At 40.8% G+C, this 60,948-nt stretch overlaps 6 protein-coding genes across 13 annotated transcripts; 3 read left to right on the top strand and 3 right to left on the bottom strand.

Annotated features, from left to right (window-relative positions):
• Positions 1-6,304: 6,304 nt before the first annotated feature.
• LOC124177887 lies at positions 6,305-23,477 on the bottom strand. 6 transcript variants are annotated; one of them, XM_046560799.1, is made up of 5 exons: positions 23,297-23,477; positions 22,162-22,252; positions 9,987-10,785; positions 9,224-9,849; positions 6,305-7,359 (listed from the first exon to the last, which is right to left on the bottom strand). In XM_046560799.1, coding segments are annotated over exons 2-5 (1,749 nt in total). In that variant the 5' UTR covers positions 22,164-22,252; positions 23,297-23,477; the 3' UTR covers positions 6,305-7,037. The 6 variants fall into 6 exon arrangements, with proteins under 6 accessions (XP_046416755.1, XP_046416758.1, XP_046416759.1 ...); XM_046560802.1 differs by having other exon boundaries at positions 22,190-22,252; positions 23,297-23,476; XM_046560803.1 differs by lacking the exon at positions 23,297-23,477 and having other exon boundaries at positions 9,987-10,595; positions 10,672-10,785; positions 22,190-22,386.
• Positions 12,880-22,097, top strand: LOC124177886 (glutamic acid-rich protein-like). 3 transcript variants are annotated; one of them, XM_046560795.1, is made up of 7 exons: positions 12,880-13,559; positions 17,449-17,734; positions 18,034-18,321; positions 19,155-19,721; positions 20,190-20,484; positions 20,730-21,027; positions 21,207-22,097. In XM_046560795.1, the coding sequence occupies exons 1-7, from the start codon at positions 13,374-13,376 to the stop codon at positions 21,366-21,368; spliced, it is 2,082 nt and encodes a 693-aa protein (XP_046416751.1). In that variant the 5' UTR covers positions 12,880-13,373; the 3' UTR covers positions 21,369-22,097. The 3 variants fall into 3 exon arrangements, with proteins under 3 accessions (XP_046416751.1, XP_046416752.1, XP_046416753.1); XM_046560796.1 differs by having other exon boundaries at positions 12,881-13,559; positions 20,283-20,484; XM_046560797.1 differs by lacking the exon at positions 12,880-13,559 and adding an exon at positions 15,866-16,312.
• Positions 23,478-23,884: 407 nt separating the features above from the next.
• Positions 23,885-29,337, bottom strand: LOC124177885 (jmjC domain-containing histone demethylation protein 1-like). The gene is made up of 7 exons (XM_046560793.1): positions 29,089-29,337; positions 28,713-28,992; positions 27,490-28,177; positions 27,075-27,399; positions 26,645-26,960; positions 26,250-26,545; positions 23,885-26,035 (listed from the first exon to the last, which is right to left on the bottom strand). The coding sequence occupies exons 1-7, from the start codon at positions 29,137-29,139 to the stop codon at positions 25,040-25,042; spliced, it is 2,952 nt and encodes a 983-aa protein (XP_046416749.1). The 5' UTR covers positions 29,140-29,337; the 3' UTR covers positions 23,885-25,039.
• A 5,344-nt stretch (positions 29,338-34,681) lies between these two features.
• LOC124177891 (coiled-coil domain-containing protein 42 homolog) lies at positions 34,682-36,573 on the top strand. Its single transcript, XM_046560808.1, has 4 exons — positions 34,682-35,255; positions 35,395-35,683; positions 35,781-36,020; positions 36,116-36,573. Exons 1-4 carry the CDS (start codon positions 35,140-35,142, stop codon positions 36,464-36,466), a joined length of 996 nt encoding a protein of 331 aa, XP_046416764.1. The 5' UTR covers positions 34,682-35,139; the 3' UTR covers positions 36,467-36,573.
• A 1,063-nt stretch (positions 36,574-37,636) lies between these two features.
• On the bottom strand, positions 37,637-42,103 carry LOC124177889 (coiled-coil domain-containing protein 63-like). Its single transcript, XM_046560806.1, has 7 exons — positions 41,943-42,103; positions 41,294-41,798; positions 40,324-40,658; positions 39,902-40,125; positions 39,085-39,347; positions 38,713-38,999; positions 37,637-38,374 (listed from the first exon to the last, which is right to left on the bottom strand). The coding sequence occupies exons 2-7, from the start codon at positions 41,642-41,644 to the stop codon at positions 38,194-38,196; spliced, it is 1,641 nt and encodes a 546-aa protein (XP_046416762.1). The 5' UTR covers positions 41,645-41,798; positions 41,943-42,103; the 3' UTR covers positions 37,637-38,193.
• A 1,190-nt stretch (positions 42,104-43,293) lies between these two features.
• On the top strand, positions 43,294-60,423 carry LOC124177888 (bicaudal D-related protein homolog). Its single transcript, XM_046560805.1, has 5 exons — positions 43,294-45,077; positions 56,861-57,193; positions 57,288-57,457; positions 57,702-57,978; positions 58,281-60,423. Exons 1-5 carry the CDS (start codon positions 44,832-44,834, stop codon positions 58,896-58,898), a joined length of 1,644 nt encoding a protein of 547 aa, XP_046416761.1. The 5' UTR covers positions 43,294-44,831; the 3' UTR covers positions 58,899-60,423.
• Positions 60,424-60,948: the final 525 nt, after the last annotated feature.

The raw sequence follows: 60,948 nt of genomic DNA on the forward strand, positions 1-60,948 counted from the left end.
TTTCGTGACATCATCAGCGTATCCGCAACGTCCATAGATTTTTACCGTCTGCGTATATTCGTCTCGCGGTATGAAAATTCGCTGATCAAATCTGGGAAATCTGCAGTAGCGAAATATCCCCCCCTCCATCAGTTAGCCGATGTTAATATCGTACAACGTAACGCGTTATACAAAGAGTGAAAATGGCGATTAATTTTTCGCCCACGTTCGCGTTATAATAAAGCCGCGAGCTTTGGCAATCAATATCAGATTCTGCCGCGCGCAGGGTTTCGCACGAAGCTTGCAGCGAACAACCTGTAGATGCAAATCCGGCGGATCTACACGGTAGGTACGTATGCTCTAAGCAATAAATTACCCTGCCCCGCACCGCACAAGTCCTTAGGTGTAACGCGATCCAAAATATTTACACACGGTGGGCCTTGTTTGGGATTTTGGGCCTTGGGGATCGGTTCCGGTTGACACATGCGTAATAAAACACGTGTGAAACCGTGTATACAGCGATCGGTTGTAAACAGGAAATTTCCTAATGATTAACTCACTGTCAAACGGGGTGTTAATTGCTTCCCCTGCTCGGCTAGTCTCGTCCGGAAAGCCGCGCAGGACGCTACGGGTGTGACACACCCAGCCCCCGACCAAAAGCACCAAATTAGTCAGCCGATCCGTCAAAAATGTAATTCTTTTCTCCCCAACCCCTGCGGGCAACATCTTTTTCGGGGAATTCCCCGGGTAAGTGGTTCGGAAGCGGACCACGTGTACTCCGGAAAGTATACCGGAAATACAACTTTGTTATAGCTTTTAGTTCGCCAAGGCAGCGCCACCATTTCCGAAAGCAATGCGCTTTCTGCCAACTTCATTTGTTACATTACCATACGGTAATTTCACATGCAGACGATTCGACGATCGGTAAAAATATCCAACGCATGTGTTTGAGACTGAATCTTATCGTTATTATATGGTAGCGACAGAAATTTTTTTTGCAATCTCTGTTAACATGAAAATTTTGCTCATTTAAAATAATCACTTATGAAACTTCAACAGCGAACTTTACATTTACAGCACGTAATTTATTATTTTTTTTTTTTTGTGAGCTGTTAACAAGAAAAATTGCCGCAACGAAAAATGCAACAAACAAGATGCAGTAGGTTTGATTTAAGAGAGTACTAGAATCAGTTTGTTAATTTTTTGAGGATATTTCAGATAACCTCGACTTATTACGACGAGCTGGTAGTTCTCGTATTGACTGAACAAATTGTTGATTTCGCAGCAAAGCAGATCGTAAGAAATCACATATTACATGCCGAATATATTTAGATAAATGTTGAAAAAATCTATTTTGAAAACAAGATTCTATGATCCGTAAGAGAATTATTTTGATTCGACGTTGTATGTGTAATTGCGTACTGTGTATAAGTTTACAAGAAAAAAAAAACAAGTTTTAAAAGAAGATTCAGTGGCGCAAGTTTTGGTAAATGGCTTAAAATTCATTGCAATTCAAATGGGGGAGTAACATAAGTCGAGTAAGATAACTGTTTATAAGATAAAATGTTTTCCCGCATCCCTAATGTCGAAGAATTGCCCATTCAAACAACCCTCTGGATCATTAGGTGGATCAAAGAAGAATAGCGTATCGATGTTAATTGTTTTATTGAAACCACAACCAACATCTCTTGATTCAATCTCACCAGCTACAATTATACCGACAAGAATTTAAAAAATAATTTCGTAAAAAAAAATCTGGCCAAAATCGACATGTAAACTCGTACATTTGCCGTTTTTGGATCAGCTAAGCGGTTTTTTAAATCAATACTAAAATCCGTCCAAATAAGGGCGTAAGGAGGTAAAGTGAATACAGGCGTCGAAATATGTCTCTTATAAATAAGGTTTGGGGTTCGAGGAACGCGATGAAGATATAATGGGTGTAGAATAATTTTGTGTCGCGGACGCAAAGCGAGGGCCGCCTACCCCGATAGATACCCGAAATTAGTTAGCCAATCCGTCAAAAATGTAATTCTAGCAGGGCGCAGTCGGATGCGTCGGAGGCGGTGTGGAGAAAAAATGCGACGGCGGTGGTGGAGCAACGGGCAGAGAGGCGGCAATGGGCCGTGAAACCCATGAAACCCCGGTGACGGTTGCCCCGAGGAGATGGCGCGCTAGCTATGTTAATTAAACGCGTTTCTAGCTGACGTCGCTAGCCGCGGGTCCTCCTTGCCTCCCTCCCTCCCTGCCGTGTAGGAAGTGCCAAACGAAGCAAATGGGAGGAATGAAAAGAGGGCAAAAAGGGGCGAGAAAAGGGGGGCAAGTGCAGCTCGGCACGTGAGAGGAGCGGCTGAAGAAATGGAATAAATAGACGAATTCGACCGGCTAATAACACGTCCCGAAAGAAACAGAACCACGTGCGTGGACGCGAGGCTCTGGCGATGATGAATATACGCAAATGCACCCCTCGGAGATTTGCAGAAATGGATCGAGCGGTAGGTATGTGTGTATAGTTGGGCCGTTAAATCGTTCGGAGAATTTTACGAATCGTTGTAAGCGAGAGCGGAAGAAAAAATTAGAGCGTTAATTGCCTGGCTTGCACACTCGACGCGGTTTCTAAGCCCCGTTTCCGGTTTCGATTCGATCGTGTAACAGCGAGACTGGCTGTCTGGTCGGTCAGAAACGAGTTGATTACGAGTTAAAGGGGTAAATAATAATAAAAAGACGAAAGAAAGAAAAAGAAAGTCGAATGAAAAAATATGTATTATATAGGTAACTTAAACGCCCACGCGTGGAGAAATGGGAGAGGCTCGGGTTTAATTAGAAGACTAATTAATTCAACGATAGGTAATAATTTTCAAACTATGCCCACGCTGTACCCACGTCAAACGTGAAAGCAGCCAGCCTGAATTTTTGTAGGAATATATAAACGACGCGCGCGGCTTAATCTACGGGTATAATACCTAATATCGTACCTAATACCGCGGGCCGACTATATTTTTCGAAATAAATGTCTTCACTAGTTTGTTTCGATTCAATTCCTCTCGCCGCTTCGACGAGTCGTCCAATTTGCGAATTATGTATATTTAAACTCTGCGCTCCGCAGTCTTGTTCACGCTACAAAAGTTCCGACCACGCTGTCCTGCCGAGGATCCGAAGCGAAACAGCCGCAGTTGCACGGTTGCACTCTGCCTCGTTATAACAGCGATGGACCGTGGATATTATAATCCGAATGAAAACGCAGGGCGGTAATTGAGCTAGTTAGAAACGCAGGGGCGTCAAACTGGAACATCAAACTTTATAGTTATAAATTATCAGACACACGTCGTGAAACTGTCGCAGAAATGCGAACGATTCTTACAACGATTCTTAGCACCGTTGATCGTATACGTACATGTAGGTAGCGTTTTTAACGTGGTATACGTATAAGCAATATATTAACGCATGTCCGGGCGACTGGGAACGGAAGTGCATAGAAATAAAATAAAACGGTGTAATCTAATTAGGCGCGGAAATTTCAGACCGCAGCATTAATATGCCTGTACGTAATTTTAAGAATGCAGTTCGAGCTGCCTGCCTGCTTCGTAAAGGTCTTCGTATATTACGAGCTTCGGAGCTATTAGAAAACATATAAAAACTAAATACCGTAAAATTGTGTAAATTTAGAATCAGAAGAACGCGCTACCCTCTTGATCTGCCATAATTAAGAAGCTGAGAATGAAAAAGGTATATCCATCTGTTTTCTAACGATTCATTTATCTTCGGAACTTCGACTAATAAAGCCTCTTCGACTGCAATTGCCATTTTTCAATCACTATAAATGTTTCCGTTTTGTCAAAAATGTATCGAGTATACTTTCCTGCTTGAAAGGGTTACCGGTTTTTCCAACTTTGAATAAAAAATTTGTTGATTAGAAAAAAAAAAAATTGAGATTCACGTTACAACGGGTTATTTCATATGTTCGTGGTTTGATCGCGCAAACTTTGGTCTAACGGATACACTCCTCGTATCCTAGAGAAGTTAATTATACTCATAAAAAATAACGAGTCCCTATATTCTACACGTTGTATACTTTATACCTGTTCAATTACACGCGTACGAGTAATTTTTGCGCAACTCGGTTTAGTGTCCGAAGAAATTGTTTTGCGGTACTTATTACAGTCGCTGTCTGTCCGGCGCGTGAAACGTGCAACTTGCGAAAGAGTACGTAAGAATTGTATACAGGCTTTAGAAGTGAAAAATAAAAATTGGTTCACGCTCGTGATAAACAATGTGCAAACTCAGAATTGTATTTGACGAGGGGAACAGGTATTACACTAGTTGAATAGGTAAGCGGTTCGGAATTTTATTTTAGCCTAGTTCGATTGTCACTAATTGTAAGTCAATTTTTGCAGGTGAACTTGTGTTGTAAAAAAAAAGAGTAAACAGAGAAGAAACAAACTTTTTAGGGCAAAACGTTTGTGGATTAACTGCAATAAACGTGTCTCGGTAATCATTTTATTCAACCTGTATACGTTAGAAACATATTCAAATAAATTGTTTCTTCATTCCTGAAGAATATATGTATATTAAAATTTATACAAAAATTTGTAGGAATTCGGTTTTAAGCAGTTTTACCAATAATGCTCACCAGAATCTAATCAAGTCAAAACGATTCACCCACGAGGTAATAACTTGAGAAGCTATATCATATATTCCCATCAGGAAATGTGAAACAGACAAACGAACAAACAAGATATGTTTATAATTTCATGTTTAAAATACCTACGCATTGAGAAATGAATCAGACGAAAGGGAACAAATTGGACGGTTTACATTCTCTAAGAGATATACATTTGCATTAATTGCGAATAACAGAATACTTAGTATGCGTATAATATATAAATTTACCTGTATTTGATACGACGGGATAATTTATATTCATCGTCATTATATGTCATTTCTTTCTAGTGATTATTTTTTAATATTCTCTATGGGTATAATATATTTGCGATTATTGATTGGTAGAAATCAACTCGTCACGGGGAAAAGAGTTTCACGTACTTGAAAAAGGACTTTTTGATCTCTACTATATTTCTGTCGGTCAAAATATACTTTTTCAGCGTTGTAGAAATGCAAATTTCAATAAACATACGCTGACAATATTACAGCGCTTACCTAGTTAGTCATCCCCATCTTGTTCTTCTTCCTCTTCCTGTTTGTTCGCGAAACGGCATGAATCGAACCTCTAATTGATCCATCGGCACTAAACTGTCACGCCGAGAACCGCAATTGCAAATGTGCAATATTTAATAAATGCATCGTTATCTCTGCGGTTTTAATGCAAACTGTACTTTTGCTCTTTTTACTGACTGGTTTTCGATTCCGCTCAGTAACAGGTCGAAAATCACTACGCAAGTGTTTCATAATTTGAAATTATTCAGTATGAGAGCTTTACTTGGCGCGTTTGTAAAACCGCGTGAAAAAATTCAAAATTAGGTGTCTACGTTTTTCAACTATAGATTTTCCTAAATTCTGCGAAATTTCTAACGCAACATCGACATTTCTTATAATCTTTCAGCATACAATGCTTTTTTCAGTTTCAGACATTCTATCTCTGATCTTTCCAGTGATTTTACTATAATACTCTAAAATATCATATAATAATAAATATTAAATATTGTAATATACAAAAATGAAAATAAAAAATTTGTGTTAAAAAATTTCATTACGTAAGACAGAGTTGCACAGAAAAGAATAAAATCAATGCCTCAGAATCGTAGCGTCAAATTGCATGAAAATGATGTGATTCTCCGTAGCGCGAGCCCGGAATCACGTTGGAATATAAAAACCGAAAAACGGTGGAAGGGTGAAAAACGGAGAGAGAAAAAGGAAAGATAAATAGACACGTCGGGATCCCCCGGCTGCAGTTTTGCAGAGCTTTTCATATGCCGCGGCATAGTTTGGCTCCGATATAGTGATAGTAATAAGGTGAAATTGGTGGGTGTGCATTCGCAGCACGCCCAGTTGTCAGACGGGCGCTACTACTGCGTCTCGGCCCGAGGCTGAGTGCCGTACCCACTCGGTATTATTATTCCGCCTGTTACTATCATCATTATTATCTCTGCCGAGAAGTGCTGTCGGTGGCGCCATCTCTCGGCTGTTGAGCTAACCACGTGGGAAATTAAAGTTACCGCGATTGGCTCGGGCGTGCGTTTGTTTTTTTATTCCCGCGAGTCAGGAGCGTGCGAATATTTGGGATTTGAAAGGCAGCTTCGTTCATCCCACGAGTGTGAAAATTTGTGGGATTTGATGCGCCATTTTTTGGAATATAGAATTTTGAATAAGGTTGGTGCAAACGCAGAGATTTAATGCTGCAATATTAGCGTGGCTTACAATTCGTAATACATAATTTGACATTAATTAAATAGGGTGGCTAGGAATTATAATGAAATATGATTTAAAGATCGTATAAATTTGTAGGCGAAGGACGTCCCGCTCATTCGCGAAAATTGATTCTGAATTTGACGATTTGTTTCTCTTTTCTATTATCTGGCAGGAATTAGAACGCCCTCTGAAAAGATGCAGGCTATTCGAATGATGAAACAAAATACATATGATTTTAATTTATCCACCCTAACGGAATATAATAATACGAATTATACGATGAGAGAAAATGTGGAAGAAAATAAGCCTCGTAAACTGTAAATATAAGATTAAAACAACGTTATAACCTAATGCTAAAGGTAAGTAAGGCCTCTAGGGTTTCACTAACGGTCAAATTAGCACCATAGAATTAGGGGGAGATGATAATATGAAAATAATTTCTTCAGTCTGATACGCGAAGCTTTGACATAGTATCAAATATACCACGAGGGTTAAATACAAATGTACGAATATCATACAAATTATTATAAAGACTACAAGTGTCTACGAATTTTAGTCTTTTCAAATTTATAACCTCCGAACGAATCGAGTGTAATGCAATATCCTAACCAATCTGTAGTACGTACATACATTCTACATCTACTACTAAGCGGTAAATATCTACGAATTCTACGAGGCTTAACATCGGTCCCTTTTTAGCCTAGGAAAATCAGGCTTGCGGAACCCTTGTCCTTGTTTCGAGTACACGAACTTTTCGACTCGTCATTCGACCACTGGGCGGGAGGTAAATCCACTGCGTTATCCATAGCTTCGGCTCTTATGTTCAATTCTTCCTGAAGATACGACTGCTGCTGTTTCACTGGAGACTCAGCTATTCGCTCCTTGTCGTTCAAGGACATCATCTCCCATTCTTCCTCCAATTCTTGCAGTAATTTCTCTCTCGCGGCCCGTTCATCCTCGCTCAAGATCGCGTTGTCCTCTCGGACTCGTGCTTCCCACAAAGACTTGGCCTCCTCACTGTGTGATGACGAATTTCATGTGTAGAGATCATGTATACACGAAATATGAAAAAAAACGTCGTGGATCAAGACTGGATGAGAATTAACGAACTACTGAATTCTCTATCTGTCGATTTTTCTTCTTGAAGTGCGACGATAACAATACAGGAAGAAGCACAAGAAAAACTCAGATACAACTATGAAGATGGAAATCGTATGAAAAAAGAAGAGTTTTGGCAAAGTGAAATATAGGTAACATAAGAAAACTTGGAGACCTCTAACTTGGAAAATTCATGGGGTTCGCACTTAATACCTAAATATCTCTTTGCAAATCGTTACGCAAAGGATTGGGTAATAGATCCGAGTGGAAAAGTCAAGGTGATTTATGTGTATGTATAAAATCGAAAAGCGAGGTGGAGAAATTCACGCTTCATAGCACATGTACGCTAGCGCAAGAAGAACGCAAAGCGTGACGTAAAATGTGTCTGGATAAAGGGGAAAAAAAAATACAAATTTCGTACGCAACAGCCTATAAGCATTCGACACAACGGGATTCCCGCAGTATTTCGTAGAGTAAGTAGAACAAAAATGTAAATTTGATACATGTGTAAAGCAGGTCACAATTGGCAAGTGACAAATCGTGTTGAGAAATACGGTTTTGGCTTTTGGCCTGCAGTGCAAATCTTCAGAACGTTATAGAACTCGGAAAATATGTGATTCATCGCTATAAATTGCCACATTGCCGTGACGTTTACAGCTATAATAGATATATCGCGTTATACACATAATTGTTATTTTCTCACGGCAAATATACATATAATTGAAAATCATTTCTGTATGTATAAGTATGTACGCCCCTATCTTCTTCGTTCGTCACTTTGGCCGGTCGGCGATCAGCCAGGAATTTGTATCGCGTAAGACGTTACGATCGATACTAAAAAGAGTTCTTATTAAGTCACAAGTACGTAATCAGCAGCAATAAATAATGAGGACCAAGGCCACTCGTAAAAAAAGAGCTTAAGACTTAATTCCGATTATTTTTTTGTTTTTTTTTTACAGTGTTGTGGAAAGAGGTAACGTTAGCGATAAATATCGGGAAATACCAAGTGCGCCGTTTGCGTTCACTTATATTAAGGGGGTAAATACGTCCACCGCTGCTAGAAATTTATATTTGTATGGTTGTATTTTATGGAGTATATTGTGAATTATAACACAAGATATTGATTAGACATTATATTTTAATTATTCAAAAGTAAGAGAAAAAAATGTTCAAGAAAATTATTTGTGACAAATTACATGTGTATTGAAATTCTTTAGGTCCCCGTTGCGCTTCATGGTTGACATGATTCCGTCGTTCTGGGTCGATAGATTTGGAAAATTCAAAAAGATTCCTGCACAGTAATGTCTTCGTTACAGTCTATCGAGCCGGATATTTTAATTTCACAAAAATTAGCATTTTATGACATTTTGAAGGTTGAAGGAACCGTTTTCATCTAAAATTTCATTCTCTTCTGGTTCATAAAAAATGTATTCAATTAGACATCATAAAAATGGTTCAACAGGCTATAACGAAAACATTACCGTAGAAGAATCATTTTTAATTTTTCAAATCCATCGACTTGTACCGACGGAATCACGTCAACCGTGAAGCGCAACAGAGGCCTAAAAAATTTCAATACACACGTCATTTATTATAAATGATTTCCTTGGCCGATTTTTTTCTTACTTTTGTATGATCAAGAAATAATGTGTAATAAACATTTTACGTTATATTTCACAACACACTCCATAAAATACAATCATACAAATATTAATTTTCGCCAGCGCCGGAGCTATGTACTCCCTTAAACACTGGTGAAAACTGCGAAAGAAAATTGACTAACCTGTAAATTAGGTGGTCATTCCCACTCGTCTCGCGTTTATCCATCAGCTTCATTCTATCGGCCAACTTGGTCATCTCTGAGTGTCTGTTCTTATTTGTAACTAAATTTTTGAAATTAAAAATTTCGACCTCCCTCTGAAGTTCGAGTCGGTTTCGCATGTCCCTAAGACGAAGTGCTTCGGCCCAATTTTGCTTCTTGCAAACCTGAACCTCCCTGTTCGCCAAATCCTGTATCTCCTCCAGCAATTGACTGTGAGTGAGAAAGCAGACCGGTCGTTTAGCGGGATCGTCGTATTTCCAGGAGAAATTTATGTTGTCGGTAGATGAATTTTTCCTGTTAGTGAAGCCCTCGGAACCCGGACTCGAAGCCTGAGACCGGTTACCGCTCTCGTATATCTGCTCGAGTTCCTGATCAGCAGTTGCGTAGCGTTGATCGAACTCGGATTCCTCCGGATCCTCTGCTTCTCGTTCTCCTTCAGCTTCTTTGGAGGTCTCCGAGACACGTTTCGCCGGGCTGGCCTGCCTCATGTTTGTATTTGCCAGGCTCCTACCCGAGTTGTTCGAAGGGTTGCCGTAATGTCTCCTTTCCGAAATCGCCGCATGTCCCGCGTATCCCATCACGCTTTCCTGTAAGATGACAAGACATTGAAATGAAGTAGCGTCGTTTTACTTTTACCAGATTATAGATTTGATAAGGCCGGCTGCGACAGCGTTATACTGAGCAAAAAACGGGGTTAAAATGATTTCCGATTCGTTCATCTTACCTGATCTTCCTGCATCTGACGTACGGACGAAGCAACAGAATTATAATCAGCCTCTTCCCTGTGCTGACGCTGGTTTGACCCTTCGTCAACGCTGTCAGTAGCGGTTTCGTAGTGTCGCCTTTCCCCGGTGTGCTTAACAGTCGACGTCGTGAAAGAGTTGCCGAAGCTGTCGATGTTGCTACCGTACATCATGTGCCCTTGGATGTGACGCTTCTCACCGTGATGACGATTCTCCGGATTTTCCTTGCGGCTCTGACAGTCGGAGGAGTAATTCCTCAGATTGGTTTGCTCCATACTTAGGTTGGAATTTCTGCAAGCATCAATGTGGTGTTCACCCTGATAATGACGAGAAGAAGCACCGCCAGTCTTGCATTCGCACGGACCGTTGCACGATTGAAAACAACCGTAATTGTGCGGATAATAAAGTGCTTTCTCCGTTTTTTTCATGTCGAGCTGCTTCCTCAAGTTGTCGACGGAGGCTCTGTCAGGTCCGTCTCTCACAGAAGGCATACCGGCGGCCGCCCGCTCTGCAAATTCTCCCCTGTAACCGGCATCCTCATCCTTCAGCATTTTTCTCAGATTGTTCTGTCGCCGACGAAGTCTTTCGGCCTTGGATTTACCGTCAATGAATTTATTATCACGGTAAAAACCCCCAGAGCTCCAAGAGTTGAAGTGCTCTGCTAACCTTGACTCCCGTTCAAAATATCTTGCCGCCTGACAGTGATAATCGAATCTTCGGCAAGCTTCGTTACGTTTTTGCACCGCTCGCTGATAATCTCTTTCGCGAAGACCACCGACCCTGATGAAGATAAACAATTTGAGAAACAGGAAAATTCCTTTTAGAACAACGATTCAAAGAAGATTGGATGATCGAGTTAGTCCGAGAAATATGACGCCTGATGATGGTTAGCTTTTCGTTAATTTCTGCGTTTTGCGTGTGTAATTGTATTTCAAACTGTGCAGGAGCTTTGATAAATAAGTTACTCATTTTCCCCGTACTTCCGAAAATATTTTCACTGTAGCTTTTGCACAGGTTTTCGTTCTAGAGACGGACGACAGCGGCTTATAGAATCGTGTGCGAATCAAATTTTAAAGCTTGTGCAGTTAGATTCTCCGTGCGAGCTGGTCGGTACCCTAAAATAGAATGTTTCATCGATTATTTGCATTCCTCCGACGATTCTTTTACTGCGATATTTCGTTCTTAAAATTCGGATAAACTCCTCGTAATTTCCGCGAGGTGGAATTGAATGAAAGCGATACAGCGGCTTCTTTGGCTATCAAAGTACGAAAGTACCAGAAGGTATGTAAATGAAAGGCGAGTGAAAGTGTCGTTTACGTTGAATTGCGTTAGCTTTACCTGATTTTCAGATCAGGCTGTGAAAATTTACAGTTAGATTTTGTGCTTGTTATTTTATAATGAATTCATTCTCGCATTCAGTTACTCATTCTTGATCAAAAGTTTGAAAATTATCTATACACACAAAATTCCTGCATTTTGCATTTCTCTCCTCATTAGTAAAGGTTTTTCTCTCTCCCTTTCTCTAGTTCTGATTAATCCCATTAGTTTGCGTGATAATCCACGTTCTTGTAGTCAGTTCTCACTTACATTTTCGTATTTCTCTTATTTTACTTTACCTGGTATCTCTAATTTTAATTTCATTCATCTCATCCCTAGTCTTAATTTAAACTTTGTACTCCCCACTGTGATCTTTTCTTTTTTCTCCTGTCTTTCTTTGTTTTACCTATTTTGTTTTATTTTTCTGTCCATCTACTTGCTTTTTCCGTTTATATTTTATCGTATCCTGTATTATTTTTCTGTCGCTACTTGTCTAACATCGCCATGGATGTAACAAACCTCTATCCATCTATCTATCTATCTCGCTTTCATTCTTTAATGCTAATCAATCCTTTTACCAGTTGTTTACGTGCATACGAAGAACATCCAACGACTTCAATCAATATTTCGAATACGGTACAACCTCTCAATAGAGCCGCTCACGGGCTGTGAGGGGAATACAATTCTCGGTTCCCCGACTCTGACTACAAGCGCTCGTTTTCGAGAATTAGTTCTCGACCTTCTCAATAGTACCGCACGAAAATGTGCAACCTTCGTACCTTTACGTTCCATTTACGTACATACTAATGAATCACTGAAGTACGTATGCACGTATTTCACTAGCGGCATTGTTGAGAGAGACTGCGAAAAACGCCGGAGTACCTAAATGGTAGTTACGCGGAGAATTTTCAAAATTACGACTACTTTTCTCAAATAAAAGAGTTAAATAACTTTGCTCTTATGTGTAGCTGAAGAGAATCACGGCTCATATTCCTCATGCAAAAATCTGCAAATACGATAAATAATGACGGGAATGAGACGACAAATCTCAACGCATGCAATCAATTACGTGCAACAGAAATCCAAATAAATATCAACATTCGAGGACGATATTACTTTCCCATTTTTGGCAAACGCAAAATACCCACGAGTAGGTACGTCCACTCGGGTTTGAGACACTTCCGCTTCCGCCGCCCTCATCATCCGTCACTAACGTTGAATGAGATGGAGAAAAAATTTTAAGAATGAACAAGCGGGGTACACGCTTCGGGAAAAATTCCGCGAAGCATTGAAAATTGCATTGTAAACAGTTACAGAGGGGGCGGCAAGGCGGGATGTGGGTGTGAAGGGAAGACGATACGCATAGCTTCGCGAGCGTAAGGCGTAAGCACGAAGTTGCAGAGACGATACGGCCTAGAAGACCATCTATTTTTGACCTCGCGTCCCGTGTGACGTCACGTGCCAAAAATACCCGAAAACGGGGGGAAGCAGCCAGGGGGGCCATCGCGCGAGTTACAGGTCTCGATGTCTCGACTGGATTCGAAAAAGTGGCGTAAATCCAGTTATTTCGAGGATTCGTTGCCAGCGCGTGGACCTAGAGTAGTCTCGCGACGGCGGCTGTTGGGCGTAACATTAACGTCCGTAAGCGTTAATTGGAATATAAAACATATATATATATATACAGCGCGAATTCGAAACTCGGTAGAATATTTTCTTTCTTCTTGTTCTCGTTTTCGTTGTTTATTTGATGTTTATTTTTCTCGTGAAAACCGCGAATTAAGCGCCGAGAGAATTGGTGCAGCTAGATAAACCCCTCGGCGTAAAATAGGCCGCGTATTAACGGCCGCAGGGAAGTAACGCGGAAGAAGAAGAGCTTGCGAGAGTGTCGAAGACGAAGAGGAGAGTGAACAAGTTTCTCCACGTCGTTAGCCTCATCGCTCAACCAATTTTTTCCCGCACGTCTACGAAGCGCGAGTCACGCGTTTCCACGGAGGATATTTTGTTTTCTTTAAAAATATACGAAACCGCGGTGCGACATCAATTTTGACAATATGCCAGGAGCCGGGGGGCAGCAGCAGCCGCAGCAGCAACCCCAGAGGACGACTTTTCGCCCACCCTGGGTCAAAGAGGGTCCCAACCCTCTGCCGATGCCCGCCGCACCCTGGACTCTAAATTCCAGGAGGGAATCCAGGCCCAAAACCGACGAGCCACCGGCCTTCACTCAAGTCACGCTCAAGGTGAGTTTTGAAATTCTTTTTTCACTCGCAACCCTTGTCGGATATCGAAAAATATTTTATATTCGCGCACCGCGTCTGGAGAATCTATGGAAGAAAAAAAAAAGAATCGTTGCAACGGATACACTGGAGTGCGAGAAAAGTTTGAGGAAATTGTAGGGAAGCCGTGTGTGGAATGGGAGAAAAGTATGTTGAGGCCGCGAGTCGAGGATCATGCCATGTCGAAGATCACCCTGAAATAGAATACGTGGCGCGCTTCAGCAGGTGGGTTACATTATTTACGTACGGACCACGCCGATCGATCAGCAACGAAACTTTGAGGCAACTGATCTTTGACCAAACTCGCCGAGAGCAAACAATTTCGCGATTTGAGTCAGTAACACGTTACTGTAACGATGCATGTTCGGGAAAAAATCTTTGAAATCTGAAGTCTGAAATTACGTAAATCGTACCGAATCAAATATACCTATATTTTTTTAAAAGCCAACTCCTCGAATGTCATTCTAAAATTGCGAAATAATGAAATTCTTCCTGATGTTTCGTGACGTTAACGTCGCTTGCCTCAACCTTGTGAAAAAATAACACCAAGTGCAGCGAGCAGTTTTTTCTTTTTTGCAATTTATTTGATATTTAAGACGAATAGCGATCACGTCTGCAATTAATCGACATATCGTAGCATTGTAAAACTTTCCCCCGGTTTGTACAATTTCTTTTGTAAATCACTCCCACGTTTCATTCTGAATAATCGGCGAAACGTATTTCCGGATTTTTTGAAACGTAACGAGAGTTGGAAGATTAATTTGAAACTATTTGGATATGGAGCAGCAAGAAAACAAAAAAAAAAAAAAAAAAAAAAAAACGAAAAACATTGGGGAAAAAAATTACTATTTTGAAATTTTGCAGTGACTTTGAAGTAGCCAAGTTTTGAAAATCTAAATTACCGCTTTGCCGTATTATAATTTACCGCAATTCAGAGATTCGTAAATTTTAAAGATTCGTAAAAAACGTGTTGTCCGAAACGTGAATCGTTACAATAACGTTACTAATTTCAGCCTCGTGAAAAAAAATTTACAAGAACCGCAGCGTATAATAAAATTTTCGTACAACGATTTCGTAGAGTTATCGTTTTCTTTCAAGTTCTCGTAAACTTTGCGATAGCGATATCATCGATCCTGCAGTAACGTTTCTCAGATTCATCTGCCGCGTCGTGCAAAAACTACAAGTGCGACCGACAAAGAAGTACAAAATTAACCGCGAATCCAAAATTGCGAAAAACTGCGCGCCAGAGTTGAGAAGTTTATATTTATTTATTATACCTACCCGTTATTTCGCAGTATTTCCTGTATTGTAAATCCACGCTATCGTGCAAAGACCGTTTCCTGCGGTACTTTCTACGTGGTTTTAGCAATACACCGTAAATATTGCTCCTGCAGTTTCCGGTGAATGGACAAATATTTACCGGATATGGATTTGTTGCAAAAAAGGACCAAAAAAAAAAAAAAATGTATGAAACTATGCCTTCGGTGCAAAACCATTTGCGAGATAAAATGTTAAAAATATTACATCCACGTTTTTCGGTATTGTAATCTTGGTCTCTAACGATGAAACTAGATCGTAGCTTTGCGAACGGATGAAACGAAGACGGATGTCAATTTGTGAAAAAAGCTGCAACATATCACGTTATTCTTGGACCATGGATAACTTTTTTCTAATAAATTAAACACACACACGTAGGTATGTAAAAACGGCATGTGCAGGATAGTTTCGATTTCTCGCTGCGTTCGCAATACTGCACGCATCGGGTCACGATTATATTTAAAGCTACAGGTTTATTTCAAATCCTCGTTGCTGGTTGCGGCCAGCTGTGTCTTCCGTCAACCTATACCTAAATTACGCCGAAATAAATTCCCGCATTCGCGCTCGTTCGTACGTGTATCGGATATATATCTATGCGACGTAAAATTTATCCATCCGTCCGCGACATGCGTATACCATACCCTATAGAATGAAACTGCCGACGGATCACGGGGCGCGGGTCTATTGATAGGAATTATACGCGTAGACGACGACGAAGCGACGATATTCGAGGATGTGCATTTGACGTCCTCTCAACCGGCCAATAAAAAACCCTCCTAGCGGAGAGACGAATAACAACAATAATATTGGGAAAGCCGTGTTTATTTAAAGACGGGCGGATCGACCGTGTTTGTCTCTCTTTCTATCGGTCGAGGACTCGAACGAGCGGAGCCCCCCCAATGACGTAAGTTTAATTTGTACGCCCGTTAGTGAGCGCGTGAAACTCCCCACGAGGCGACGGAGTGAAAAAGTGCTCCAGGTGTCCGATGAGAAAAGAGACAAACGCAAATTGACGCGATTTTTTTCTCTCTGTTTTTTATTTCCTTTTTTTAACACCCAAATCTCTCGAATGATAAATTTTCCCCAAACCCCTCCCCTCAAAGTATATTTCATATAATTGGCGACGCATCGAGAAAACAATACAGCATTTTTTTTTATTTTTGCGATTCATCAACGCCGAAAAATCACCGAAGCATTCACTCCGACATAAATTGTTCCTCAGTGCGACAATTATAACTTGTATATTTCAAAAATAATTTGAACATCGATAAATCGATCGGAGTGAATTTTCCGTGTATAATATATATATATCTATATATCTATACCGACAACATCTGCGTTCGATGGATTTCTGGGCAGCAATAACTGCGGACGATGAAGACGGCGTTGATTATTGGCACGTATGTAACCGTAAAATCTCGAGGTAATAAAATAGACGTACATATGTAAAAGAAAGAAGAGGATTTACTCGCGGATTTATGTACGCGGCTCGTGAGAGAGGAAAAAAAAAATGGCGCTTGGCCACCGCTCGTTTCGTCAATGTCGAATTTTTCCACACTGAAGGTCGTACGTATAATACTGCAGAAATTTGAAAGCCTCAAGATTCTCTGTGAATTCATGCGAACCCTTCAACCTGAACGCAGTCGAGCATCGGAAAACTGCAGTTGCTTTGTAAGATCATTCTATTATATATGAAAAGCCAATACAAGATCTATCAGAATTTGCACGGTGAACGCGAATTGTGGCGTGCGAGTTGTAGAAACGCGTTGTGTTGTATTACGGGTTTCGAATTAGATGAGTAATTATGAAAAACGACGAGGTTGACGTTAGTAACGTTATCGTAACGAAACGTTGAGAAAAATAATCACTATTTTATTATTTATACAATGATTTTGGGGGAACTAGGATTGCAAAATCTTAGTATATTTCGGTTTATTACAGTTCACTGAATTTCAAACAGTTCCAAAATTGCGAAATAACGGTTTTTCCTCAGCACGAATCGTTAGGCTAACGTTGCTAACTAAAACATGATGAAAAACTAACAACAACGCGCAATGCACATGCAAAACTTTCGTAATTGCGGATGAACCGCAGACTATAAATTACAAGCACGTCTATTACCAAGTCGACGAAGACTTGTACTTGTTCACTGACGTTCGATATATTTCTTTATTGAAAGAAAAAAAAACTAATCCGCGTAAATCGCCAGTGATTTGTATAATGCGTACAATGTGTCTGTATTATAACGCATACATTGACAATGAGGACACGGTAGTGCGGTGGATGCTAAAAACAACGCTATAAATTTAACCGCTGGTTTCACCGGGTCGTTAATCTTTCGTCTCTCGAAGTTACCTAGCGACGCGTAGCGCAGCAGCTTCCCAGCCTAAAAAATTTGTCGTTCCATATCTGCGGCCACGAGCCACGTTTCAATTTTTATCCCAATTGGGAAAAATTCGTTAGAAATTCATCAATCCCGCTGTGATTGTACCGAGATCGAATATTGACGAGAAAATTTCGTTCCGCTGTTTTTCAGAGCGTTCCAAAGCCGGTCGAAGCTCCGATCAATTCGACACCCGCAGCCGCCGAAGCGCCGACACGAAAACAGAGCAAGATCACAATCATCCCGTCGCAGCCGAATACTCGAGAAGCCGCGAGTAAACCGGAAACGGTGAGCAAACCGGAATCCGCGAAAACAAAACCCCGGGAAAATGGAAGACACGAAGCTCACTCCAGACCCCAACTCGAGCGGCAAATTCGCGTCGAAAAATCAAGATCTCGCGCCGATGTCGTTCCACTTTCGAAGAGCGAAAGCACAACAGGTGAGGATTTTTATACTTTTGATCAATTTTTAGTCGAAATGTCTCCTTTGTCGATTGTTGTTGGGGTTTACTTATTTGTTTAATTATTATATTTTTTTTTACTTCAACTTTTGTCTGTCGACATGTCGTCGAAATCAACGACAATTGATTTTAGCACTTTCCAAAATTGTTGTCAACCGTTTTGAAAAGCAACGAAACTCAGATTTTTTCACACTTCCAAGTTTCGGGTTCAAGAAACTCGTCGATAAGGGAAACCGAACCGTTCCGATTTTCAGTTTGAAAAATGTTTAAACCCTCAGGAGCACCCACACTATCAAAAAGTTCATCGAGGGCGGCCATACCGCCTCCACCGCCTCCTAGGCCACCACCTCCACCGCCGGCTAGAACGATCTTGAAGGAATTGCCACCCCTCAGCGAAAAACAGCAAAAAGTGATAGAGGCTTTGAAATCGAGGCCAAGAAAGCGACCGGATTGGGCATGTATGATGAAGGAAGTAGAGAGTGGAAAAAAATTAAAGAAGGTTAAATGCAACGACAGAAGTGCCCCGATACTCGAAAGAGTCAACAAAGTTGTCGAGGACCCTGCCGGTGAGTTTTACAGATCAATGCGCCCAACTAGTCACGATTTTGTAATCGACCACATTTTCGTTCTCCCCACTTTTTTGTTTTTTAATGTTTCCCGAAAGAAGAACTATACCGATTTGTCTCACGACAAAGATAATTACGATGGCCTGTGAAGCCGATTGAAATTTTTTCAAAATTTCTAAAGCGTTGATTAAAAAAAAAAAACGAAAACGAAAAAAGAAAAAAAATTATTGACAGATTTCGTCGGGTTACTTTTAATGATGTAATTAATTATGAGAAAATAAATATTCCGCCTCATCACCCACGACAAAGGCGTACCAAGTGTTCGTTACAAAAACCGCATCGTGATTCTACTTTTTGGAAGTCTTCGGTCGGCCGTAATGTTCGTTACCGTCTAATTGATGCGAGGCAAATGCAGGAAAAACGTCAGTACAGTAGGCTGTAATTTTTGTCTGAAAACAAAATCTCCCGACGGGTTTTAACCATCAATGAAACGCACGCGTTATTTCAAACAACTAGTGGAACGTGACAAGCGGATTATTATGATTTTCTTCTTCTCTTCGCCCGAACGATTTGTAAAGATCTTCAGACAAACCGGCGTTAGATGGATCGGGCAATGTCACAGTAACGAGTTCTAAATTTCTCGCAGTATTTGTATTATTTTTTTTCCAACTGTGCTCGTTTTCTCTTAAAAAGAAAAAAAAAAAAAAAAAATACGAAGTTACCGAAACGATTACTACAGGTGAATCGAATGGATTTATTGTAAAAGAGAAAATTTTTCTGTTTTTCCCTTTGCTTTTTCTTTTTCTTTTTTTTTCCCCCGGGATCCATTTCAGGCAATGCCCATTTTGTGTTCGAATCAGAGAAATCGAACATGCACAACAAGCTGCTGCAACAGATCCAATCGGGGGTGAAGTTAAAAAGCGTAAAAACCAACGACAGGTCAAAACCGATGCTGCAGGGCCTGAGAAAGTTCCGTAGGCAGATGACGATCGAGGAACAGATACAAAAGGCCGAAGTAGCACCCGTGGACGAGGTCGTTCCCGACGAGATGGACGACATAGACGCGGTCCGCGACGACCTTCAAAGTACGAAACAGATGCTGGCTATCGAGCTGCGAAACAAAGAGGCGGTCGAGAGGGAGAACAAGAGATTGCAGGCGAGGATTTTGAATCTGGAGGTCGAGCTCGAGCGCGAGAAGTCTCAGAAGACGGTTCAAGAGTACAAGAAACAGGACGAGAAGTTGGCAGAGGCCCTGAAGCAAGAGGTTGATCAGGCGAGAAAAGAGGCTGAACGTATGGAGAAGAACTTTGCTGCGGTTGCAGAGGAGAAGGATAAGATGAAGAACGAACTCGAGGAGATGAAGAGGATGTACGCGGCGTTGGAGAGACGCATGAAGGCCGGTAAGTTTATCGAGCCGACTATTGCCGTGAGGATGAAGTTGGCAACGTTACTCTAACGACGCGTGTTGAGGAAAAATCGTCACTTCGCACCTTTGGGAATTTCGAAAATTTAATAAACCATGATCGATAAAATATATTCGCCAAGCCAACGACTTGAAAATTGCTCTCAAACTTGCTCAATAATGATTTTCTTCACTGATGTTTCGTTACGTTGACGTTACTAACTTCAGCCTGGTGACTTGATGCGGTCGGACATTGATTCGTAATTTACACACAGTACTCGTAATTACTTGTAAAGCATCAATTGCAGCACTCTTATTCACCGGAAAATTCCACTGCGGTACAGGGGGAATTTGACGCACCATACTTTCACAACGCAGTACAGTCGGACCCATTTTACTGTTATGACAAAATTTATTAATTCTACTGTTCCCTCCCCCTTTTTTTCCTAAACGCGACCGCGTGTAGCCATAAACTCTAATCTGCCAGAGCCATGGTCAGATGTCGATTCAGAGTTTGAAGTAGATGAAAGCGCGGACACGTCCTCGTCAAATTTTTCAGGCATGGCATTAGCTGGGTGTCCCAGTGCCAAGGATGTCGCGAAGATCGCCTCCCAAAAGAGCGTCGATCAGCCGGAGTATGAGAGCGAAGAAGAAGAGGAGGAAAGCAGCGAGGAGGATGAAGACGCTGATCCTAGTGTCGCAGCCGAGAAGCGGGTTCAAAGGGAGCTCAAACTCCTGACTACCAAGATAAAAACCTTCAAGTACGTTCCATGAAATATTTCTTACTACTTTGTCAAACTCGAGTGACAATCAAGAGAAATCATTAGTATAAAATGAACTTGAAGTTAGGTTTAAAATTCGATTGGAAAGTTTTCTTTATAATAAATACAGTGATAATTTACCTGGAACTGTATTCTCCCGTGAGAACCTGAAGCTTGATTCAAGGCCATTGCTGCGCATGAATAATAAGATATTTAATTGAACAATTGGTTAACTTTTTGCACAGGGATAAAGCAGCAAATGCCAAAAAGGAGAGGCATGCATTGCGGGAACAAATAAAACAACAGCAAAAGTTGTTGAAGGAAGAAAATAAGAAATTCAAGCGACTCCAAAAAGAGGTGGATAAAATGGCTAAGCTTATGCACGAGGAAGAGGACGACGAAGAACCGGAGGAAGAGGAAGAGGAAGAAGAAGAGAGTGAAGAGTCTGACGAGGAATCTGAATCCGAAGAGTCGGAGGACGAGGAAGAGTCTGAAAGCGAGGATGATAATGCTCCGGTTGAAAAACGCAAAAACAGTTTACAGGTCAATAATCATTATCATAACTATCATTGTTTAGCGTATCCAAGCAGTAACATCAAAAATAATAAGTCAGTTTGAAAGCAGATCTGAAAATGAAATTTTAAAGTTGACAATTATTTAAATTTGCATTTAATACTCCGCGGCGCTCTAATTTTGACTATTATATTTCACTATCTCTGCAGGCACAAGTCAAAAGGCATGAAGGGCGTTTGGCTACGCTCAAGAAAGGAAATTATCTACTCAAGGCGACGGTTGACCGTTTAAAAGACGATTTAGCGAGGCAACGTGAAGAAAGCATTACTCTGCAGGAAGATTTAGACTCCGTATTAGCCGAATTAGGCTGATGCATCAATGGTACATCGATACAATGTTAATCCATATACATTATGGTGTTTCAGAAAAATACAATTTGCTATTTTCCACCGTGGCATCCCCTAAAAGGTTTTGTTAAACCTAAACAAACTTTATACAACGTGCCATGGTGGATAATCACGAATAATTTTTATCTGAAACACCCTAATATACATACAATACATACATACATACACAATATAAATATACATTATACACTGTACACGAATGATACTAAAAAACATAATAATCGTTTTAAGCATACGAATAACAGTAGTCATTGATAATGGTACCATGATGAATTACGTATATTTAAAAAAAAAAAAACATATACCAAATATCAGCTATCCCTGCACAGTCGCACCTGTGTTTTTCTATTAAATTTTTTCGATCACTTTAAGGCTGTTTTCACGATGTTAAGAGAGATTCAAATACATTAAAATTTGATCAAGAGATTTGTTGTTGGGTGAATGGAATTTTAGATCATTTGCAGTGCGTACCATAATGGGAAAATGTATGGGTGCGTAGGCTGCAGGATTGGCGTGCGACCATGTACGGCACAGCCGAGTCACGAATCAGAAAAATCGATTCTACGTCGTACACGTAATTGTAAAACTAGCTAATAATTAACATATTTATACATTGACAAGCTACTGTATTTTGTTTTTGCAATTTGAATTGTAAGATATTTTTTTTAATAAAGAAAAGATATTGGCTGTTGATTAGATCTCGTTACGTATTCAGGCTGCACCACCGAGCCGGTTAGTAACAGGCATTTTCACTCACATTTTCTCCAATTCCCGTTACTCCTCACCTTTATAATCACTCTTCAATTCCCAGTTGAGACGCCCAAAAGAATACTGCGTACCTTGAAACACTGCAACACAAATTATCGATCGCCTTTAACGAAAGCAAAAACTGACAACTGCGTGTTAAGGTTACGACGTTGAGACAAGCCGATTTACGATGCAGTGGACATTTGAAGTTTCCAAACTGTAACGTACTACGTGACAATTCCCTAGCAACTGTCCTCTGGATACCCTAGAATCCAAGGTAACATAGGGAATTTTGAATTTATCGTACGGGTGCAAACACGCGGAAATATTTGAAGATGGATAAGATTCTTGAATTGATCGAATAACTTTTAGTGATAACAGGGTACGTAAGCGTATAATGAGAATTGCGAAATGCCTGGTTTTAGACAGATGTTCAATTATGTCTGAATACGATATTTCTTTTGACCCAAACGAACTTTTTACGGGGTGCCATGGTGAAAAATCAAAAATTATTTTTTTCTGAAACACCCTGATATACTATACATAATAAATACACACTATACGCTGTATAGGAATGATGCTAAAAATCATAATAATAGTTATAAGCGTACGAATAACAGTAGTCATTGTGAACGTACTAAGATAAATTACATGTATAAACAAAAAGAAAACTCAATTACACACATCACGGACTTGACACACATACATCCCTGCACAGTCGCACCTGTTTTTCCTAGTACATATTTTCGATCACTTTAAGGTTATTTTTCACGAGTTTAAGAGCGATTCAAATACATTAAAAGTCGAAGAAGAGATTTGTTGTTGGGTGAATGGAATTTCAGATCATTTGCAGTGCGTACCATAATGGGAAAATGTATGGGTGCGTAGGCTGTAGGATTGCCGTGCGACCATGTACGGCACAGCCGAGTCACGAATCAGAAAAATCGATTCTACGTCGTACACGTAATTGTAAAACTAGCTAATAATTAACGTATTTACACATTGACAAGCTACTGTATTATGTTTTTGCATTTAAATTGTAAGATATTTTTTTAATGAGGAAAAGATATTGGCTGTTGATTATACATCTCTACGCATTTCATGCTGCATCTACGAGACAGTTAGTAACAGGCATTTTCACTCACATTTTCTCCAAATCCCGTTACTCCTCAAATTTATAATTCCTCTTCAAGTTCCAGTTGAGACGCTTAGAAGAATATTGCGTACCTTGAAAGTTTGAAACACTGCGACACAAATTATCGATCGCCTTCAACCAGAGCAAAAACTGTGTGTTATGGTTACCTACGAGCTACGACGTAAAGACAAGCCGGCATACAATGCACTGAACATTTGAAAATTTCGATACTGCAACGTACTACGTGACAATTCCCTAGCATCAGTCATTTAGATACCCTAGAATCCGAAGTAAGTTAGGGAATTTTGATTGATTCTATAACTTTCAGTGACAATGGAGCTGAATGGAGTACATACACCAGCATACACCAGTAAGTATAGCGGAATCTCGATTGTTTAGCTTCCACGGAAAAATTTAAAATGCAATATTTATGACCAATCAAAATCACAATTGTGATCTATGAATTTACAGTAAAGGAAAAAAACCAATTAATAACGTAATCAATTATGATGGTTTACAATACTTTGAATACTGTACAGAGTACTGAAGTGTGACCTCTTAGATTACTTTTTTAAATCTAAATTGAACATTCATGTAGTTTTTGAAATAAAAATTATATTTGAAAACCGAGATATTGCTATGTTTTTTTATAAGTTACAGGAGTTATACAGTAAGATGTATTAGTTTTCATTAAAATAATATTTTCTTAATTAAATAATAAGTAGTCTTTTCAACGTAACGAGTACACCTTGGACAAAGAAGTACGTCTTTTATGTATATAATTTATAGTATTAGCTTTATATAGATAAACTTCATATACGGTAATTTGGAAAAACCGAATTTGGCTCACAGCCACAGAGTTTTGACTGAAAAGTTTATCTAAAGACGCGACAAAAAATAAAACGAACCAGAGAATAAATGGTTTCATCAGTGGCCGAATACTGGATCTCGACAGTAAAAGTTTGTTAGTAAATTTGAATACTTTAAATTAATAACAGACAGAAAAAAGGAGGTCCAAGAATGATTCATATCAGTATAAACGTTCTTGGCGTAATACGTTTCATGTTTCTATTATAAACAATAAATACAACGTAACTATATGTATATCACGGTTCGATACCTTAATATGTAAGTTTGAACATAAATTTTACGTTCGTTAATTACAGTCTACTGATCACACTTTGTATAAATAAATATTTGCGTATCGATTTACGGTCATATCCCGCAGTAGTTACTTAATATTTTTCACTTTTAAATCTTCATATCATTGAAATAGATTGCACGCAATAGAGGCTTTTATGGACCAAGTGTAATACCTCTCATATCAAATAACTAGCCAGCTTTTTCATAACCATACATAGCATCAACGCAATCAAGGCTCATTGGAACGTTCAACTTTCACAAATTTTTGCAGACTGGTAAATAATAATTTCCAGAAAACAAAGATATCAAGTTACTTTTTCACTGAATCAACTAAATAAAAGTACAATTAATACTTTTAATATCTCACAGCAATAAAATAGCCAAATAATACTGCGATTAAGATGCTTGGATGATTACAAAAAAGCTTATCAAGAGCAAACTTGCTGTTATTGTTAGATTGAAAAAAAATATATAAGAATTTCGCATAAAATTTTTAGTACGGATAATTTCGGATACACAAATCATGTGTGACAGTTCCTTTACTTTTCTTCAATAGAATTTCAGAAGCGTAAAATATGTTGAATATTTATGTTACGAATTACAGACACGATTACTTAATTACTTTTTCTTCAACTAGCTTAACATCAGTCACATGTAAGTTGTGTACACTTTTTGCAGCAAACTTTATGACAGCTTGCGTAGAAACGTGTGTGGTGTGTCGTAGGTCTAACCGTTTAAGCGCTTTACACCTCCCAAGGTGGTCAAGACTGGCTTCTGTTAGTAGTCTACAGTTTGATAAATTTAGAGAAACTAAATTGGACAGGGTTTGTGCTGGAGTAGTAGTCAGCTGGGCAACTCCGGCGTCTGAAACTCGTCCACAAGACGATAGATCCAGAATTTCAATATACGGTAAATGTTGCACGATATATCTAAGAGCTATGTCAGTTATATCGCAACCAGCCAATGAAAGACTTTTCAAGTGCTTTAAACGTGACGTTTTGTCTATTAAACCAGGTCTTGAGTCAGCCGGAGGACTTAAGACTTCTCTCAAACTAGAATCATTTAAGCCTGAGACGTGACCTAGGTCAAGACTAACTAACGGAGGGCACGTACAAGTCTTAAGGGCGCATATGCCCGACCAAGTACAACCTTGTAGTGATAAAACTCTAAGCTGAGGCAATCTGTCTAGGAGCCAAGCCAACTGCCTCTTAGTGACGTTCGTCCAATTTAAGTTCAAGTTTTCTGGCTGCCTTCGAGCAATGCCTGTTAAGTGGGCTGCGGTCAAGTGAGCATGAGATACGTCCATTCTTTTTCGTAAACTAGGATCTACACTGTACCTGGCCCATGTACGACAGACTAAAGCACAATTTGCTAAATCTTTCAAGCTTAGAAACCTAAATATAGCCAGCATTACTGTTTTGTCGTAAGCTAAAGTGTGCCCGTTGAAATCTGGTCCAGGTTTGGATAGTGGGGGCAGTTGCGACGGCCTTACCACAACGTGAGGCCGTTTTAACGACTTACTAGTTGATCCAGTCAACTGCATAGCTAACTGAGTGCGCAACGCTGTGCGTTGCTCACCTTCAGCCGGTTCCCGATCATTCCAGGCCTGTAATAATGAATCGGGTATTGGTTTTCAGATGTCAAGTAATGTCTAAAAACATTTTCATATTTTTGCCCATTTCCTTTAGTTATTTATTCACAGAAATGCACAGGACAAATACCTGCCTGGCAAGTATTCTGTTTTACACGCGATTTCAATCACAATCAGAGATTTATACGACATAAAAAATAATACACCTAATCGATGAGTGATAACTTACCTCGTTTGGGTCTGGCCGAGATCGTTTGCTTGGGGTAGTTGCTCGCTCAGAGTCAGTCGTAGGTGCCGATGAGGCTCCACTTGAAACAGAGATCTTGCGAGCACGCGCCTTGAAATGCCGAGGTCTGTAGTCCAAGTGTCGACCGCTTTCACAACACTGTGGACATTCCCAACTGTTTGGAAGATCTTCGCTAGCTGTGCCTCCTTGACCAGAGTCTGTCAGACAGTCCGGATGCACAATATCATAGCAAACTGTACACTCCATTAACGTTGATGGCGTCGACGGCGTCGGTTTTCCTGCAATTTTGAATAGTGAGATATTCGTTGGTCAAGACTTCGCTTGACAATCAAAGCTTTAATGATTTTGTTCTTAAATTTTATGGTTTTCCTACATACCCATAAGTGGCGCTGGTTGCTGTTTCCATCCATCTAGCTGACAGACCTTACAAGCAGCTGTAACAGGGAGCATTGGTCTTAAACACTGCCTCATAAGACATGTTTGCTTAGCCCTTCCTGTACCACCAAACTTAACCATGTCTTGGCAGTAAGCGCACTCCCCACAATCGGACCTAGTACATGCTTCACATTTTTTACACCTAGTACGCCTCCTCCGAGGAACACCTGGCTTGATCTCCTTTAGGCCATCAGACTTGTCTTGGGATTGCTGCCGTTGCAACTTTGTATAACTTTTTTTGGTTGTTCGTAGACGTTCCTGTTGAGTATGAAGACTTACATTGTGAACAAATTCCACAAAAATGGATTAGTCTATAATTGCGAGTAGTTCTAAAGTGCTTTAAAGAAACTAATGTGGTTAACAAAGACTCACTCTGTCCGCGATTGTCATAGCTGGAGGGGGTGGCAGCACTGGGTATCCTGTCACAGCTGCATCAGGATTATCATGTCTGTGTTGTTCAACAAGGCACCTAACATCGTGAATAAGTGCTACTGGATCCCGAATTAGTTCAGGAACGTTTTTCTTTGTAGATGGAAGAGAGTGCAGGTACATTACAATTGCTTTTAATCCATGCAATTCGAATGGAGTCAAGTGTATATGTTCATGTAGTTTTGTAACCGGGGATTGTTGATTTGCATCCTGTATATCTAGGTGGCTTCTGTTCAATAGCATGTGAACATATCGTTCCAACACATACCTGTAACAAAATTGAGAATTCATAAGTTATCATATAGCTTCTGACAATGACGAATGAAATGACAAAGAAAAAGGTTTCGTGTGAACCTACCAGAGCATCTCTGTGAAGAACGGGTACCGAAACTTCTGTGGAACTTTCGTATGTTCTTCGACTTGAGCAACTTTCAATTGTTTATCGATGCCGAAGCTGTGTAAAAAGTTACCCCCAAAAACGAGAGAATCTTGAGGTGTGTAAACTGCGTGAATCCATCCTGTTGGAATGAATAAGGTCATTCCTGCGGTCAAACTGATTCTTCCACATCTGTCTACCATATCGCCAAAAAATACATCAGATTGTTTCCCACTCAGTACCCACTGCTCATAAGAGGCTAAGTTCTTCTCTGTTGGAGGTATAAGCCAGAATATTTTACCACCTCGCAGTATGTGGTACCATACGCTGGTACCTCCAAAGTCGACATGGAAATCTGTGTAGCAGCCTTTCACTGACATTAGACAATACTTCTGTACTTTTGGGTACATCATATCTTCTAACAGGTTTGTTGCCTCGACCTGAGCCTCTTTCAAATGTCTCGGCCAAACAACGTCCACCCAGTCCACTTGACGAACTACTGTAGGAGATTGCACATAATTTTCTAGCCTTGTATGACTAAATTCCAGCGATATTACATTCAGCAAGCGATCTTTGTTCGGCTCCTCATAGTACCTCTGCCACTCCTTCATAGTCATGTCTTCATTTTTTTGAGTATTTACGTCCATTACATCCAAGATTCTCTTGGAACCTAAAATTGGAGTGGTGGTTAGTGCAAGGTTTAAAATAGTTCATTTGTTACATGCAACGAAAAATTGGAATTTTGAAAAAAGCTATTCAGGGAATTGCAAAATAATAATTGTACCAAGTAAATGTAAGACTTTATGATACTGTAAGAACTGACTGTGAAACTTGGCAATTTAAATTGCTACTCAAGTAACTACGTTGATAATAATCTAATAGACATTTTTGGCAGGCTGAAAAGACAATTTATAAGAATAATGCGACAGAGGTTCAATGCCTTAAAACTGGATTTATTTCAACGATATTTGAATGTAATAGATGTGTTGTCCATCCTGAGTGTGAAGTAATTGTAATTGACGAAATTATTCAACTGCGTCACTAAAATTCCATAATTGTAAAAATATCTCAAGCTATCCGAATCATCTCAAAATACTTATTTTTAAACTGTACACATCATCATAGTAGATCAACGCCATCTTTCAGGTAATTATCGAAATATAGTTCCTAACAGCTTCTCGGAGACATTTGTTGATGTTACGTACCTACGCAGGTTCTGACATCGTTTATGGAGAAATTTGGACTTGGCACACGCAAGCCTAGTCCGCTTTTTTCTTTGAATAATAATGGTATCCCAAGACCATGCTTTTGCAGGTAGCTCAGGGTTAATTCAGATCCCGTCATCTCACGAAATAATCCATTAAAATTACTCAAGTCATATCGCTCGCAGTCAATCTTTTCATCAAGCTGAAAGGTTCTCCGTCCCTCGATATCTTCATCTCCCAGTGTCCAATCATCTGTGTATAACTTTTTGGTCCTCTCGCGCTGTGATTAGGGAGAAATTGTATTATCCGAACATATGTCCCAGTCGGTAATGAATTATAACCACTGCTTATTTTTAAATGATAATTTTTTGTTTACCAATTGACGCCTTCTCGGCACGGAAGTAGATTCATCGGCCATTGTCGACATGCTGCTGGAAACGTATCACTAAAATTCACCGGCTACTCAGCGCCCCACTCACATGCTTGATCCTAATCAGTCTTTGGATAAATCTTGACAGATTACTCGTACAATTCTCACATGTCACGAGCGATAGAGCGTTTACTAATTCGACCATTTATTTGATTACACTATCGCGACATAAGGAGGGTGCCATTTTTGAGAACAAGTTAGCCAATCGTGTGAAAGAAATTTCCCTAGGAAAACCGAGGTTAGCGCAGTGGGCAAGCATTATAACATTTAATCGAATTCCAGTGTATCGATCAGTGCAGTATATCGTCTCATTCTTCACACAAGTAATTGATTTCTGAAAGCAATGTCTACAATAGTTGTGAAACGGTGCTGTAATCCTTTCCAAAGGGTTGGCCATAATTGGGTGCGACATTTGGTAAAGCCAGTGACACCAGCATTACGGAAAAAGTTTCCGGACCTAGGAGAATATGTGTGCATGGATTGTCGAATAAAATTGTACAAATGCAACACAATTACTCCATCTGATAAAAACGAGGTAATTGATATGAATCATAATTATGCGAGCGGTGACGATCTTGATTCACCTTCACCAATTAGTGAACAGAGGAGTGTGAAAATGTTTCTTGAGAATGATATCGGGCAAGAATTGTTGTGTGATATGAAAGAATTGTTTATCAACGCGAATTGTGTCGCGGACAAAATTAAATATCTCACAATGACTCCTCGTAGTTGGTCCATCAAAGAATTGGAGTTACAATTTGATTATTCATATAGAATGGCTCGTAAAGCTAAAATATTGCAAAGTGAGCGTGGATTTGGATCCTCCCCAGATCCAAGACCATCTCGCACTTTGCGATGATGTTGTCTCTCATGTAGTAGAATTTTACTGTTCTGATGAGATAAGTCGGATCCAGCCTGGTCAGAAAGATTTTGTCACTCTTCGCGATGTGGATGGTTCAAAACATCAAGTCCAAAAACAATTTGTTTTGTGTGATCTGAAGGAAGCTTACACCACGTTCAAGCAACAGCATCCGAATGATAAAATTGGTTTTACAAAATTCGCCGAACTCCGCCCAAAGCAGTGTATTTTAGCTGGACCAACAGAAACACATACAGTTTGTGTTCGCAAAATACACCAGAATGTGAAACTTATGTTGGTGGCGGTTAGCTCAATTTGTCAGATATTCAAAAGAATGTACCACGATTTGATAAAACAGATATCGTGTGACTCTCCAAATCCTTTATGCTATCTTGGTGATTGTAGTAGTTGTCCAAGTTTTGATATGGTTACATATGAAATGGAAAGTTTATTCGACGATAATTTCGTAAAAAAGTATCAGCTACAAACGGTGGACTCACACGGATCGATCTGTTTCAGAAACGATCGCGCAAGAAACAGAAACGTTCCTCGAGACATTAAGGGAACAGACGATAGCCCTCAAGAAACATGATTTCATCGCTAAACAGCAAAGTGCATATTTGAAAGACAGAAACAGTCGTCTACAACCAGGGGAGTTCTTAGTTTTGGGTGACTTTGCTGAAAACTATGCATTTGTTGTTCAAGATGAAATTCAAAGCTTCCACTGGAATAACAATCAAGCTACCATCCATCCTTTTGTTGTGTATTATGTTGAAAATGAGGACTTAAAGCATAAGAGCTTCGTTATTATCTTAGAAAATGTACAACATAATACAGTCGCGGTCCATGTGTTTCAGAAGAAACTAATCAGTAGGCTTTTTGAGTTCTTCGGTAGTGAAGTTATCAAGGAAATGATTTATTTTACTGACGGTGCTAGTGCACAATATAAAAATAAAAGTAACTTCATTAATTTGACTCATCATTTTGACGACTTTAATGTCGAGGCTGAATGGCATTTCTTTGCAACGTCACATGGAAAAAGTCTGTGTGATGGCATTGGTGGAACTGTGAAAAGATTTGCTGCACGTGCAAGCCTACAGCGGCCCAATGAAAATCATATTTTGACTCCAAGGCAATTATTCGAATGGAGTGTGAGTGCATTGAAAAATATCACATTTGACTTCTGCAGCAACAACGAACATGAAGAACATGAAAAATTATTGAAGCCGCGATTGAACCAAGCAATAACGGTCGAAGGCACTCGACGATTCCATTAATTTTTACCTCTGTCAATAAAAACTGTAGAATGTAGGGTTTACTCTTCCTCTGATGAGTCATTCACCCGTAAATCTATGCGCTAAGATAGCCGTGTAAGTTATGACGAAAACTTTTGCTCACATTTCTAAGTTTAATGCTCAGTTTGATCAAAGATTAATAGATTGTATCCATAGAATAAGCGATTTATTTGTATAAAATATATAATTGTAAGTGCGTTCATTTCGCAGCTTCCACATATCTTCGGGGGTGATTATAAGTACTAAAATAAGTAGCAAGTTATGTAAATATTATCATTTGTGTGCACTCTCATGGTGTGTAACCGTTATTTTGAATCTCCGTAATAAAAAAACGGTGAAAAACACATTCTTGAAACTTCACTTATCGCTTTGAGCAGGCCTTGTGAAGGTACAGTATTTTTTTCAGATTCTTCAATCATGTCCTACATCGTGAAAATGACTCTAAAATAACGCTGCGACGCCACCGCGGGGCAGCGGTGGACGGTAACCGAAGAAAAACACCCCTCTGGAATTAATTCACAGGTAGTAGTACAGTTCAAGGAACATGTCAGAATTTAAAAAAAATTTTTTGGTCATCTCAGTCGCTGTTTTAAAAATCTTTGAAAAATTAATTGTTAAATAAACAATTGATAACAACTTTTTTTTACCATTTCGTATTTTTTTTAAATTCTATGGAGCTTTCCGCGTAATTTGAAAAAAAAAAAAAAATTTACCCAATTTTTTGCCGAAGTTATGAATTCTTGAAAAAAATGGGAGTCTAATTTGTTACTGTTAATAAAAAATCGAATTTTGCATTATGAGATTCGCGCTTTGGCACAAAAATCTAACTCCCCCTACACAATCCACATGCCAAATTAAAAAAATATCTGAGAGATTAAGATCCAGTTGGCGCCATTTTTTAAGTCGCTGTACAGGATTGGCACGATTAAAGGAATGAGAGCTCTGATGGCTCCGAAATGAGCTTCTTTACATAGAAATTTTACGTGCCTGTGATCAACGTAGCCTTTGTTTCTCGTATCATTTGCGTCGCTAGTCATTTGCACGTGAAATTTGCCTCGTGTTATTTTTCGTTATGTTTTACCGGGCACGAGTGGGCGCGGTGGTACTTCTAGTACTCTGCACTTTACCGACCCGTTTTATAAGATCCCAATGTAATATCGCGTCGACATAGAATACTGAAATTTCACCTCTTTTTACACCTAACATTAAGTCCAATAGTTTTCCGACAGCTTTATTCAATACGTCTTTCTCGAGAACTAATTCAGACAATGCAATGTAAATTCGAATGAAAATAAGTTCACTGCTCCATCATCAGCTGTAAATGTCCCGATTAGAAAATATAGACGCTTATATGACACATAGCTCGATAAGATACGCTTATTGCGTTCCTCGATCACTGTGATAATTATCAACTCAAATTTTGAGACGACGTCTTATTGTTAGATGTAAAATTTCACGTGCATTCGATGACAATAAAGTACCATTTAACATGTAATAGGAGAGTATATCAATACTAAATAATACAGCAATTATTTTGTTTAAAAATTGTTTTATTTCTACAGAAAGTTCAACAACCGTAATTTGATCGGTGATGAATGAATGGCAACCATGCACCTGGGTATAAAAATAGTTTTAAATTTACTTTTAATTCAGTCAACTAATACAGTGCTGATGCATGGAATCTCTGGATGAAAGGGGTTGAACTCCTCCGATGCAAATCCTACTACTAGACAATCCGTTTGCTCGTGTTCCCTGATGTAGTTGATTATATCTTCAAGAGTCTTGCTGAGGGGCATTCGATTGACCGCAGCCTCGCGACGAAGCTGCCAGTTAATCTGCAGCTGAAAGTACCGGCCGTTCATGCGAGCAATCACCTTGTTTCTTCTTCTTCGTCTTCTCCTTTTATTGGTTTTTTCTTTCCTAGTCATCATTTTCGACTAGGAATAAATATGCGAGCCGAGACTTCCGAAAATGCGTGAATCAAACGTTATTAAAAAATTACAATCCTCGACTGCCTATCGTGATGTATTATAGAAACGAAAAATGATCCTATAAACGCTCTGTTCGTTACTGATCGTGAAATTGTTCCAGGCTGTTGCGCTGACTGAATTAAGCGCTGCAATACGCCTCTTGGATATCATGGCGAAACGACGGCAACGCTATCTGTCGGTTAACGGCGGCAACTCGAGGACGTTGTTTTAAATTATTGTTTTATTCAGTGCAATATGAAATTAAAAGTGATATTATGAGCCACACTATCGTCAAATGTGGATTTCAGAATATCCACGCAGAATTTTTTCGCGGAAAATCTGTGTCGAAAGGTAAGTAAATGCACGAAACATATGAGATATTCTTTCAAATTCATTGTAATTTTTACTACGTACTTAATTTTAAGATTATCGTATTACTAACAATACGATGATCAATTAATTAAAAATTTATAGGGTATAAACTATTCCAAAGCCATCATGTTCAGTAGGTCGTCGAAATTGATGATGAAGCTAGTGGAGAACGAATCGTCCGTGAGAAAGTAATACCACGGACGAGAGTACATAATCCGCCGTACGAAGTGAAATTAGAGGTATGTATTAATTATGAGATAAATGAATAGTTCAAAAATAATGTAAAAAAATATATTTTCAGGAACTTTGCATCTATACATGCAAAACAGAAATGGAAAATGGAGTGTTCTCATTCGACTGCCATGGCTTGTTATCTGGTGTACTATAAAAATAAAACATTACAGAAAATCTGACGTTTGTATATTTTCAATACGTTAATTCCTTGTATCAAATTGTTATAATATTACTTACATTCTTCTGACAGCTTTTATCCACTCATTTCTCGTGCTAATTTCCCAATTTCGTCTCGGAAACGAATAAAAAGTAAACTCTGGATTTTTCGATTGGGTATTTTTGCAATCCACAACACAACAGTACCTCGTGCCACACATTTTTTGTTTATTTCGGAGAGCACTTTTTAATTGAATTAATACATAAACCGCACAGCTGACCGCACTCGCACGTCCACGTGTTCTCTGAATCTGCATTATCCCCGCTACCGGATTCTTGATACGATTACATTTGTAGAAGTATAGCTTCTATGCGACTGTAGCTCACACCATACTATAAACGAGCTTTATCATTGTTATCTCGGTTTTTTTTTTTACAGGATATAGGAGCGTACATTATTGTCATCGATGAATCATGATTCACCTAGCGATAATATCAGACAGTGAGAAAGTTAGACGTCTGGCGAAACTCGAGAGTAATTACGTTCTACGACGTAATATATGTATACAACAATAAGTATGTATAATTACGGTTTGCACAAGACTTACACCGTCAAGAAACTCTGTACGGTCTCGCATCGTATAGAGCAAAAGTATAACATAAAAAATCCGTATGGTTTTTCCAAAAACTTAAAATTGTCAAGTATTTTCGACGTGTCTGGTTTTTGAAATACTCGTACATCGATTTACCTTTTGTCAATTAAGAATGTATTCCCTTTACTATCGGAATATATTCATGATGATAAGACTTTTTTCTGTATTCAGACTGATTCTAAGAATGGGTGTCCCGCCAAACTTGTGTAACAAAAATACCCAGCTGCTCCTGAAATATGTTTTTTATTATACACAGATGGCGCTAGAGCTGCGAAGGCGCGAGCTTGCCTCGTTTAAATAGTTTGATCGATAAACACGCTATGCAGCAGTGTCAAAGAAGGTATTTTTACCGTGACACGTGCCCTTTACAGTGTTTGGTTACTGAATTTATTTATGATTTTGATCGTATTTATCCTCTACTCTCATAAGAAATACCTGCTGTATACATCTGGTAAAATATGGCGCCACATGTGAAAAATTCAAAGAATCTCATTCATCGTGCGCAAATCACTACCGACCCGCAGAAAGCTATAGCGGAATATTTCATATCCAAAGCAGAAGGCAGGAATATAAAGTAAAGTATTTGGTATTTTACATTAAATAAAAATTGGTCTAAATACTAATTTGATCGAATTACTCACCGTCATCCTGACAATAACGATGTTTGCCGAAGTCTTGAATAACGAGAGTATATTTTGGCTTGAAAATTTCAGAAAATTGTCAGAATGGGACGTTGCTCGAATAAGTCCGGCAGCCGAATTGGTGAAGGCACGTCGCGAATTAGACCTAGCCGAGAATCAACTAACAGAGAAACAGCAGGAGCAGATTGAGAAAAGAAAAGAAATGGATAAGCACTGGGCAGAATTGAGGCGAAAGGAGCTTATTTTTCGTCAGTCGTTTCAAAAGTTTAATAAATTTGCCAAGGAGAATCAAGAAAAACGAGAAAGGGCCGAACACAAAATTGCCGAGGAACTTTTACTGCAAAACAAACGACGAGAAGAGGTAAAAGTATAAATAATCGCAACGACTGGATGTACTCCCTGTTTTCCATCACTTGTACAATTACTATCGAAAATATTAACACCAGTAACAAATTTAGATAAGGGAGATGGAAGCGAAGTTGAACGACATGAAAGAAATAAAAAAAAGCATGGAGAAACACGTGGCAGATTACGGTATGTATCAAGAATATTTGGAGAGAGTGATCTCTGAGACAGGGCAATTTCAATCTATATCCGAAATTCTGACGCGATACGAATGCTTAACCGAGGCTAGAAAAGAACTTTCCGAACGACAGGATGAAAATCTTCAAGCACTGGAGGACGCAAGCACAGAAATGGTACTGAAATCTCCCAGGATTGTATAACAGCCTTGCAGTATTTGTTGAATCGAAAAACCGATTTCGCTACCTATTTTCTATTCTACTTTCTACAGGTTCGTCTGACGGACGACAAGGCTCAAAAGTTAATAAATTTGAACAACAGATTGGCGGATCTACAGGGCAGATACGACAAAGCGAAAGTGAACGCTTTGCGTTGGGAAACTGCGGTACAGAGAATCAAGGAAACGACTGCAGCGAAGCATCTCGAATTGACTCAAGTTCGAGCATGTTGCTGGAATGTTTATCAGCAGATTTGCAGGCGCAAGGGGATTCCCGTAGAAGTGGATCGCGATGACGTTGAACGCCAATTGGTACACATCAAACGAACTATTCTGGAACTGAAACGGATCGTTCGCGTAGCTCGAAGGAAGGCACAAACAGAAGCAAAGTCAAAGGATGCTTGAGCTTAACTCGCAAGTTATAGGGTAGCATCCCGCTACGCTTCAAACTACGCGCTGGAAAGCTTAATGAAACTTAAAAATTTTCCCTTTTGCTTTGACCTTAAGGGGGGGGGGGGGGGGGGGGGGGGGGGCAACTTGGACAGTCTAAAATCATTCCTGTTTGTTGTTGTTTTTTTTTTTTTAATAATATTAGAACACTTAAAACAAATTGAGTTCGAATGCATTGTTATTTATAGTTTTAAGAACATTTCAGAATATTTGCATTGAAATTAATAACGAAATGACGGCATATAAGTAACATGATCTTGAAACTATAAGAAATAAAGCTCTCAAAATCAAATTACTGTAAGTATTTTCATTTTCTTTAAAAAAAAAAACAACTCCCAAAACTAGGTATAATTTTAGACCGTCCAAGCTGTACCCCCCCTTAAGTGCTCCGCGTTACGAAAACCGCACACTGATTATGTATCATGTCTGCATGATGATTCCGTAATAAATTGCGATTCTCACAAATTATGAGAGTTGACTATTATTAATCATTGATTAACCGACTGTTTTCATTCCTTATTTTATATTCAAATGCAACCAATGAGTGTACGTGGCGATTATTAAATAAATTATTTAAAAATATATATTTACTGTCATATATATTGTAACGGGTGCGGTTTATCTTGGGCCACAGCCTATGTGATAAACCCGTTATTAGTGTGTTCTTTGTCAAATTTAATAGATTTATAAGCAACCCCTTCCCATGGGCAAAAGCTGGATCAGCTTATCAGACCCAAAAACCCTTGATAGTCGAACTATACGGACTTAGGTATCATCAAGGCCGCCTAGGAATGTGAACAAGCACCTCCGCCGTTGCTCCCTTCAGTAAGACAAAGGCTTGTAGGCCGTTGCTTCAACTGGAGACAAGTGAAAGAAGCGTATGTCACCTAATCGAAGATACGGGTTTCCCAGTACTCCCTTCTAATCGCGATCTCGGAGTAAAGAGAGTCGCCTGCCTATATTTTGTTATGGGTTATTGACCCAAAACACTGCTAACCTTTCAGACCAGGGAAATCCTTGGCTGACTGTTGGTTTTATTTCCCTCCCTTTTTCAAGATAAAGTTATATATTCGAGGAATGCGTTGACAGCGAGACAGACGAGTGTATGTTTAACTGTAACACATGTTTAATAGCGATTAATCCAAATACAATGGTACAAATGGTGGATAATCCAAATACTGTCGGTGTGGATGCGACTTTGAACAACTGCCCGTTACAATATATATATAAACAGTATATGCGATCCTGTTATATCACATTCCAAGTTTCTAGAAACATGAGGTTGAAAAAATGTACGCGCCTGTTTCAGTTTCGAGAAAAATATAAATACAAACGTACATTTACGTGACACATGTATGACTAGCCTTACTTGACTAGCGTGCGTGATAAAAGTCATAAGTATTAACCTGACCTGAATTTTCGCATGTATTGATCGTGCAAAACTGTGTCGCAGAGTGTAAAGACAAAGTAACTTGTCAAGTTCTTGTTAAAATAAAGAGTGGGTATTAAAAAACAATAGCCACAGCAAGAATTGAAAAAAAGAAATATACTTCTCAGAAAAGTCCAAGGTTCGTACATCGTACACCGAATCATGATTGAGTGCGGGTATTATCATCGTTGCATTAATTTACTTGCTAGTTTTACTCGAAGAACATTAAAAATTCTTGTCAGCTTTCGTATAACTACTGGTAACGCCTTTGCATAATCTTTCTTGCTGCTGGTAGATGACATCCGGACACATTGTGCAAAAGTTCGCTGAAATCATCCTCCAAACGTTGTTGGAGTTTTACGGTCGCTTCTTGCCTCGTTAGCGGTGCGTCAAGACCTTCCGAAACGTTCTGTAATTCCTCCTTCTCCACGCACCTGCATTTTTTTTTTTTTTAATATACTGAGCGTAATAACAGCATATAATAATGCCGAAAAATCTCTGTTAGTTTAAGGTAATACCCGGTTGGGTATTAACTGATTGGCTTGTTTTTACATCTTAGAAAGAATTGCGCTGCGGCTGGAAAATCTCTGTGACAATTGACGGACTTACAGATATTTATTCTACCGTCTGCGGCATTGTTTGATCACAGCATCGAGTCTTAAAAATAATTCGCGTAAAGAATTAAAGAATTCGGAATAAAGCTGTCAGTCGACTGAGAAGAGGATGGAGGACGGAAGGAATGAATCGATTGCGGGTGTCGTTTTCAACTCACAGAGCACAAGGTTGCGTTGGAGCGATTTGGGATAGGACGGGAACTTTTAGCCGAGGTTTTTTCGATTCGTCAAGTCGACTCGGGGCCTTCCTTGCCTTGTCGGCCCAGTGAACTTGGTTGAAAAGGTCGGTGATCCGTTTCTCGATGATCCCGAGATAGAGCATAACGTTATTCGTCGTCACGTGAGAATTGTCGCCGAGGAGTTCGAGGATGGGCGAATTGTCGCACCTGACCGCGCGGAACAGCGACTCGATTCCACGGAGTAGTTTCTCGATCACGTCGTTGCACTGATTCGGAAAAAAAGGGACTTGGTCAGATGAGAAGTTTTTTTAAGAACGCGTTACACCGTCTTTTTCAGATCGGATCACCCACCTCGGCCAAACTCTTCTCGGCGGTGGCTGCGACGGAAGTCTGTTCCTCCAGCTGCTTCGCTATCCTGTCGAGGGTTTGCGCCTGCTGTTCACTTCTGTGTGTGTTGAGGGCTCGTGCCTCGTCAATGGCGACTCGCAGCTGACCCACCCTTGCCTGAAGACCCTCCAGTTCGTCATTCAATTCGTTCACGTAGCTGAAGAGGGCGAAGTTTTCCTCCTCTTGTTTGACGAAGTGCGTCATCAGCCTGTCGATCTCTTGCTCCCCTGGAATCGAATCGATCTCTCAGAAAACCGGTTACCCGTCGAGTAACTTTTTTTTCAACCTTAAAACAAAGCGTGTGTAAGAGTTTCGAGGAGGCTTGATACCCGAGTGAAATCTGCGGATCCATCGACCAATGGTTAAAAAGTTTTGATCTCTGGAAAAAATGATTGATTGTAGGAAAAAAAAGCAAGCTGCGATAAAGAAACCTACGAAAACACTGCTTTCACTCCATTTAGCTACCTTAAATGACGTGAAAAAGAAATCCTCCTTTCCCCACGTCAGAATTAATCCGACAGTATAAATCAAGCACGTCGATTAGTATGGATTCTATAAGCATGCTCTTCAAAAGTCGAGCGTCCAATTAATCGCTGCATATTTATACCGTGGCTCATTCGTATGTGGATACGGGATCAGGATCAGTAACGGTAACGTGCAAATTGCACCTGCAGAACTGATTGCCATTTAATTCGTCTCGCGTTTAACTTTGACGAGTGTAAATAACGATGTGTAGAAAAACAATTATAAATAGCGATGATTTTAATTATCGAACATTCACCAGTGAATTGCTTGATCAGTTCAAGGATGTGAGTGTAATCGGCGACTTTCTTCTGCATTTCATCGTGTCTGTTCTGCCGTTTCGCGTCCTTTTTTGTGTTCAAATCACCGGTGTCACGGTATTGGCCTTTCACCCCCAGAAATTCCTGCAGCTTCCATTCGTTGTCGAGCGTTCTCTGGAGCTCGCACATCTCCGAGGTGTGGGATTTGAGGTCCCTCGCACCCCTGCGGGTGAAAAAAAGCGGCGTTAATTCAGTTGACACTGCAATTTCGCAGACCCGCGGTTCCAATTGAGAGCCAGGTTCTATACTTCGACACTAAGGCGCATGGTTAAACAATTATTAAGAATGAATTGCTTTTTTCCCCCGGATATTCATCGTAAAATGAATCGCAGTCGATAGTTGGGTAGAAAGTGCGTCTTACCTCTCGCGCAGCGCGTGCAATTTGTTCAATTCTTCGTCCCTCATATTGAAGGTAACGGTTGCCTGCTCTATAAGATCGTTGATTACTTGTTTTCCAGTGTTTAACTGGCCAATTAGCTTTAGCCAAAGCACGTTGAATTGCTGCCTCTCGGTCAGAAGCGAGGTGATATCTTCTCTAAATCTCTTGTTATCCGTAACGATCATGTTGAACCTCTTCGTCGCTACTTCTAAACGGTTCTCCAGGATGTTTACCATTCGGTTACGCTTTACCGCCAGCTCTTTCGACTGGCTATCCGTTTGCACGATCATCTTCATTCGCGTCACTTCTCGCGAGACCTTCGGTTCAGTTAGATAGTAAAATATTTACCTGTTGCGATAGCTGTAGAATCGGAAGAATTGAATCGGGTCTCAAGTTTCTTCGATATTATCGCGCGATAAGTTTTATTCTATCGTTACATCGCCTTTCCGAAAGGGTTCCGAAGCGTAATAAGTCACGGGTAAAAACGACCGATAAATCGCGTCGAGTTTATCTTAGGAGGTCTGCTGATGATTAACATTATTTCGGTCGCTTCCCACGAACTGAGCAAGTCAATCTAGGAAAAGCCGGTTTAAATATAAATGCCGAAAAGGAAACGGGCTTACATTAACCACCCACCGTAGCCAGCGTAACCCTCTGCAGCGTTTGGTAAAGAAACCGGAAATCTAGTGTCGTGTGAAAGGCTAAAAGAACTGTAAGGCGGCCCACGTGTCACCAACGAGTAACAGCTTAATTGCGGTATGTGCTTTTTTGACAATACTTCACCGAGCGACGTCAAAAACTAGCTACGCCCGATACTCTACATCTTCCTGTTCTCCAGGAACCGTATTCCTCGAGTCTTCGAAGCCCCCATTAAACTCCCGAGAAAAGACACGCCAGCAATTCTCGAAGAGGAGATTTTATTCCTCGTCCAATTAAAGCCCCGGGTTCTCACCTTGAGTATCTGTTCCTCGAGTTCGGTTATTTGCTGCCTTTCGTTATCGATGGTTTCTTTATATTTCGTACGAGTGGCGAGCAGACACTTGAGTTTCTCTCCCATGGCTTCGTCTTTCTTGCTGTTGGCGCCCGAAGTCGCGGTTTTGATACCGAGCATCAGCTCCGCCTTTTCAAACTCGAGTTGATTTATCATATTCTCCTGATTCCTCAGCTGCAGCCTCGCATCCTCCGCGTAAGTTGCCCTATCGTTTTCCATTATTCTATACTGCCGTTTCAACCTGGACAGTTCAGTTTCGGCAAGAACCTCCAGCTCCACCTCCTCTTGCACAGGTTGCGACCTGAACGCCATCGTGATTTCTTTTTATCGCTATTTCTTGTCGGAACGGAACGAATTCAGTTCTTGGATCTTGAACGGGGAGAGGCGACGATCGAGAGTAGATTTTTCACGAACAATCAAGATCACCCGACTCCCCGAGTTTCTTAGTTATCCTTTTGTTTCCACACTAAAAAACAGAGTTCGAAATCAGTATAGCAGGTAGTAGAAAGTTTCCCCGATTTTGTTTGCTCTTCTGACTCGAGAGATCAACGTTGTACGAAAGGTGACGTAAACGCATCCCAATCAGAGTGTAACCAATACTCGGACATACTTAAAATGAAACTTGAAACTCGACTGGAAGTATCCTTCGCGAAGTTATATCAGTTCTCGCAACGTAGAATATCTCGAATTGTGTCCGTCAAGGCCGCGCCCTGACAAGTCGTCGCAACGGAGCGAGATTAACACCGATGGATTAACTCTTTTTAAAAATAACCCCCCATAGGCGATATAAGAGAAATCAATTTGCCGAAAGTGCGCTCGGCTCGGAGGGTTTTTTCTTATTCCATTCCGTGACGATGATTACCGATTGCTTCGCAACCGACTGCAGATGCAAAAAAATGTGTCTGTTCTTGGTGCAGTTTAAATGTCTTCCCGGGACCGTTCCGGAGCAGCCTGCGTCTCAACTATCCGGTCACGTTTGTTTGCAGTTTTGACAGCTGTCACTGGTCTCTTTACTTTTTCTTCTTCTTCTTTTCTGCCTGCACTGCCTGTCTGCCGTTGCCAAGCGTCGATGTTACCCGCTACTTGTGTCGCTGTATCGTGTTACCTGGGCAACGAGCAGCTAAGCATATGTTTGTCTATCGCACACCGTGTCATAGGTATTATTTTGAAAGCTACTAGACCACGTCCCTCGCCTGCTGTGAGAAGATGGCTCAAAACGAGTGAATCGCACACTCTACGTGCGTTGTAACAACCACCTCAGGTCTGTTCGCAAGTGTTTGACGTGTAAAGAATCGTGTCGCCGCGAATAACGTAAAAGGTTGACACATTTTTACACAATAAGTTCGCGGCACATTTTCTCACATAAAATTGCATACGTTGTTTTTACAACGTAAACCGGCCAACAACTCGCGGTGTCGAAAGATCAAATTCAACGGTGAAAACATCCAGCGCAGGTTTGCTCATTATTGACGTCACGGCGCGCCCATTTGTCTGTACAATTCCTACACTCCGTTCCAATTGCGATTGCCGGATACACGAATCCACCCACACGTCTCGATCTGACGGAACCCGGCTACGCTTGTTATCGTTGTTATTTTCCCAAGTGTAAGTGTCATCGATCGGGTGTTTGCGTACAACAATTTCACCGTTACATCACGCCGCTAAAGGGCTGAAGCTCCTAACTCGATCAATCAATCGTTAAATCCAATTCCGAAGGTACAACGTCACACGTTGCACGCTCGGAACCGTGCGGAAAAATCGAGTGCATTTTCTACTCGGCAGGTAAATCCCGCGGAGGTTCTTCAACCGTGGAAACGTGGAACGTGGAGTCAGGTGCCCCGACCAATGCGGACCAGGTGAGCCAGGTGAGTCAGGTGAGTCATATATACGCCAGGTGAACGAGGAGCGAGAGGTTCGGGCTCTTTCGAACCTGGTTGTGGCCGTCGAGCGAGCAAACCTGGCCTCTAGTCTGCCTTGGAATCGGTGCGGACCGTTGCCGAGAGGAGCGAAGCCGCAGTCGGATTCGCCGCACCGTCAGCTTTGGAGGAGGGGATCTTCGGCGCACCGCGTGTTCCGGGTTTCCGTAAAATTTTCGCTTTATACGCAGCCAGGCGCATCCCAGAGGCCAGAGCTGGGCTGACTCATTCGTCGTCTGTCTGCTGCACGCTCTTTATTGTTGACTTTCTATACCCACGGCCGCCTGGACGTCAGTTTTCAATTCGCCGTCGTGCCGTGAACTGCTGCGTATATTGAGCGTGTTTTTCGATTCGTATCTTTGTTTTTTTCAAAATTTTTTCATTTCTTTGGTTCGTTGTACGTGAAAATTCTTAGATATACTTCTTCTGCGGAATTGAACTTCGACTTCGAAATAGGAAGAAAGGGGTGTTGAATAATTTATACAGTGAAACGAAAGGCTGACGGATCGCGATGCAGCTTGTAAATTTATTATGTAATTGCAGTGCAACGTGGTGATGTTGTGACGTATCAACCGCGAGTATTCGACTGATTGTGAAATATAGTTTTCGTAAGGTATATTTGTAATTAGTTTACACAGTGCCTTATAAAACGTGGAACGGTGTAATTAATGTTCCATCTCAAAGTTCGACTCGATTGTTTATTCATTTATCGAAGGTTGCAGTGTATGCGTTGTAAAAATTTTGCAGTGAAAACGTGTTGAGTATCAGTCCGTTTGTTGTATCTTTTGGTGCGATGATAAGGAACCTCGCGTATCGAACGTTCTAGTTATCGATTGACGTACGATTGTCGTCGGTTTTGGCTATAAATTGTTATTTCTTTTTCTTCTTTTACACTCTTTACACGAAGTGCCTTTGATCGATCCTAACTCGTCACGGTTTGTAAAGAATTAATGATAGAACCAGTGGCGCTCATTAGGGAAATTACATGCATTGTACTCGTGCCTAATTACCAACAATTAATTATCACAGTTATATCTTCTAACAAACCGAACTACCATACTAATTTAAATCGAAGACAAAGACTAAGGGTACAATAATAGGCTACTAATTTTAATCCCGCTTTGAAGACGACTTAAATAATTCGTATTTTACAGCACCAGTTAAAAGAATTTACTATATATTACACGTGTGTATAACTGTTGATAACATTCAAGTTTAATACCTAATTGCCGATCGTGAGTTGCGAGTGTGAATCAACGATTATAAACGCTTTCGAACGGTGGGAAGAATTGCGCAACGGAAGCTAACAATCGGAAGAATGTCCGAATAACGAAAGTAAGAAAGAAAAGAAAAGGCGAAGCATAAATCACGGCGTAAGATGCGTACGAAAAGCAACAATTGTTACCTGAATTACTTCGATAAAAGAACGACGCAAGTTGCCTAACGTCGGTTCAAATGCATCGACGCAACCTCGTCGCCCACCTTTTGGCGCGATAAGAAGGAAAACGTAACCTCTCATCTTGACGCGGAGAGAACCTGTCAGCAACGAACGATTATACAGTCTGTGGCCGATAGAAAAGAAAATGTTGCCGAGAAAAGAGGGCCAGATCGCGCCTTACGCCCTCGAAGATATGATCTCGGATCTTCAGGCACGCAGAAATTCTCTGGATCACGTCGACGACGTTGCCGGGGATCCGATCGAGCAGCTGAAACAACGGGAACGGGATTTGGTCCTTGCTGCCGAACTCGGCAAGGCTCTTCTCGAAAGGAACCAGGAGCTCACCAAACAAGGAGAAGCCTTGGCCGAGGAGTATGCCAGTAAATTGGAGGTAAGGCTGGAACACGAGGCTGAAGTTAGCAACGTTATTGGAACGATTCGCGTTACGAGGGGGGCGAAATCACGATTTTTCAAGTTTATGTAGGGACTTTGAAGCAGGTAGTCAAGTTTTCAAAATATGAACACATTTTGCTTTACTACGATTTACCGAATGCCAGACATTTCTGCAACTGTCGAATAACGATTTTCCGAAACGTTAATAATTACATCGACGTTACCAACTTCAGGCGCATTTCGCGTTTCGGAAAACCCGTTATTTCACAATGTTAAGAATCTCTGTAATGCGGTAAATTATGATAAGGCAACGCGGTAATTCGTATTTTTTAAACTTGCCCACTTTGAAGTGACTAGAAAATAGCAAAATGGTCATTTTCTTCCCCAATGGTTGTTTACGTAAAGTTACCAAGTTCAGCCTCATGCCTGAACAATGCCGCCAAATTTGAGTTTTAGATCGAAAATGTTGATTATCGTACCTGTCGGGTGTCTTGTTATACCCTCGTAATTGAAATCGTGTGGGAGGTAATACTGTGCGTGCAAATTGATACAGGATCAATTTACACGGATGTTGATCAAACAGAATCGCCTCACGTGTGTTAATCTTCTTAAATAAAGTTTCTATATTTCTAATTTTAACAAAAGTCTCCTCGGCTTAGAGAGAGAGAGAGATATTTATTTTTGGAAATTTAATGCCAGACTCGGCCGCCCCGCCGAGGCCTTGAATTTCACGGGAATCAATTATTGGTGTAGTTTACAAAGTCGCCTAACCCCAGCTTAGCCTCTTCGACTATAAAAAGGCGAAGCAAAGCTTTAGCGCTTTGCGAGGGTGCGCTATACTGTATACCTAATATCCCTGCATATCAGCTGCGATTTCTCAAGCTACGCTTCTTGTGCTTGACGTGACAAAATTTCCGTAAAACCGAATGAAAAAACGCACCTTCGGAAATTCGCTATTACGAAAATTGTTCCGATTGCAAGTTCCATAATCTTTTAATAATTTTTTACGGCAAATATATTTTATTTGTAACCCTCCACGCTCGGTGAATACGCAGTTTTAACGGTACAGTTCTGGGTCACACATTCTCACGCAGCGTGCGCTTTAATTCGACACGCATTATCGCTTGGGAAAATCATAAACTGAATAACATGGTCGATCGACTAAGACTTGCAGTCGAGAATTAGGGACGGCACTGTATAACAGCACATGCAGCGAATGCAGATGGCTTTGATCGAGTATAAATTGCACGGAGTTGCGTATAAATGATGCGTTACGAAAGAGACGAGTGATCGTGCAAAGAGGCTTTGGCATCGATGCGCATTACGATTCACAATGGGTGAATAAATATATAATTGATATCACCGACGACGAGGCTTTTAATTCGAGTTTAAAATCGTGAATTCGTGTAACGCCTAAACGGTCGGAACTCGGAATTACTGACGTCGAAACAGGCGAGCAAATTAGTCGAAGCCTCTAATTCAAATATTTAGAAACAGGACAAACAGGTTTAACGAAGCCTTATCCGGCAGACGCGAGAATTGATCAGTAAATTGGATATCAAGCCTGAAGACAATCGCGTAGAAATTCTCGACCTTGAGCGAGATTGCAGAAAGCTCAATACCGTGCGTAGGCATATATCTGAATAGGTATTCCTACACGAATACACCTTACATTATATTGTACGTTGTGCATGCAGATGAAAGAATTCTTACTCACCGAGTCGTTCGGATACGAGAGGCGATAAATATTTTATCTCGACTTCTTGCGCCAACCGATGTTCTACAATTTATTTCACGAATCAGCAGATCGTCTGCCAAAGTGTACGACAGACTGCAGACATCGAATGGGGTGAAACACGATAAAACCACAGTTTCTTCTTTCTCTTTTCTCATTTCTTTGTTTTTTTTTTTTTTTTTTGTTTTTTTTTTATTAACAGAATCCAATCAATTCGGATATGTCGAGATTCGTCCCCTCTATTTTACTACATTCGGCGAAAAACATCCCTCGATCAAGCGAACTGGTGCATAAAAGCTTGAGCGCGACACATAATACGTTACATTCGACAGTAGCAATTAGCATGCCGGAAATCGCCGCGCACTGCGCGACTTAAACGCTGCAAGCGTAACTAAATGTCTCGTATACAGTTATCGTAGTCACACCGAGCTTTCCCTGTTGTGTGTACAGCCTCGTGATGTGGATCGCTTCCAGGATCGAACCATTATTCAGTATGAATACTAGGCTCGATCAATTATAGGAAATTAAAAGATATTTTTAGCACCTGTAAACATAATGGGTTAATCGATAAAAACGTACCCATGTATTTGTTTTGGTACGGAATCAATATGGCCGCCATTGACGCACTTGCGATTTATTTTCAGTTGTAGAATCGTTTCGAGCACTTCCCCGTTATCCGTTATCGTTTTACGTAGAACTTAATGACGGCAAAAATAATCTGTCGCAATTTCACAGCCGACGAAGGTCTCGGAACTGAGAATTTAGCTTGCGATCTCTAGTTACCGTTCGCTCTTAACTTCGTGACTTATTGTATCGCCGTGATCTTGCACGTACCTCTAGGTTACGTTCTTCCCGTACAGCTGTGATTGTCTCGGTAAAACAATAAAGATTCTCCGACCCGGTTTACGCCGTGCAATAAAAATTCGATGCTAAAATACAACTATACTGTATTAACGTATCGCTAATTACATATTTCATTCTCATCTTTCGAACACGCCGTAGAAATAAATAAAGAAAATCATTCCCGACGAGGCCTGAAATCAGAAAGCGAAAGCGTCTCGTTGTATTTTTGAAGAAAAAAGAAGAAAACGGACAAAAATTAATAAACGTAGGTATAACGATGTTCTCTCTAGAAATCGGACGAAAGTGGGTGAAAAAGAATTTCAACTGGAGCGTCGCGTTACCGCTCGGCGCTTGGTTTTTCCACTCTGGACGAGTGATTGTTTTTCCCCTGAAGATTACGAACGTAATTACAGTCTTACGGAATGGTAATTAGGGTGCCGAGGACGCGGTGAAAACAAGTACTCAGCCTAGGTCAGGTTTTGCTCACCGGAAACTCGGGGATGTTTTTCGCGAAAATGAACGCCAGGCCTTCGAGAGGAATCTACCTCTACTTACCATCATCTACCGACTTCGAGAGGAGTCTATTGTTCGAGTCAACGAATGGGAAATGAATTCCGGATTTCTGGCGTAGTGCGTACCTCCGTGGAAGAGCCACGAAAGCGTGGAGCTGAGCGCGCCACTTAGGCAAGACCCTCGGGGCCTCTTGGGCCTTACGTAGATACGTATACCAGACAATGAAGTTCTGCAGGAAAGGAACAATAGCCGGCATCACGCTACCTGCTTCTCCCAGTTTCCTTCGACTTCTGCCTCATTTTTGACCTCCATACACGTAGGAACAGATACGCACAGAGACTCGTAATTTATGCAGCATGATCCGAGCCTATAAAGACTGTACACAGTGTATACGCATGTACTTATAACCTGATACACGAAGAACGAGCGTAGGAAGACTTTCCGGAAGTGCTTGTAAGAAAGAAACCGGCACTCTTTCTTCCCTCGCATAATGCGTTATTATTGTTGTATTGTACAAATTTTATTCACGTGCAAAACTGTATTAAGTATACGTACCCATATGGTATCTCGGCAAGATAATGTCGGCTAACCCACAATTGGCAGAACGCGGTCTTTGACTGAGCGGAAGACGACCGGCCAATTGTTGTACAGGAAGTTTTTTTCTTTCTTCGTGTTATAAACGTGTCCGCATCTCTCATACCTGAACGTATCGTAACGAAGAGGGAAATCCGTGTGATCTCACCGCTCGTCATCAAATATTCATAACCGTGAAGCAGCAACGGAATTCAAGTACCTATGGGTAACGATTTTATTGATATGCGATAATTACACGGCGAAACAGGTTTCTTTGAACGACAGGTAAACAAACGTACTGTAAGAAAAAAAAAAAAAAATCACCGCCTTATACATTTTACATTTATTCCCCGTTATATATTTGTTCAAGAAAAAATCAGTCACGGATGAAAATCAATCACGTAATATTTTCACTGTGAAATAAAACATGTTTTCCGCGATCTATTCGTTAAGGTCATTTTCTTTCTTTTCCATCCGACAGACTGTTTCACATGGCAACAATAAATTCGTTTCATTATCAGTCGGGTATCTGAAATGATCGATTTCATTTCTTTATCGATGCATGATCGCTGATATTTTTCTCGAAAGACGGTCTGCGGATGAAACAGGCAACGAAGATTACTCGTTACCGTTATACCCAGTAACGAAACGAGCAAGTGACTGAGCTAAAAATTTTCCATGTCATTCTACGACCGCTGGGTTAAGCTTTGCTGAAGACTCCCTTAAAGCGCACAAAGACCACCCGTACAGTTTGCATATGGAAGTGGGATAGGTATCACCGATTAGTCGGTAGCGCAAAGACCGCATTCGTTTCCGGTAACACGATCATTTCTTTCATAGTTGTTATCGCAGAAATCTGCGTATTAAATTTCGTGTTCAAGTTGCACGATCACGTCGGCGAGCCGAAGCCCTTCACTTCCGGTTCTTGGATCACAAGATATGCACGCGTTGACACTCACCGCCTATATTATTATATATGCAGCCATCCGGTATCATGTACACCTTAGAGATTTACATAATCGATAAAAATTCTCCATTCGATGCGAACGCACGTTGAAAACGAGGATAAAATTAGTGTCTTTAGGAGAAATCGTTACTTCGCGTCTTTAGCAATGTTTGAAATTTAGTAAACCGTGATAAGGAAAATATACTGTTATTTTGAAAAGCCAACTCCTTCAAAACCATTCTAAAATTGCACAATAATGAATGTTTCCCTGATGTTTCGTTACGTTAACGTTGGTAACTTAAGCCTCGTTGTCGAAAGCGCATACGAGCGGCAGTGATTTTTTTCTTATTTTTTTTTTTTTTTTTCATATTCGAGTCATTATTCTACGGTAAAAATTTTATCTTTTGTATGTTTTTCGCAATCAACTCTTTTATATACAACTGCTGCAGCCTAAATTCAAGATAAGATAATAATATACCCGTGCCATTAGCTTCCAGGTGATCTCGTTATCGTTATTTAAAACCTGAGATAACGGCGATATAACATGAAAATAATGACGTTCATCGCTCGGCATGTGAGGGAGAAAATATTATCGCTCTTTGCTATAAAATCAAGTCAATTTAGTCTTTATAAATTTATCACACAATTTTAGATTCCTACTCTATGTTAAAGTTAATCGTAAGAGTGATTATCTCATCGAGGCGAGCATTTTTTCTTACGCTTGTTATCAAACTCCGTATTACTTTCTGATGACGGGTGCGTAATAACGGCGTTTATTACGCACTTCAAGCAGAGCTGGAAATTTTATTCCACTTACGTAGAGCTATGGAGTCGTAAAACATCTGCGGCCGAATATTCTCCCCGTCTTGAGTTAATCAATCGATCCAAGTTTCAAAATTTTATTCCTTCGTTTCTTTTTTAACTCACTAATAAAAATCTCTGAAGTATCTCACCGAATAATCCCGGATTTGCAGCGAAAACACGTTTTCAGTACGGAAATGTGTATGTTACGTATACGTGCCGTATCAGTAGCAGTAGCTTGATTTCTTAAATTGTAATGCGCGTTCCGGTGATATTGCGCAACGACAAAACCAGCATTACGTTCAGTGAAAATAATTTCTGTACGTGTTTTATACACGGTTCGAAAAGCAGATAAGTTGTAAATAGTTTGCATACAACAAATCTGGTTTCATTTTTAATCCGATACCAATTCGAACGATTCACTCGCCACATGTGAATCCTAAAAGAGAACCAGCTGCTGAATGAGAGGTGAGGTTTGCACTTGTGAAAACAAAGATATGGAGTACGGTATAACGATCCGTTTGCACCTTTACCTTCCAATCTCGCGGTAACATTATTCGAGATAATCTACGACATGAAATGAAAATACGGTAGACAGTTTCAAGTTGTAAAATCCAATTACATATATCCGACGTCGCAGATTGTCAAAAACTTCGAAAGATTTCCCCTCGCTCAAACTGGGTGTAAAAATCGCTCAATTTCATCCTGACAATGAAATGGTCATCGGCACTTTACCCGAATAACGCATGCTCGCGATATAAATATTCAATAAATTTCCAATGCCGACTAATGTCAAACGGTATAAACGATCCCATCACGATGAACAAATAAACGTGCGATTTTTTTACGCGTACAACGTAATGCGGTCGATTATCTGCGGTAATATCACCGCCGTAATTTAGCCGGTCAGTTTACCAAATTGGCGTGCAAACAAAGAGTTGGGACAAAAAACGTCAAATTATACGTGAAAAAATTCCATTGTTCAGAATGATATTAACGTTGAGTTGAGGCCTTCGTTTTACCTTGAACGCCTCTCGGACTCCTGGGAGTGGATTGGACATGTTGAGAGAATCACACGCGCAAGGTCTCCGCCTTTGAAAGTCCCGCGATTTCACGATCGGGTAAAAGTGAAACAAGTTGCAAGATTTTAAGTATAAACAGCTGGGTATATTAAAGAAAAAACTAACGATAAAAATAAAATAAAACCGGTTCGCTAAGAATTGAACCGGTCCGTAAGTTGCTGGTTCAATCACGGAATTAACCGCAGTCGAATCGAGTCGAGTCCCTGCAAGCAGTCGGTTTTTTTTCTGCATGGTCTTCTCGTTGAGAATAATTTTGAAAAGACAGTTCACCATTTCGGGATAAAAAATTATTAGAATTCGATTGGTTTTATTGGGTGAAAAAATATTCGAGAATACACAGGACGGCCATTGCATGCGAATTGCGAGAGGCGCCGGATACGTTTCGTAAAAATCCTTGACATGAGAATCCTTGACTGGGGCACCATGGCTTTTATACGACTAGAGATTGCGTCTTCGGCCGATCCTCGTGCCGACTGCCTCTGTGCGTTGAATCATTATTTTCCGTGCTACTAGGCTGGAATTGCTTACAAATTACGCCGTTCACCGAAGAACCATCCGTACGTACGTATTACACGGTACAGATGTGTACGTATAACGTTCTGGTTCCATTGACGCGTAATCGCGAGTATTTCAAGCTCTTTTCTACATATATTATACGACCTGGATGGTCAGACCGGATTTTCTTTCCGTCATTACCGATTTTGGAAAGCCGCCGTACGTTCCGCTCGCCGTTTCGCAAGCGATTCACGTATCTTGTATTTGCGTATAACCGCATCTCGCCGAACAGATCCTGTATAATATACGCACACATGTCGATACGTACATATACATTTATAAATATTCGCCTACGGTGTATTAGTCTCGAAAAAATTACGTCATCGCTTAACATATGTCTGAGTCGAACTTGCGGCGAGCGGTGATTTGATCCTCCAAAATGAGCGTCCATCCAGTTATACCTGATGATGAATCGTACCGTACCTGTGACATGTTCTATGCGCAACGCGTTAAAAAACTGGCGCGATTCTTTCACGCTCCTTTACTTTCGTCAAAGTAATAATAATATTATGTTTACGTGTAACGACGCATTAACGTAACGATATTTACCGCGTTTACAGCAATGAGTAACGGTAAAATAATATTCCTGCGATGATTATACAGCCACGTTATGCTAAATTTAAATAAGACGGAAACTAGTTTCAGAAGTAAAAATAAGGCTTATACTTTTTTGCTCTACCTTATACACACGACCTGCAGTGTATAATTTGCTCACGGCTAGACTGGCGGAATATTGTTTTCACTTCGTTAGAAACACTCGCAATTAGCTGATCTGAATGTCCGAATTTTGAAAAATGTATACAAGAGAAGTGTCCGGTTATTAAGCGTGAAAGTTTGCAACAATCTCAGACACAAGCCTCGTTAGTAATAATTTTACGATTCCGAGATAATTTGATAATTTCAGTGGAACGCGGTAGTGCGGAGTTTATAATATAATCGCATCATTTACCAATCATCCGAAAAGCTTTCACGTCGCACGCAAGATTTTCTTGGTTCACGCACATTGTGAATCGATGCGATTACGAAACGCAAAGAAAGTCCGATTTATAAGGCTGAAGGATTTTCAAGACGGAACTTCACAGCGAACTTCTTATATTCCGTATTACTTTAAAATTTGAAAAAACTCGAGCACACGCCGTACCGAGTTTCGGATTCATAAATGATTTTACAGAAACTGACAAACCATATATATCGTACCGCAGGTTGGCAGTAAAAAAAATTCTCACAGTCATCAATGCGTGCTTAACGATGACCGTAAAAAGTCATCGATCCTTCACGACTCGAAACAAAGGTGCGATATTTCAAAGACCAGAATCATCGGGATTCTCGAAACTTCGGCAAGTTGTTTCTCGATTTCGTTTCAATATTTTCGCACGAATCCATCGTATCACGGATTAGTGAGTACAATAATCCTGAACGTTTAAAAAAAGTACAACGCATTTGGACTAAATTCTCATGAGAACGGAATAGAAGAAATTTCTAGCTAAATAATCCAACGTTTATACACCGGCCGACACGTTCCGAGTGTAAGCTTGACTTTTTCACAATTATATAGGTGCTCCTGCATATATGGGGTACGTAAAACGGTGCTCGTAATTTCACGGGTAGTTTATGTCTTACTCTAGTTCATATCTCCCACGAGTTCCAGCCGTCGGTTAAGATTTTATAATCAGGATAAGCTAATTGGGCAAGATTCGCGTCCCGGTGTACGTAAAATGCCGACTCGGATATAGCAGACCTCTATCGTAATACCTTTTCCCGGCATTGCGCAATTAATCGTTGCGCTGATTCAACCTCACAATTAGCTAGGTGGTATGGTTACGGGACTCTGCGACATCGGACGGTGTTGCGGCTTTCGAGCCTCTCTCGCCATTCGCTTCGCAATCGCTCCAAAGAGTCGACCACGGGCCATTGCCTCGACTCTTGAAGTTATACTCGCTGCCCGCTCGCCTTTGTCAACTACCTCGAATACTTTGCCAACTCCGCACTGACGTTGCCCTCGGGGAAAGTGAGACCTCCGTTCCCGGTCCCCACCTGTAAAAATGCATTCGCTTTATTCTACAAGTATACGCGTCGACGCTAGATTTTGGAAATCCATTGCCGCTAACGTGAATAGTAATTTTCGAGTACTTGGTCGAGCGATTTGAATTATTACCTACTGCACAGAAAATAAAAATTTCGATAAGCCGTAATAAATAATAACGTTAGGTTCGGCGAACCTGAACCTGGATTCGTGTCGGTGATTTTTTCACGATTCTGGAAGATCGGGTGTTTCGGAAGGAAATTAGAACGTGACTGAACCAGAAATAATGCTGCTCGTTATAAATTTCTTTCAGGTTCCCTCTCACTTTGTGAAATAATACTTATCTCGTCCCTTTGTTATTCGATTTTTATGAGTAAAAATATACCGTTCACGTATCGAACGTTTGCGATTCTGCGTCGCTGATCTCGCAACATCGCCTGTAATCCGTACACATATATATTCCCTTCGTAAACGTTGTCTGCCATGTATGAATCATACAACGGTGTGTAAAATCGTCGTACATCCGGGACGCTGTTCTATAACAAACGGCGTTAAAGAGTCAGGCAAAGAAGGTATATCGAACTCTTACACCGTCCAGCCAAGGTACGTTTAACAGCTCAGTTTGAGCCTCGTCACGCTCGAGCGGTAGAAGTGGATCGAATTCGCGTATTGCAAAAAAAAAAGAAACGTGAACCCTGCGGTCAAAGTTCGCCAACAAGGACAACGCTCCGTGGTCCCGGCAAAAAGTAGACGAGAGAAAAAACAAACAAATTCACGTCAGCATTGTTCGATAACTAATTTATCTCTAGACGCACTTCGTACCGACTACTTTGTTTTTTCCTTCTATTTTTTTTTTTTTTTATTGTTTTTTTTTTTGGCCAAATTTCGCGATCCATTCAAACGTTCTTATTTGGTACGGACGGGGATGCAATAGCGGCAAGACAAGTCGAGAGCGTATGAATCACTCTCGTATCTGATTAACGGTGATCATTTAAACCCGGCACAGTACCATAGGAGCCAAAGTTTAAAGCACGGTGACTTCGACGATAACATAAAGCGAGACCATGCGGAGGCTTAGGTAGAATGTAGGTGATCACCAGGCTAGCTGGAGGTTGCCAATCGATCGGTGACTAACCACGGGGACCAAGGCCATGACGTTTTGCCTGCACCTATCTACCAGTTACTGGTTCGATAAAGTTTCAACGCACGGTTATTATGCTGAAAGAGTCGCGTGTGTACTTAAGATATATACGTAAGTGTGAAACGGCGTACGTTAATCACAAGTCCTACATGGACGTTGTAAACATCGTCAAGACTTTCGCGACGCATCGAGTTTGTTACGTATTTTATTTTATTCTCAATTTTTATAACGCAAATATTTACGGAAGAACCGTTTTTGCATAGGATCGGATTCACTCAGCTGCAGCCAATAGACAACGCGATTTTATACCTTTCATTTCGATCGACTCGTATGCCTTTTCTTATTTTTTTATTCAACGTACGAAACAGGATTCGTTTACTTTTCTTTGTCTTAAAATTCATGAAAACCGCGTTGTAAGATGAAAGAAATTAATTTCCCTGATACATATTTATGTTAGTGTGTAAACGGGATAGGGTTACCGGAGTGTTAAGACTGCGATGTATTTTTTTTTCCGCAATTTTAAATTCCCCTCTTTCTCTACTAAGTATTGTAAATTCTAATTTAGTGTTTTATTTCCAGCGAAACTTTTACTAATTACCATGCCTTATTAATTAGGGATCGTGTTGGGTAATGAGCGCCGTATCCACAATTCTTAGCAACCTTTCTCAATTCAAAGCGATATGCTTACATTATTACCGTATAGCAGCGAAAGCTGAGACAGTTACTGTAACGAGCTACCTGTGGCCGGAACAGTAAGCCAAACAAACCACCTGTACGACCTCCCATTTTCAAAAAGCAGACAGAAAACCCTGTCTAATTATTGCTCAATTACCAGGCGTATATTTTCCATCCTCTCCGACAGAATTTGCAGGGGTTTAAAATTAGCGAATGAATTTTCTTACTTGCCCAATTCGATTGTTCGTAAAGCGTGACGTCGTGTGCGAAAACCACAAAGCGCGGTTGTAAGAAATCGAGAAAAAAGAGAAAGATTCAGCGGTCTCTTCGGAATTATATTATGTTATACTAAGAGCTTATTATTCGATACGAATACGATATTCATTGCCATGCCTACTTCAGCGAGCGACAGAGTTTCGACGATTCTATACTCGTTTGTGAGACACGTGCGAAATAATATCCATCACCTCGGTTTACTTCTCGTCGCGAAAGTAGAGAGCAGGTTTGAAATTCGTATTGTATGTATAATGCACGCGGCTTCGAAACATGAGATGCAATTCTCTGTAATATAATCGATCGGCAAAGGTTACGCAGAGGGAAATATTTCTTACCTATTATAACTGCAGCGCAGGAATAAACGCGACCACATACCTGCATCGATTCCTTTGAACTCCCCGACGCGTCTCGTTCCCGCGGATATCACGGCAATGAGCCGGTATTCTTGACCTGAAAAAAATCAAGAAGAGGAAGAAGAAGAAAATATTCTCTTTCACTTCCCACGCTAACTTTCAATATACTGACCCTGATTTTTGCGATTCCGCAAGCGTCACCCAACAGCTATTTATTTTCGTACCGCGGGGTAACCAGTTGAATAAATATGACGAATCTCCCCAGAGTCTGGAACAAGAGAGGTACCTCTTGAGACGAAGACTGGAGGAAGCTCACGACGAGGGCGAGGTCAGGGCACTGGAGCTGCAGGCCGATTTGGAGGCCCTTCGGAATCAGTTGGAAGAGCAGGGAGAACGTGCGCGACGTGCGGAAAGGGAGCAGGCAGCCCTGGTGACGGAATTGGCGGCCCAAAACACGCGGCTTGCCGATCAGCTCCGAGAGGCAAACAAGCAGGAAGAAGAGCTCCTAGTCGAGCTAAGGGTCCTCAGGGATAAGTGCGCGCTGAGGAACACCACGCTTCAGGACCATGTCAGCAGCTTGGAGATCCTCAGGGACGAGGTAAGGCCATCATCGTGCGGACGCGGAGACTCCGGATCAAGAAAAATTACCCCGCTGAAGTCGGACGTGAATTTGAACCGTTGGTTGGTTTCAGGTACAAATTGTCTCAGCCCAAAGAACCGAACTCGAGAGGAGATCCCTGGAGCTACGGCAGGAAAGGGCGCGAGCTGTTGCCGCCTTGGAAGAAGCCGAGGAGAGAGCCCACGTCTTGGATAGACTTGGCCGCGAAGCTGAGCACAGAGCGAGAACGGCGGAACGGGAGAGGTAGGCGGATGGAAAATTAGCCATCATTATTTACCTACTCCGGAAACGGTCCTCTAAGGGCGAAGCGTCGAACACGGACCATGAACATTGGGAATCAAGTTATCGGAGCGTGTTGCGTGTTTAAGTAGAACGCGAAGTGTGAACTAGATGCGGCAAGGAGAACTCAAAACCGGCATTCCTAATTCAAATTTATATCCATGTTAACGAACCGCACGTTAGATGTATTAATGTGACTTGGTTACAGGGACGAGCTCGCCGCTGCATTGGCAGCCCTCGAGGCGGAAAGAAGAGGAAGATCGGGTTCGATACAAAAACCCCCGAGATCACTGCAGGCGGAAATGGAGTGCGAGGAGAGCGGAAGTTCTTTGGGAGAACCCGAGGACCTCAAAGCCGAAGTAACGAGGGCTTGTAAAAGAATGCGAGAACTCTGCGCTCAGCTCAGAAGAGGCGAAGACGACTCTGGCCTTCAGAGCGATTGCGACGAGTCCATGTTGGTCCTGGCGAACGGTGCCGATGCCGAGGTGAGAGATATAAATATGAGCGCGATTAATGTAAACACCGACACTGTTTAGTCGTCGAATTTGAATCCTTGCATCTCGGTTGTTGTTCACCTTTATCTGGGCAAAAAACTGACTATGAATCGAATTGCGATCGCACTGTCTTTGATCATCGACAAGTATAAACAAACGTGATTAATTACCGAGCAAGCTTGGAGCACCGATCTCACCAAAGAAAAAGTGATTCGTGATATATCGAAATGTGATAAATTAGCTGATGGAATTTCACAAGTAAAATGAAGTAAAGAAGCTTTCAATTTCCGCAGGCAAACTGTCCCGGGGCGTTGTCGGAGCTGACGGAGGAGTTGTTCAGACTGGCATTATCCGGACGAGGGGCTCCTGGGGAACTTGGCCTGGCGGTGGAATTACACAGGGTACGAGAGGAGCTCGAGCATTCGAGAGACCAGCTGAAACAGACGCAAGACGAGCTCAGGCGAAGAGGGGAATCGCTGCTTGAGCTTACGAGCAAGTTGAGCGTATGCGAGGCCGAGCTTCGAGGTGTACGGGAGGAACGAGACAGAGCCAGAGGTGACATTGAGGATTCGGCACTGACCAAGGACGAGGTCCTGGCCCAGGCTTACCAGGTCAGGGACCAAGCTGTCGCCCGGAAGAACAGGGCGGAAGTTGAGCTGGCAAGAACGAGGATCGACGTGCTGCAGGCCAACAGCCAGCTGATGGAGGCTATCCAGCAGAAGATCGAGCTGAGTCAACAGCTCGAACAGTGGCAAATGGACATGCAAGCGCTTCTGGACGAGCAAGTTAGAAGTAAACTGATGCCGTCGAGCGGTCCGGTCAGCGGTAACGGGGACGGTTCGGAGATCGTTGTTCCGGCTAGGAAGAAGCGCAGCACGAGCGCTTCGAAGAAGATCTTCGGACTGTTCTGAAAGTTGTTGGGTTGAGAAATTTCGCCGAAGATCCGCAATCTTCGGCTCGATTTTTTATCATGGGATCAAAATTTTAACGCGAGAACCTATCGCAATGTGATTATATGTTATTGGGCGGAGGGCGGAAATATGACGCGGCTCTTTGTCATTATTGCCGCGGCATTTCTTCAGCTGGGAATCTGCGCTTGGATGTTGGCGAAGATAAATTATCACCGTTGGTCGTGATTCGCATGAATTAGTTATAGACGGCGTCAATTAGTCGAGCGCATTGGACGTGAACGTGATAAGTTAAAAAGAAAACTTGTTTTTCGAAGATTTTTACGGACTTTGTATAGGCATCTTTGTACCTGCGCTGTTGTTTAATTGCTCGAGATTGATTTTTAACGGTCGTTTCACAAGACGTTATAACAAGCTTAGAAGTTTCACTGCAGAGTGCAGACGCTGATCATTCGGGGCAATTAAAGTATCGTAAAATCCTGCACGTTTCACGAAAATTCGACGAGTGGCTTGAAAAAATCTTGCGTAATGCCAATTAGACTTGAAGAAATTACTAGTTAAATTATACCCCGTCGTATAACTCGACATTTCCATCCAACGTTCATACATTCTATTTTACATTATATACTTGAACGTATATACTACACAGAAACTACAGGTCAAATTTCTGAGGAAAAATCAATTTAACGACTGTACGACAGTTGATGAATTCATGTTCATTCGTCCAAACACTGGTTCCTGAATTTTGCCTGAGACACGAAGACCGTCGAGTACACAAGGTATTGATGAGTGGTTCCAGTTTGACGCTATTTACCCAATATGCGAACGGAGTGAGATTGAGTAAACAAAATGATGTCTTAAATTTATTTCTCGTTCAATTTCAAAGAGTATCCAGAAGTATATAAGCAAATAATTATAATGACAAGTTCGTAAATACGTGTGTGAGTACAGAATACCTCACATAGCACTGGGGCGTGTCGGCGCAAAGTAACAACGAACGTGTGTGTAAGGTCACTTTTAAAAAAAGTATCACACGTCGTTTCACACCGATGAGTCAAGATTTCGCCAACGACCCACGCGAAACGTGTTATACTTACTTTCCTTCTTCCCCACGGATACTTTATGCCTACGTCCGTTCGTCCGTCCGTCCCACATGTGCCACTCTTGGGCTTGATTGTGAGTGACAAAATATTTATTTATATATCGAATATAGAAAGAAAGTTACCGGAGATGTGGCCTTTTAGAATTTAAACAAAAGTGCAATAAAACGCATTGATCGAAGTGTTGTTGTAGTGCATTTGAGCGATAAGTAATTCGTTGACACTTAACAAATGTATATGTACAATGTGTTTGACTTCAATCGTATGAATATATATATATATATATGTATGTATATTCATTTAAATATGTAATGATAGACATAAAATAAGCCTACGTACTTGCAAGATTGTAAGATATTTCGTTACCGAATAAGCGTACGTTATAATACTGCATATTTATTTAATAAAATTGACTGTACAAATGTAAATCGCTGTACCTGTTACACCGCTTATTTCGTGTAATTACATCAACCGGATGCAATGCATAATAACCTTGGTTCGGTGCAACGAAAATATTTGTCAAAACACAGTTGCCTTCGAACTTATACATACATGTAATACTCTTCCAACTTTACTTCCGTGAAATGTGCAGACATTTAGGTCTTCTTTTTTAATGATCTTTACAAGTAGTAATCTACCCTGATGTCAGACAATATTGCATATTCGTCACAATTGCAATGATTGACAGGCTGAAAGCAACACCTGACACAGAAAATTAATATTCATCTAACAAGTCATAAGAGAAGCTTTTTCGTTATAACGATGAGTTATGAAACATTTCGAAACCTGTTACGTCGATGAGCAACACGTGTAGTAATTTTTTTTTTTTTTTTTTTGCACGTCAACGATGGTAAGAAAGTTTTCCCACCGAATCATTTTCGCATATGAATTTGGTTGTTATTATTGTTATTAATATTAATAACCGAATTGTCTGTTACTGTCGCACCAGCTGC

Source organism: Neodiprion fabricii, chromosome 3 (genome assembly GCF_021155785.1).
Source record: "Neodiprion fabricii isolate iyNeoFabr1 chromosome 3, iyNeoFabr1.1, whole genome shotgun sequence".
In the NCBI taxonomy this organism is placed as follows: domain Eukaryota; kingdom Metazoa; phylum Arthropoda; class Insecta; order Hymenoptera; family Diprionidae; genus Neodiprion; species Neodiprion fabricii.

What these genes read in the sequence shown, in the direction of transcription:
- LOC124177886 (XM_046560795.1), top strand. Translation starts at nt 13,374, where the DNA reads ATGCCAGGAGCCGGGGGGCAGCAGCAGCCGCAGCAGCAACCCCAGAGG. An exon ending in AGTTGTCGAGGACCCTGCCG is followed by an intron (nt 18,322 to 19,154) that starts GTGAGTTTTACA and finishes GATCCATTTCAG; the next exon opens with GCAATGCCCATTTTGTGTTC. An exon ending in AACGCAAAAACAGTTTACAG is followed by an intron (nt 21,028 to 21,206) that starts GTCAATAATCAT and finishes CTATCTCTGCAG; the next exon opens with GCACAAGTCAAAAGGCATGA.
- LOC124177887 (XM_046560800.1), bottom strand. An exon ending in GTCAGATGCAGGAAGATCAG is followed by an intron (nt 9,850 to 9,986) that starts GTAAGATGAACG and finishes GTCATCTTACAG; the next exon opens with GAAAGCGTGATGGGATACGC. An exon ending in AATGACCACCTAATTTACAG is followed by an intron (nt 7,360 to 9,223) that starts GTTAGTCAATTT and finishes GTCATCACACAG; the next exon opens with TGAGGAGGCCAAGTCTTTGT.
- LOC124177885 (XM_046560793.1), bottom strand. Translation starts at nt 29,139, where the DNA reads ATGTCGACAATGGCCGATGAATCTACTTCCGTGCCGAGAAGGCGTCAA. An exon ending in CGATGTCAGAACCTGCGTAG is followed by an intron (nt 28,178 to 28,712) that starts GTACGTAACATC and finishes CTCCAATTTTAG; the next exon opens with GTTCCAAGAGAATCTTGGAT. An exon ending in GCAACCAGCGCCACTTATGG is followed by an intron (nt 26,546 to 26,644) that starts GTATGTAGGAAA and finishes TCAAAATTGCAG; the next exon opens with GAAAACCGACGCCGTCGACG.
- LOC124177891 (XM_046560808.1), top strand. Translation starts at nt 35,140, where the DNA reads ATGGCGCCACATGTGAAAAATTCAAAGAATCTCATTCATCGTGCGCAA. An exon ending in GCAGAAGGCAGGAATATAAA is followed by an intron (nt 35,256 to 35,394) that starts GTAAAGTATTTG and finishes TGAAAATTTCAG; the next exon opens with AAAATTGTCAGAATGGGACG. An exon ending in AAAACAAACGACGAGAAGAG is followed by an intron (nt 35,684 to 35,780) that starts GTAAAAGTATAA and finishes TAACAAATTTAG; the next exon opens with ATAAGGGAGATGGAAGCGAA.
- LOC124177889 (XM_046560806.1), bottom strand. Translation starts at nt 41,644, where the DNA reads ATGGCGTTCAGGTCGCAACCTGTGCAAGAGGAGGTGGAGCTGGAGGTT. An exon ending in TTGCACGCGCTGCGCGAGAG is followed by an intron (nt 40,126 to 40,323) that starts GTAAGACGCACT and finishes TTTCACCCGCAG; the next exon opens with GGGTGCGAGGGACCTCAAAT. An exon ending in CCAACGCAACCTTGTGCTCT is followed by an intron (nt 38,375 to 38,712) that starts GTGAGTTGAAAA and finishes AAAAAAATGCAG; the next exon opens with GTGCGTGGAGAAGGAGGAAT.
- LOC124177888 (XM_046560805.1), top strand. Translation starts at nt 44,832, where the DNA reads ATGTTGCCGAGAAAAGAGGGCCAGATCGCGCCTTACGCCCTCGAAGAT. An exon ending in AGTATGCCAGTAAATTGGAG is followed by an intron (nt 45,078 to 56,860) that starts GTAAGGCTGGAA and finishes GAATCTCCCCAG; the next exon opens with AGTCTGGAACAAGAGAGGTA. An exon ending in AGAACGGCGGAACGGGAGAG is followed by an intron (nt 57,458 to 57,701) that starts GTAGGCGGATGG and finishes ACTTGGTTACAG; the next exon opens with GGACGAGCTCGCCGCTGCAT.